Source organism: Dysidea avara, chromosome 2 (assembly GCF_963678975.1).
Source record: "Dysidea avara chromosome 2, odDysAvar1.4, whole genome shotgun sequence".
In the NCBI taxonomy this organism is placed as follows: domain Eukaryota; kingdom Metazoa; phylum Porifera; class Demospongiae; order Dictyoceratida; family Dysideidae; genus Dysidea; species Dysidea avara.
Window position 1 is genome coordinate 7,113,390 of NC_089273.1, and position 59,595 is coordinate 7,172,984.

The following is a 59,595-nucleotide window of genomic DNA, read 5'->3' on the forward strand; positions in this document are numbered from 1 at the left end:
AGTATTTCACTACAAAGTGACTGTTCTATTAGAGAGTATAATATATCGATCTAAGGAGCTATGTACAATGCACTTGAGTGCTCTATTGCAGTTTGCAATTTCCAATGACTTCAAGGAATTAAGCTCCACACAGTTTGAAATATCTGCTAGCATTATGCTGGCATAGTACTCTACCCTTATCTGGCATATTTGACAAAGGCCTAATTTAAAACTGATATTATTATTAAAACTGTGCCCTGCTCTTATCAGCAAATCACAAAGCATGACAAATTCTGCTTATTTCATTCATGCCCATATGGGTGATATTCCAAAAATTAGTCACAGTGAGTGGTTTTATACATATACCTGCATAAATATGCAGTCAGACAGCACAACTACTGTATATAGTATTAACTTTATTCAAAGTGAGATCAAGATTGGTTAATCTTCCTGCAGACACATTTTGACTTGGCTGCCACTACTTCAATCTCTTTTTCAAGAAGAATATTTTTGGCAAGAGATTTCCCAGAATGGTCGGGGGAATCTTGAACACTGACTACTTAAGTTTTTTCCCTTGCCACACCCACTCATGGGGCATTGTATTGCCTTATCTGCGGTCGTGTGTGTCTGAGGACTCACTCACTAGTTAGCTATTTATTTATAATTTTATTTTACTTGTAATGTAACTTTGTTATTCATTAATATTGATGGTTTCTCTCTCTGAGAGGCCGCCCTTTCAGAAAATTTATTATAAATTGCTGAGGCCACAAAATTGTTGCATGCTGTTTTGAGCTGTATCTGTATGTTAAGATGAACACATCAATAGTCATTTGTAGCTCTTATCAAGCTAATGGTTACTTGGTAGGTTTGATTGTGGGATAGTATAACAATAAAGCTATAGACATGGAGAAAACTGCTCAAACACTGGTGATATGTTTGATATTATTATTATTATTAAAGTTTTATCGATATCGCCTTCTTCAAATATAACATGCAACCACTTTTTGATTCTACAGCTTTTCACACAAGCTTTTGAAAGCCACACCCTTTTCCACAGTTTGGCTGCTTTGTGTGGTACTGTATATAAAGCACTCTATGATGCAATTCATTCTGAAATACTGTAAAGAAGTTAGCAAATTGTTATGTTGAACAATTTCTAACACACATTAATAAACTACTACATACAGTATGTTCAAATCCTAAAAGTCTAGTAAATGCAGTAACAAGCCAGCCATCTTGGATTCAAGCAGGTGGAGGTTTAGGTGGAGTCTGGCTGCAGAATGCATCACTAAAGATCAACCACTCACCACCGACTTTGCGCCATATCGTGGCATGACTACAGGACAATATAAATGCATTGTCATTATAGTGTTTAGCATATACCTCACAATAAAAGAATATATTGACCCGGTCAGTTAGTCAGTCATGCATGTGGATATATACACATGCATGTGATGTAAGAATTGTGATAAAACCTGAAGAAACCAGCTTTGAAGACATTCATTGAGACATGATAAACTAGTTTTATACAATGTAGCTCTTGTTTGGTTGTAGTAGCTTGATTGTAGCTCTTGAGTATTTAGTGGTTTTGTTGTTTTGTAATTACTTTGTGGCTTCTCAAAACAAAGTTAATCTAGTCAAGATTGTTAGTCCATAGCGTTTACTTAAAGGTAAGTGGTTTGGTGTAATGTGAGGCTTACACTGCATGATTCAGTGTGCCTTGTAAAGTAGCCAGGAAATCCAGAGTGATAGTCAATAGTTTTCAAGTTACACTTTTAAACGCATTGCTTAAAGTAGTTAGGTGGCATTAGTTAATCAATCAGTAGAAATTCTGTCAAATATGATTCGTAGCATGTCATTAGAGGCATTTTGAATCAGCCTAAATGCACTTCAGGGCTTTATTATACCTAACCAATGCTGTCAAGTCGTAAAAGCTTGGATTATTACTTAGACTCTTTAGTGAGAAAATAGCAACCTTTCTTCATCTCTACTACGTACATGTACCATACTTAGTACCATGCATATGTAAACTTCATTATAGTGCAATCTGGAATTATACATGTATGTCAGGTTATCATTACTACACAGAGAAGGCATTTAATACTGTCTATGGAGTGTTACATCATATTACAGTATGTACATACAGAGTGCTAGTGGATGCTCTTACTTGAGTTTATCAAAAACTTTTTTGCCTTCCAAGTAAGCAATAGAATTCCCATCAGTATAGTAACAGTCTGCTCCCAAGGGAACTATTGTTTCAATTGTCTCATCACCTTCCTTTACTCCTGCCTTAATGAACCCTTGTCCCACTTTCTTTACAGCTATGTCCATGTAAAATTATATTGGTAGACAATAATATTCCTGGAGCTGTGGTGTATAGTAGAGTGTAACATAGGCAATTAGTGACCATGCAACTACTGGTATATAGCATTTTAACTAGGAAAGTTTCTGGATTGAGATGGAAAGCAGGCTAGGTATTTTCAATTAGGGATACGACACAATCACTCAAATAGTTTCATTATTTATTTTAAATCAAGTATTCTAAGCTTTGGGAGCAGATTTGGTACTCTATGGACATGATTAACTTAGATTTTAAATGACAATAGATTTTAAATGTACATGATTGTATGGTCATTTTCTGACAAAATAATTAGGCTTGTAAGAGTTGTACCAGCACTTCAGAACAAATGTTGCAGTTTCTTTCCCTACAGAGTTATTGTATTGTGTCTGTGAATTAAAATTTTGAATATTCATTTTGCTAGCATTCAGAATAATATTACCGTATATGACCGTATTAAAGCCGGGCTCAAATACACGCAGGGGCTCAAATATACGCCGGGTACAGCTAGGGGACTTTCATAATAAACGCCGGGGCTCATTTAAACGCCGGGGTGCTAATGATATGCACTGAAAGGGGTTCTAAACTCGTGTCAGATGCTAACTATACAGTGATGTCTTGTCTTGTTCGACTATGTCTTCTCTTCTGGTGATGGCCATAGCGTATTTATCGTGGTCATTGTCATCTTTCCGCCCGACTTCCAATGTTTCACCCAGCAGAGGAGTCCAAATGGGTTTATGTACGTGATGGGCTATGGATTTCGTATTTCGTAGGTACTTGTACTGGCACCTGTCATTCTCAATGAGTGGCTAGTAAGAAATAAACGCCCGGGTCCAAATTAACGCCGGTCTCATTTAAACACCGGGTCAAAAATGATTTATAGGAAATAAACGCCCGGGCTTCTATACAGTCATATACGGTATCTATTTTAGCACTGTTTTCAATCGTCTGCATTCATATCTTCCACTGTGATAAATGCTTGATTTATAATGTACTAAAAATTTAATGTGAAACGAAATACTTGTACAGGATAACTAATAAATATATGACATTTTAACTATCACACCATACCTTCTCGTCCAATCATTATTGGACCCCCATGTGGCACTATCCTACAATCTTCTGTGTACACTGAGGCAGCTTTATCAAACTCTTGTGCAAGGAATGCTTGTTGCAACTTCTTAGCTTGTGCCTTAATTGCATCTATGTCTGCTACATAATTAGTAAATAGCACATACATGAAATATTAATTTATGACCGTATGTAATCTAACGTGTCACTGTATGTCAATATGTGACTGGGAATCTGAAAACAGAGTGTGTGGGCATGTGATTTTGCCTACTTTTTCAAACTTCCTTGTCTTTTATACCTGTCTGTCTGGTCCAGTATGCTATGGCAATGAAACTTTTAGCAGTTAGTACCCATTTAATTGGCTTTACAATGTAAGTTACAGAATACAAATATTCTGTTCGACTACTGAGATATGACCTGTAGAGTGACGGGGTGTATTTTGTGTCCACATGCTCAGTTTTCACAGGCCCGGTCACATACGTATTATGCTTTGAAAATAGCCCATTACACTTTGAGCAGTAATCAAAAGCAAACTGTGTTATGTATAAATTGTGCTTTCAAAATCACAATTATGCTTGAGTATTGACTTTTTTATTAATGTATCAACATTTCAAACTGACCTTTGTATTACAGTAAGTGCCTGTATGCTTTATTAGAATGTCTCGATCTGACTTCTGTGAATTGTGCATATAACCAGCCAAGAAACAATACGTATATGAAAATGTTGAAAGTGTGTATTTTGCTGCATGCGCATTATACATTAGCATCTTGAAAATTGTCCTTATAGCTACGAATACCCAGAAATTTGTATATTTCACAGTTATACTCTTTGTCAGGATATTTGCATTTGTTGCACGATTTGAAGATTTTTGTTCTTGGCCACCACACAGCTGCAAAGTATCCAGATTGATTTTTACTTCACATGTCATGCCAATTGCTAAAGAGTGTGTGAAGCAAGTTGCACAGTAGTGGTAATCCCTGTGTCAAGCATATATAGTCTAATCTTGCAGTAAGCGGCTTATTTCACGAGCCCATCCAATTTAACATCAGAAATGTGTGTTACTTTTTGCAAGCATACTGTATGTAGAGCCACGCTAATTTATCAGTGAGGTGAATTGAAGTTCATATGTGCACATGCAGACATGCATAAATTTTCATGAGATAAAAATTTTCATGGTAGCTTCCAAATTGTGAAAACCATGAAATTTACGTACCACAAAAATTTATGGGTATACGGTATAATGATGGCATACTGCTTGATGCTTTTGTTGACCTACTATTCCTGAAATCATGCCAGCACAAACTTACATGCTATATATCCTGAACACATGCACATAAATGAATGACCACACCTGTTAACATATATATGTGAACAGCTGAAGCCATATTACGTATTAACTTTTGTTTAAAACAAGTTTGAAACAAACTGGCTAAAAATATGCATACAACACTTGCACTTTGCAATGCAATGAAACAAAGCTCAAATCAATAAAATTTATACACCATCAGAATCACATATTTATGGACCATATGGATGTTCTATGTGCAAACTGTATGTGGGTGAAAAAATTACAATAATTAGAAATAATGTTCATTATTGTCACCAAATTCTTTGTTGAAATGGCATTTGTACACGTGGAGGAATCATACAGTACGATAATACTGTATGGTAGGGACGACGAAGATGTGGGCATGGTTTACAAAAATAAATCAAGCCAAAATCATCTTTGCAAACCCTTCATGGCCACTTGACAGTATTGGTCAGGTATAACCAAGCCCAAACATGCCTTCAGAACGACCAGAAGCATTTTCGATCAGGTGCTACGAAATTAAAAAAAATAAAAATTTTCGCAAATTTTCTCCTGCCTAACTGCCTCAATGCCTGATGCGTTCAGTCAAGCGTAGCAGAAAATTGGCTACAGCTATAGCCTTATTTCTTTGGCGGAAATGCTTTGAATTTCATGGAGATGAAACTTTTAGTATTTTAAATATCCTACAATGTATGCACTATTGCTTACTGATTTTCCTTTGATCCTTCTTTATCGTGGCCATTGCTCAGCAGTAGGGCTTCCATATCAATAGGGCTTCCATAATCATTGTGAATACACATGTTATCGCACCAAACTTTTAGAATACATTTGTAATTTGACGTTTGGCTTATACAGGATCTATCGTACATCGTTGACAAGATACACGCGTAAGACATCTTGTTTAGTATTCGTGTGTTTGTTGTTTAGCAGCTAGGTTTAACTGCTTGTGTTTCTAAACGCATTTCTTTGTGACTAACACATTCTTCGCTATTAGGCCACTCCAAATAAATTCTCTGTTTTCCGTCCACTGCCCGCATCTGGTTACTGTCAGCTTTAAAACTTCCATTATTCCGTATTCTTCCATTATTTTCCGTTATTCTTGCATACTGACAGGCTCAGAAAAAGCCATATCGAAACGGTGTCAGCAGTGCTATCAAGTTGGCCCGCCACACTTCACGCTTGTGTTATTTTTGCAACTTAAAAGGAAGGATCAAGCTTAGCATGCTTTTAATGGTTGTGCCTGGAAAATAACGGCTTGAAAAGCTGCCAATTTGTATAATGAAATAATGGAAATGGACCGCCTGCCTGCATGCAAATATGCTTGAGTCCAGGACGGGAAACAGAGAATTTATTTGGAGTGGCCTTACAGTATTAACACTTCTTTATGTATCCTTGAATGTGTTTACTATTGTCTACACAAGTCAGCAAAACCATATACATACATGATTGGAATAGTCAAATAACTATCTAAAGCTGTTAACACTATTAAGTGTAAAATGCATATACAAAACTTCTAATTCAATGCATGAATAATAATGTATTAAGTACATAATCTCATAGAAACCCTGCATATTATGTTTTGTCACAATTCCTTGTCATTTGTCAGTCGCTCCAGCAACATCGTCTTTATGTGCAACAATTACTTGTTGTGTTCCACCATATTCCCACTACAATGATCAATGTGTACTGTATAGCTAACTTATGACAGGTACAAAGAAAGTATAGCTTATTTGGTAACATCATTGTTAACAAAGTTATAGCTAATGAATATGTAAAAGGTAGAGTAGGGCTTGTCATACAGTACGATAGTAACTGTATAGTAGGAACCACAAAGGAGTAGGCGTGGCCCACAAAATAATATTACCCAAACATCAGCCTCAATTTTCCTTACAACGATGAGGGAGTATTAGTGAGGTAAAACTTAAACCCAAACAAGCTTTCAGATCGACCCGAAATGCTTTCAACAATATCTTGATTAAAATGCTGTGTAACGGGTTGAACATAGCTGACAACGAAGTGTATATAGTAACTTCACTTTTCACATGATAATTGATATAGCTGGGGCATGCAGTGCCTTTTCAGATGTGGTATGCGTGGGGTCACCAGCTATAATACAATTATTTACAAAAAAAGTTAACAAACAAGTACACGAAAAAATTTGGAATTTTCAACTAGAGTAGGGACGACAGTACATTGATAAAAAGTACTGAAACAAGTACATAGGGGTAGTGAACAATACTAAAATACAGTTAAATAATAAGACGTGTTATATCTCTACTGTGCTTAAGATGCCATAATGGAAATGCACAGTAGGGATATAACACGTCTAATTACATGTATTTAACTGTATTTTAGTATTGTTCACTACCCCTATGCACTTGTTTCAGTACTTTTTATCAATGTACTGTCGTCCCTACTCTAGTTGAATATTCCAAATTTTTTCGTATACTTGTACAATTATGAAAAGCACTACACCTTAAAAGGATTTGCCAATTTATACATGGTGAGCAGTCTGACCTAAGCCCTGTCTTCGTAGCTTGCTTCAATCATGAGTTATAATATAAGTGCCTATAATTGTGACCTAATTTTAGAAAACCGTCGATATCCGCACAATTTCAAAATGCATTTTATTTTATTCTATTGTAATTGTAATTGTAATTGTAATTTTTAAGCAGGGAGTCCACTCAGTAAAACTGATTTTCAGTGGAGCCCTGAACAAACATACAATAGACACATACTATAACTAATAATATACAAAAAAACAAACAAACATACATACACAACTAAGGATACATAGACAAAATTACACAGGAATTAAGATAATAATTATGAAATGACGACAATTTGGTTTTCGCCACAAATGCTCTACTGTTTCTTTACTTTTGGAGGCAGTTAATGATTGGGCAACTTCTCTGGAACAGCGTAGTAGTACTCACTGCATTTTCTTAGACCTAGCAAAGGCTTTTGATTCTGTTTCCCATCCTCGTTTACTGTTGAAGTTGGAATCTCTTGGAATCTCTGGTGATATTTTGATTTGGTTAAAGGCATTTTTAACAAGTCGATGCCAGCGTGTTGTAGTTAATGGGAGGTTTTCCTCATGGCTTCCGGTTACCTCAGGGGTGCCCCAGGGTTCAGTCTTAGGCCCTGTTCTTTTTTTACTTTTCATTAATGACATTTCCTCTGTTATATCTCACAGCAAAGTCAAACTATTTGCTGATGATGTCACGATCTACAAGGAAATCTCATCACCTGATGATGTTAAATTGTTGCAGTTTGATCTCTCAAGTATAGCTCAGTGGGCGAAAAAGTGGCTCTTGCGTCTCAATCCAATTAAATGTGATAGCATAGTGATTTCCAACAAGCGTTCCCCAATTTTACCTTCATACCATCTAGATTCTTCTGTTATTCTACACCATCCTGTAATTCGATACCTAGGCATTATAGTTGACACAAAGCTGAACTGGAATGAACACTGTAAATATGTTTCAGCTAAAGCTACTAAAGCACTCAATTTTCTTCGCCACTGCCTGTTCAATGCTCCTTCATCCATTAAATCTACTGCTTACAAATGCATTGTCCGCCCCGTTATGGAATATTCCAGTCCAGTTTGGCATCCTCATACTGCTGAAAACATCAATGCTCTGGAATCTGTTCAGCGTAGAGCTGCCCGTTGGGCTTCCAATAGTAGGTGGATTCCTTCATCTCACTGTTGGAGTAAGTCTTCTGACGAATGCATCCAAGCATTAAAGTGGCCTACCATTCAACAGCGTCACAACTACTTTACTATTTGTTGTATTCATGATAGTCTCTACCACAGGAATTCCTTACCATTTAGTGAACATTTTCAGTTGTCCCAAGCTCCCACAAGGTGTCACCCTCTATCTCTCCAGCCTGTGACATCGTCTATCAATTCGTTTCGTTACTCTTTCTTTGTGAACAGCCCATTTCTGTGGAATACCATACCCCATACCATCCTGCGAATTAAACAGCCACCCTTGTTCCGTTTAGCCCTCCGTCGTTTTCTTTTTTGAATCTTCTGTTGTATACTTAATGTTCTTGTTTTGTTAGTATTTATTTTTGTTCTTGTAGTAGTTTTGTTTTACAGGTGTATTTGCTTATGTCATTGTTTTTGTAATTTCTGGTGTGTATGTGCTTTTTGTGGGAAGTACGCCTACAGGCTTGTCCTTTTGTACAACCCGGTCTTTTGACAAAATTGATAATAACATAACATAACATGACAAAGTGGCAGCCCCAGTAACAGTGGACTTAAGGTTGTTCCATAAAACAGTTTCTTTGTTTTCTACAGGGACAGAGGAATGGACTAGCCAAGTTTCAGCTTCCTAAGTTAAGCAGCGTTGGAAATACAGCACTAGACAGCCAGACGAGCAAATAATTTGATATAATACAGAAGCTATAGAGGAAAGAATCTACAGGCACTTACATAAACCATCATAACTTATCGATATAACAACGTATGGAATTGAATCTTGGCTCATTGTGTTCGCCATGAATTTGTGCATCCATCAAGGTACAGTGGTTTCCCCAGGCATGCTTCTTTGTTCGAGAAGGAAGGCAAATTCACTGAAAAATGATCGTTGGTAAATTCTTTCGTCACCGTAATGTAAACAAACGTCTGTAACTTTGGAATCTTTTCGTGTATGGAGATGAAACAAAGATTTTTGTACCCCCGATGGACAGGCGAACATGATGATGCCCAGGATTTATCCATTGACAGCTTAATTCGCCCACCAGCGAGGCGATAAAAACTTGCATATTTTTTTCTGGAGCTTGCGTTTTTTGCCCATAGTTTTTAAATGCGTTTTATTACAAAAGTACTGTTGTGCGTATATCGACGGTTTTGTTTTGTTATGGTTTTCCAAAATTCGGTCACAATTTATTTACACTATATTGTCGCTGTACAAATTAAAATTGTTATTGTTCCAACTATCTAGTGCTTAGATTATGTATTGTTTATTCACACTTGAAATGGCTTCCATACAGTTGCAATGTCCCTTTAATTAAGGCATTACTCAGGGAAACAAGATTAAACTCATACACCATCTTATTATTATTTTCCTGCTCATGGAGAGTTCAACTAAATTAATTTTGTTTTGTTTTAGTAGCTCCAACGGTGTACATTAATGATGCAGCAGACGTGAACAAACTTATTGTTGTCCAAAAATGCCACATGCATGTATGAGTGACTACAGGTAGGCATTCCAGCCCAATTTTTAAAGTTTAGAAAAATGGACTTATATGCTCAATAGATAGAGTATTGATTGCCGATCTCAGAAATATATAGTTTGTTGGGTTGGAATTAGCTACTTTGGCATGCACAGCGCTTAAAAACTGAAAAAAGGTACATTTTTTTCTCGAGCGCTCCCATACATTTTAAAGGGGAAAATGGCACAATTGAATTAAGAAGCCATCTAGTAACCTGGACTGTCTTGAAACTGCAGTTGCTTCTAGCTGCAAATTTGTACATGTAATGATAGTAACTTGAGGCCTTATCGGATCTCAACAATCTTTGTATGGTTTGTGGTGAGCAAATAAGTTTCACCTATTGCACACTTTTCAATACAATGGTGTATACCCATAGGAAGGGGCTATCTCAAGTTAGTAAAAACATCAAGTTAACAACTTATAAAGGTAAACAACTAAAGTGGAGGTGTCACAGTGATGCAACAATACCTAAGGTGGAATTATAGTTTCAATTAGGGCATTGTTATGCCGACTTTGAAGTGGTTTATACTTTTGAGCTGATGACACAGCCATCAGAAAATTGCTATGGAGCTGAAAATCGCTAACCCGAGCGAAGTTACTATGCCCTTTAAAGTAAGCACTAGTGACTACCTTCCATCCGACAGTACGTTTTTAAAAGTTTTAAAGTATTCTACATACATTACAAGGCTTGGAAACATTACAAAACAACACAAAACATACTTATATGTAATGCAAATGATAAAACTAAGATTTTCATGATGATCAGCGTGTGGACAAACCCCACAGCGATTTTCATCCTCATTGGAGCTTGGATGACGGAGCAATCCTAAGCTAAACGTGAGTTGTTATTTTGTGCCTGGGTTCTATTGGGGAATATACGGAGGTTATTTTTATTAAAAATCTTGGATACTGGATTGCCTACTACAGGGATAAAAGTATAATAATTATCTTGATTTTCCAATATATGGCAAATATTTTAATTCAAATTTCAACTCTGTAGACCAATGGACATTAGCTGCAATTTTAAGTGCCTATATGTAGTTTGTATTCAGCATAGTCACTGTACAGTAGACCCTCTCTTATCCGACCCCCTGTGTATATTTCCATTTGATAAAGTGTTTGGATAATTGAAATCGTTCGGATAACTGAAGAGACATTAGGATGACATATTTACATGCACATGTACACTTTATTTGAATTACAGTACTTGTATTGAAATAAAATGTTACGTTGTACATGTACACTGTTACTTCGCATGGAAAAAATTAGATAGTGTACATTGTTTCATTGAAGCAAACCGTTTTTTAATAGCAAGGGATCTTAGCTCACGTATTGTCGTCAAATTATACATGTTTGCCTCTGGTTGAAATTCCAGCTATTTTAAACACTTTTCAAACATATCTGCAGCAGCTCCATGAGAAATAGTGCACCCTTCACTGCTATCGACATCATCATCACTTTGGTCAACATCATCTTCACCAGTTTCTGAATTTTCTAGCTGAACGACTTCACAGGTTTCATCATCAGTGTAGACCCTGTAACCCTGATCATTTCTATCTTGCTCTAACCAGTCAAGCACATCCTCTTCTTCAAGTCGGTTTTCTTCATTCTGGACTTCATTTAACATTCTCACCATCATCAATACATCAGCAGCAGGTTCATCAAATTCTATCATTTGGATGACTTCATCTTCGTTGTCTATTGGTATGATTTTCTCCCATGATTTCCTCAGTGTTTCAGCCTTAACCTCATCCCATGCTCCTTAATGAGATCTACCACCACCTTCATGTTGACAGACTTTAAAAAGTCTATGATAGACCTACCATCTTCATCTGCTAATAGCACTCTACTCAGCAGCTTCTTCTTGTAAATACGTTACAAACCAATCAAAACACCCTAATCCATATGTTGAATAAGTGACGTAACATTGGGTGGCAGAAATTTAGCCATGATTTTTCCATTTTCACTAACCAACTCATCTGCATCAGGATGGGCAGAACAATTATCTAGAAGCAGCACAGCTTCACAGTCTTTGCCTAGTTTCTCTTGGACGTACGGAATGAAATTATTATGAAACCATTCGTGGAACAAACTAGACTCCATCCATGCGTTCTTTTGTGCTGAGTAGACAACAGGCAAAAGATCCATGTTAATGCCTATAAAGCACCTGGGCTTTTTAGCTTTTCCAATAAAATGAATGGGCAGTTTGACAGTGCCTGAAGCATTAGAGCAAACATTCAGGGTTATTCGATCTTTGGCCTTCTTCTGCCCATCAACTGACTTTTCAAACGAAGCAGCAAGTGTTTTCTTAGGCAACAAACGAAAATAAAGTCCTGTTTAATCACAGTTAAAGATGTTATCTAAAGGAAAGTTCCTCGCTCTGACAAATTCACGAAACGACGGCACAAAGTCCACAGCTGCATCATAATTAGCAGACAACTTTTCACCTTGGCTTGATATATTTCGTATTCCATGTCTATTACAAAATCTCCATTTCCACCCTTCACTAGCAACGAATTTGTAGTTGTCTCCAAACAGCTTCTTACTTAATTGAACGGCTTTCTCACAAAATATGGGCCCCGTCACTGGTATCCCATCCATCCGCTTTTGTTTAAACCACAAATACACAGCCTTGTCCAGTATCGCACTAGTTCCTAGTTTCAGCATCTTGGGTTGGTGATGCATTCCCATATCTAGCGTTTCCTTCTTGAAGTCTAGAAGTTTCTGGCGATCCCTTTTAATATCGCTCACGGTACTCTTACTGATGTCATATTTTGTTGCAATTGCTGCTAAGGAATAATTATTGTCGAGCAACTCTAAAATCTTCAGTTTTTCATCAACAGTTAGCACCTTCCGTTTGCGTTTTACCGTCGCCATGTTTTGAAAACAAGCGCACGTGATTTTTTGTTTTTTTGCAAAACCGATTTCGGATAATCGAGGTTACGGATAATCGAGGGCCGGATAAGAGAGGGTCTACTGTACTGATTTATTTATATCTCTGTCTACTGCTAGTTACAATCAAAACTGATACTTTGGTTATCCATTCTCTGCACCTCGTTTTGTACATTGTGATAATGCTGAGTACATAAGGCCACTATTTCGTGATTTTCTGTTTTTCATCACAAAATTCTAAATGGATTGCAGGCAGGCAGGTATTATCCATAGAACTTGCCACAATATAACTAGCTAGACTTATAATTATTTTCACCCTCCAGTGCCTGATACTCTCTGCATAACAGGCAATTTGCTAACTTAGCTAACTTAACATAGCTACTGTGACACTGTAGCTAGTTTGTGGCAACTATTCTCTTTAGATGTACAATAGCTACATTACATTGGAACCTGTTTTAGCGGCCACCTATATAGAAAGGCCACCTCTTTAAAAAGACTACCTTTAAAATTCCCCTAGTGAGAAATGTATACTGTATATAATCCACCTATCTAAAGCAGCCACTTGCCTACTCTCCAAGAAATCTTGTCCCGGAGGTGACCGGCTTAGACAAGTTCCACTCTATAGTCATAGTTTGTTACATGATCTGTTCCACTTGAGGATCAACTTCTTAGTTGTAAACTTCATTGCACCAACCTTCACATTCTCTTAATTGTGTACAATGCATGAGGTAGCTACTGTATGAGTGCAACTTTCTTGAAAACTGAACTGCACATCCTCGATATTTGGTTAATCAGATGAAATAGTGGTCAAATCTAACAATGGGGAAATACGTACTGCAGCAAAATACAGTGGAACCTCTCTATTATGGACATTTTGAGACCCAGAATTTTTGGCCATTTTCTTGCTGTAATGTAAAGAGGTTTTCCTCTTTGTACAGGTAATCACACACATTTGAGTGCAATTATGGTATAATTGTACCCGTAACAGCCAAAATTGCACTCAGATTCGCCTCGTGCAATTTTGACTGTTATTCATACAATTATTCCTTAATTGCACTCTAATGTGTGTGATTCCCTACTAATCACATAGTGACCACCCTTCATAGTTTGTAGTACAGTTCTATCTGGCCATTAACTTCTACCAGGTGATTGCATCATCCTTGTTTGTATGACACCATTAATTTTGTTGTTGCACTTAAAAGGCTTCATAAGTCAGCAATTCTGATTGGCTACTCAAAATGTCTACATATGTTACACTTAAAAGGCTTCTATTGTCAGCTCATTTGATTGGCTATAGATCATATCATTTTCTTGTTGCGCTTAAAAGGCTTCTGTTATTCTGCAATTTTATTGGCTACTTTACAGTTCAATTACAGAAACAAGGCCATGTGGTTTGGGATTAATTGCACTCCTACTATTGAGACTAATGTATGGAAACTAAATCAGTATGTGATTACAGAGATAAAAAATGTATTAACCAAACCTGTTGGGACCAAATTCTTTGCCGGAGGTTTGTTCTATTGTGTCCTTAATTCAGTGTTTTTATTTGTTAAGAGAGGTTCCACTGTGCATGCAGGCACTGATGAAAAATAGAAAAATTTTAACAACTTTTTGTTCAGAAAATTGGAGGTTGTGTGAACTAGTTGTGTTGTTGCCGAGACAGTCACATATAAAAGTGATTTAACAAAGCATATGGTATAGCTAGCTGCTAGGCTATGCCAGTGAATCTTGGACATGCAGTTATGTGTGTTAGACAATGGTATATCAGGGCCATAGCCAGACTTTTGTCTGGGTAGGTTCTTTTAGAAGAAAAGTGGACCTTTTATACGGTACAGCTCAACTATAACTTCACTATTCCACGCGTGATCACGCATGTTTCCACATCAGTGTATGCATGGTTCCATTGTCATGGCCATCGTGGTCCACGCTTACTAACTCGCCTTACTTCCTAGTGAAACCATGCAGTCTCGTGGTGAACCACGCAATGATTCCATGCATGATCGTGGAGCCCTCACGAAATCCGTGAAACACGCATGGAAACCGTGGAACCCACGCAGTAAAAAAGCAAGATATGTCGCATTCAGGGGATCTGAGCAAGACCTTTACAGTGATTTCAAAGAACTTTACAGTGATCTCAGCACAGGAGCTCGGGAGCTAAAGCATCACACTCCTGCCCTGCACAGCGAATATATTAGAATTTAATTGCACGTGATCTTCTAACCACAATCACCACGTGCCTTGAACTGAACGGTTCGAAAGAACACTCTAGCACTTAGAATGGTCAGGATCTCTGAAAGACGTGTATCTGAAGGTAAGTTTAGGGCTTATAGTTTTCGTTGAGTACTTGGAAGTCGATGTTAAGATTGTACCTGTCATTCTAATTCTTTTTCTAGGATCTGCCAAGCCAAATGCTTTGGTGGACTTCGGCGATGAGGGAACTAGCATTATCCGGAGCGATAAAATTATTGAAGGAAGCATCAACGATGGGAAATGCCGAGTTATTTGGTCGGACAAGGAGTATGAAGCTGATTTATTGTTTACAGGTGATGTATAATTCATGTTTGCATAGCACAAGCAATCCTTCGAGGGAGGCTATAAAACACGGAATAGCGGAACAGCGACTTTGCGGAAATTTTATTTAGCGATTTTTGCCACTATATGTAGGGAGTTCAAGGGATAATTATATATTCTACTTCGGTGACCTGAAGTCTGTGAACAAGCGGCCATAACTTTGCAGGAGGTAGTGCGCCCTTCATTAAAAAATAGCCACCATCTTGCTGAGAAGGATGAGGCAAGTCCATTGAACCAAAATTTGAGGCCGTAGACTATGTTTCAAGGAAGAAAGCCTCCAGGTGTTAATGGCCTTTGCTGTATTCTGCATTATTCCAATTGCTAAACCTTGTGGTCTTAAAGTACTTTTTGAGTAGACCAGAGAGAAGGTACTTTGATAATTAATTTAAAAAATATAAAAAGTAGTGGGACAGAGGAAATTGTACAAGTGGTATCATATATACTGTGCTGTGATCTGTGACCATGGTCTAAATGATTGAAATAAAAAAATTGATTTTAGATGATCTCAAATCAAACTTGAAATTGTATATATGTGCATAGGTAACTACTTAGAGTGTGTTAGAGAGCAAGCAGACACCGAGAAGAAGGAGAAGAAACAACCAAAGAGAAAAAAAAAAACGTTTAAAGGTAATTGAATTGTAAATTGGATATCTCATGTACTGTTACACTCTTGTACTGTAGCATGATGATGGTGGTGAAAAGAACAAGAAACCAGCAGTAAGTTACAGTGTATTATGTTTTGCTGGTAACCATTATGATCTGTGCGTCATCAAATTTATCAAAATTATGCGTTTTCTATTACATAATTATGCATTCTTTTGTCTATAAAGGAAGCTGCTGGCTTTAGTGCCGGTACTATTGTGCATCAAAATATTTGTCTTTCTATATTACACAACACTATGCAACTTGTAATAGTGAAGGGCTAACTGGTTTGCAGAAATAGGGCTGTTTGCTTTCCACCTTGAGCTTAAACGGAACGCCAATTGAACAAAAACTTTATTTTGTCCGCTACTGTACAGGGATATAGCAAAATTTGGCTTTATTGTTTTATTTAGAGTATACTGTGTAATTGAAACTCCAACTGAAAGGCTTGTTGATTGGTGTCAATGGCACTAGTAGAATAAACTTGCTGACCTATGGCATTTGCATGGTATCATGCTTCTTCAGCAATCAGGTGCATTGGCCAGGATCAAATCATTTACACATTATGTGATTACAGCCTATTGCATCATCACTTTAAGCAGTGTGCTTGGCGAGTGTATTCCAGTAGGACACTCTCTTTCTCTATATTATACACTCTTGCCATTATGTATTGGTGGGTTTGAGAGATATTTCCACTTATTTGACTGACAAGATGACAGTAGATGAAGCAAAGAGAGGGAGTGACAAGGGAGATGAAACAAAGAGAGGGGGTGACAAGGTATGCCATGTTGTCATGCAAATACACTATACTCTTATCTTTATGTGACGTAAAACAATTTTTCAAATACCTTACAGGATCCTTTTATAATTGATGTCAGTGAATTTCCTCCCTGCTCACCTAGATCAAAAGTAAGGATTAGCATTTAGTAGTAAAACCTATTTTGTATGTGGTTGCTGTATATCAAGGTTTGTATGCTCGTTGTACGTTGATTTGCAAAGTGGATAAATTTGTGTGCATTCTTTTCTTGAGCTATTCTTCGTTTGACCATTGTTTTTAGCAGTTGGCTTTTAGTAATTTAATAAAAGTACTATCAACTCGCGTGATTGTGCTGTCTCTATAACTAAGCAGATTTAAAAGTTCATTGTAGAGTGGATTCTTTATGAGCATTCAACATAAAAATCAGACTGATGATTTTGCCTTCCCCATTGAATATTCTGCAGATGTGTGGAGTGTATATGCTTAATATTTATGAATTGTTTTCAACATAAATTTTGGTGATTCAGTTATTCTGTTTCTGTTATTCCATGTTTTCTCGAGTCACTAATGCGATTTTGGTGTTTTATTTTCTAATATTCATATATGTACTTGTAGCATCAAGAACCTGAATGTTCACTTGAAGAAGATGACAAAAACTCGGTAAGCACAATTCATACTTTCACTGTGTGCATGCTTGCATTTGAATTTCTTATGTGCATGGTGTATGATCACTGATTGGCTTTACAGACTCTTAGCTGTTCAGTAAGGGTATTCGGTGAAATAGGATGTTTAGTATAATCCAAGGATGACGGCTATTAAAATTTAAGGGCAGCTTTAGTGCACATTTTATTTTGTGGCACTGCTGTTTACATTAACAACTCAAAAGGCAGGCGACTTGTTCGTAGTAAAGTGTTCAAAGTCTAATGCATTGAACTATAGTCCATTTGTGTTCCACTGGGCTCTTTTGCTGGTGATTCCAACTCCACTCTTTCAGCCGCCGTCATTACAAAAATGTCAAGTGCAAGCGGAATGGAAATTCCGTTGCATAAAACAGAAATGGGTAATTCATTTTTGTCCACTACTGTACTTTATGACTGTGCTACAAATTATATTCATCAAACAACAAATATTTCTACCCACATGGGGAGTAATGCAGCTTTTAATCTTGCTCCTTAGGCCTATCTTATTCATTGTTATACAATATCATTTACATATGTTATATGTTGCAATGCTTTTGTTTGTACTATAGGCTGTTGACATTACAAAGAAAATGATAATTTACGATTTTGATGGCAAACAGGTTCATGTGTGTATAGGATATTTGCTATAGGACAGTTGCTTTGGGCTAGTTTGAAATTTTGGTGTAGTAGCATCTTGAAAATGCTTTAAAAGGTTTTGCTTCGAGCTCTATGACCATTTAACAGCACTGTTTTGCTTCGAGCTCTATGACCATTTAACAGCACTGTTTTGCTTCGAGCTCTATGACCATTTAACAGCCCTGTAATATACACTGCTGGCCTCTCAGGCTACTAGGAATAGCATAGTGCTTTGTGTTTACAATGGGCGTGTCCCCTTAGTACGATAGTAAAAACAAAGACTACAAGAGCAACTTACGTGCTTCAGACAATGAATTTTGATTTAAAAATAGACTATAAATTACCCAAGAAGATAGTACTCATCAATTTTGTGTATAAAACTTGTTTTGAAATGAGCATTGCTTAGCACAAAGCGGAAGCATTAAGGACACACGTGATTAACCTGTAACACAGATTAATGCTACCATAGATTGTGTGGAGCATTTTGTCTAAGACTTTTTCACTATTCACGGCATTGGTATGGACTGGGATCACAGCTCTCCGCATAAAGAATGCTAATCAAAAAGCCCTGCCTCCTCTGGAGGAATAATCTCGTCTCAGAAGGATTTTCTGCATTGACATGTGTCCCAGTGCTGTATGATCACATGATCATTCTAACCTGGTAGCCAAAGGCTTTGCTTTTTGTGTAAACTTTTAAGAGTAGATAGTGTATTACTGTGCTTTTGTTATCTCATGTTGCTAATTATGCCTACATTTCATATTTTTAGATTGATATAAATGACATTGCTGAATTGATGGAAAATTTGAAGGCAGAAATCGGAAGATACAATGATGAACAGGTGAATTGATTTTAAATGTGTACTGTTGCGGACTGGCACTGTAGTATTGGGAAGATAAACAATCCTGATGTGTTTTGCAGCAATTTTAACTCTACATGTGCCATCTTTTAAAATTTTATGTATCGAAATTTTAACATTGTAATGAACTACTGTACGTACCGTGGCGAAATGTAAAAATTGGCGATTTGATGACAATTTGCCAATTCCACCAAATTTAGTTCTCCGCCAAAATTTGTTGCTATAATGTCCCAAATACTTATGTTGCAGCACCGATTTACTTATAGCCAGTGTACATTTCAGCAAAATAAATTCAGCTCCTGCAAATGACATTCTTGCCAATGTTTGTTGTTACACGGTACATCTTATAGCTGGATTATATTAACATGTACTGTAAAAAGTATTTAGCACAGTCGAACATGTTACCATACCGTCTTAAAGATATTGACATTGTACATAAGTGTCTATTGGTGATAGCATATATAAGGTTTCTTTCAGTGTGCTCACTTACCAGGTGGTTAGGGCATGAGGTCATAACACATAAGAATTCGAAGATAATTAAAATTCTAACAATAATTATGCTACACACCACTACCAAAGTCTCTCCCTGATTTTGGGCGTTGCAAATCCAGTAGTCTGTCCAGTGAATGGATACACCCTCCCTCATATATATAGTATGTGTAACAGTCATAGTGAGTCGAGTTAATATTTTGTAAAACATTTGTATACATACGTATGTATGAATACATTGGACTAATTTGTTATCTTGCTAGGAATTTCGATTTGAGAAAATCCTTCTTCAACTAGAGAGTGTTTGTAAGAGTGTTAGCACACTTACCAGCTCAGGTATGATTAAAGTCCTAGAAATTTAGCCTGTTATGAAACACCTAGGCAATGGATCCGACACAACCCCCCAATCATACCGCCAGGATGACCAACTACCATCGGCTCAATCAGGCTACCAATCTTTAAACAAGATTACCAGCCCTATGGACAAGAGGAACAAGGGGACTACCAGTCCTATGGACAAGAGGAACAAGGGGACTACCAGTCCTATGGACAAGAGGAACAAGAGGACTACCAGTCCTATGGACAAGAGGAACAATGGGACTACCAGTCCTATGGACAAGAGGAACAAGGGGACTACCAGCCCTACGGACAAAGGGAACAAAGGAACTACCAGTCCTATGGACAAGAGAAACAATGGGACTACCAGCCCTACGGACAAAGGGAACAAGGGAACTAACAACCCAATGTACAAGGGGAACAAGGAGCCTATCAGTCCTGTCAACAAGGAGCCTATCAGCCCCATCAACAAAGGACCTGCCAGCCCTATCAACCAGGGACCTGCCAGCTCTATAAAGGAGGGAGGAAGCCAGTCAACAGCAGGCAGGAACAGGCAGTCAACAACCTCCAGCAATTAACCAGTCACCCGGTACATATTTGTATCTCAATCTGTTTATTCAACTAGGAGTAAACCATAGAATGGCCTGGAAGACTTATTTAACTGCACATGTTTGACAGAACTAGCCGTGCTAAAATGTAGCGATACCGGTAGAGATTTAATCTGTTATGGGTATACAACTGAGTCAGGAATTATACACTATTTTATGCGTAGGTGTAGATGACCTCCCTTCACTTTTTATCTCCATTATCCCTAATCGAATGTAGAAGTCCCGATGCTTATAACCTTAGGCTTATTACACAAACAGTTACAATAACTTGTACAGAAATACAAGTATGTGCAAATACATGTAGTACAGCTTTATACTTGATATATATTTATTTAGTAAGTTATCATTTGTGTAAAATGTTAATTGTAATATGTATTTATTGTAGGAAGATGAGCCGATCCCCCCCAGCAAGCTCGTCCCCATGATCATGAGGCATAAAACCAGAAGATCTCTAGCCGCAGCAATGGTGGACGAGCTTGTGGATGCTGCCACCAGAATTAACAGTAACGTTAATGGGAGGGGAAAGATAAGGTGACTGGGAAAGAGAAGCAAAAACTAGACCCCAAGATCATATCTTATGTAAAGAAGAAAGTTTTTGAAGTTCACCCCTCAGAAAAACTAGCTGATGAAGAAAGTGACTGGCACGACTGTATAGTTAAAATTGATGACCAGGGGAGGGAGCTTAAAAGAAAATTGAAAAAGCAGTCAGAAGTTTAGAACAACCCAATGTAGTGATTTAGGCATAATTTTTGACATGATGTGGAACAGTATGTATTGTATTGTATTGTATATAAATTATAGTTAATATCCACTTGGATCACCTTCCACCTGAATTATCTTCGGAATCACCTTTTTCAAATGGCTGATATATTTCCGGCACACTTCAGGCGTTAGAGTCCGCCAAAACTGTTTAATCCCTTGTTTCAGTTCAGCTAGATTCTTTGGTTTAGCGGAGTTTCTTAGGTATTGCTTTAGGGATCCCCATACCAGTTCGACTGGGTTTAAATCAGGCAGTTCAGGTGGCGTGTACCACCAATTTACTCCTTTATTTTTCAAAAAACATTCAATGTATTTTGAGGAGTGCTTGGGATCATTATCTTGGTACAATCTATGGTGGTCTGGGAAATGTTCCTCTATAAATGGCAACAATCCTACATTGTACACTGCTCCAAGGCGCTCGGTATTCATAATGCCAAAGAAAATGACCAGTTGGGTTGCTCCTCGGGCAGAGATTCCACCCCAAATATGCACTTTAATGGGGTGTTCTTGCCCTCTGCTTCAATACTCTTGGCTGCATCCTTTTACGAAAGCAAATTCTGCTGTGTTGCTCAAGCTGCACAGTTGACTCATCGCAGAAAATGACATCCTGAAATGTTTCAGTAGTTCTTTGTTGCTCTTTGCACCAAATCTTGAAAGCGTTTTCTTTTATTAAGCTAAAGTTTAAAAACACATCATTTTAAAAGAGTGAATAATGGCTTGGGAGCTCTAGCTACATACGTATTTGTGTGCTTTAGGTCAACTGTAGGTATCACCTAGAGCTGTACATACAAGTACAATAATATGTGTCAGATTCCCACTAATAGTTTTGAGATGCTAGTCCAAACTTGTATGGTATGTTAAAACATTGTGGATATATTGACATGATGTGATATAGTCACAAATATAATGCATGATGTCAAGCAGTCATAAGAACGATGAGATAGTGAAGTGCTGATACAATATGCAGGCCATAAATTTATGCAACACATGCATTTAACTTTTTGAAATATAATAATAACAGCACACACCTCACATATCAACTGGCAGTAATGAGGCCTTGTACACACCCAGCCTAGATTTCTTCGCACACGCTTGATGGTGGGAATGTAAACTTCAAGATCCGGCCACTTTTCCAGAAGCAAATTCTTCATCGCTCTAGCTGTAACCTCATCATTCGCGCGCAGCCTTTCCTCCATAAATCTTTTCATCTCTTCTGTTAAAATTTGAGGCATCTTGCGGCGTGGCAGGTCCCTAATAGTTCCTTTCAGGCGGTACTTCTGCACTAAATTGTAAAGCGCTCTAGGGCTTACATCTACTTTTTCGGCGTCCAGTCTCTTACTGATCTCCAACACCGAATAATCAGAATTATGCAACGATATCACCCTGCGTCTGGCCTCATACGACAAACGAGGCATGGCAAATCCCTGACTCCAAATAATGCCTTATTTCCGGCTTTCTTCGTAGGGCAAGCACCAGTAATTTGCACCAACTCTTCTCAGCGATTAGTAAGTACGTACGTATGTAGTATATACGTAGTATGCCTATTCTAGTGAATTGACAAATTAAATAACTAGCTGAGCTGTGAGCTACCTACGTAGCTATGTACTAGTCTTGGCAAGAACGAGTCCGTGATCACGCCACGCAAATCACGTGAAAATCCTCGCAAAACTCGGAGGTCTCACGAGTTGACAGTGCTTGTTTGTGTGGGTTATTTTACCGTGGAATTTGTGTTTTCCATGGATCGTAAAGCATGCTTCCATGCGAAATCACGCGTGGTTCCATGCGTGGAGCTCCATGCGTGTGTGAAGTTGTAGTTGAGCTGTACCGTATGACATGTTTCAGATTATATTATGGTGTGTGAAACTAGGGGGGTATGGGGGCATGCCTTCCCAGGAAAGTTCTTTGAAAATAGATATTAAAAGGTTGAATTTAGTGGCATTTCAGTCAATAAAAATGACAATTATTTAGTTAAGCTGAAGATCAGCTGTATGGATGATATCTGGAAAAGCTATATCTCTACTGCTACTGTAATTATACTGTCTGCACATGCATGTATCTAAATATAATATATTGGAATGTCACAGTGAATAAGAATGGGAAAGATTGAGCACTCTGCCATGATCAACAGGGGCAGTGGAGCAGAACAAAGTGTGTCTTAAACAATGAAATTTTATTTACACATTGCATGGAGTTGAAGCATGGATGCTATTTATGGGCTCTGCATGGAGGTGCTTGTCTACCAAAACCTTATGTTTTAATGAAATCTTGGTTTAGACAATCTATATATAGCTTTTAAAAGAAAATGTAATTGTGACTATTCCATTAGAGGGATTGTTCTATTAGAGTGGTTGACTGCTCTATTAGAGTATCTCGATCTTGAATTATTTTAATACAAGCACTGAATGAGTTACTCGGAGCGCTTAATTCAGCTTCTTATTAGTGGTACCATAGATATGGTGGTACTAACTGTAGCTAATGGACTTTTGCTCCTGAAAATTTGGACTTATATACTAAAATTGTGTACCTTTTTGGTTGACATTTTGCTAAAATTGCAGACCTTTTTACTGAAATTGTGGACCTTTTTTCCAAGAGGGCAGTTCTTCATAACCTCCCGAACCTCCCCTGGCTATGGGCCTGTATATACACAGTTAAAATTTTGGTGTATAGTCATAACACCTTTAAGGGTGTCCACTTACATGTTTAAAATATAAATCCTTCAGTAAAAACGTGCTGAAATGGTGCTGTGATAACACTCACAGGGTGTTACAAAGGAGTGCTAAAGGTGTCATAATAAGTGTAACACCAGTGTTTGAAGAGGTGTAAATCCAGAGTGTTAGGGCCAGCATTGAAACCGGGTCACTACTGCTGACCCGGATGACCCACTGACCCAGATTTGACCCGGATGTGACCCGGATTAATTAAAGCCGAGGCGTGCGATAAGAGCTATGTTTCGGCTAGTCTCGAGCGAGCGAACGAGACTACGTTTTGAGCGTTCGATTCGTATTGAGTCAATATTGCAACTTCAGCCTAGCTGTAGGTTGAAGACCAAAAAAAAAAAAAGGTCATCACCTACTGACAATAGCTACCCCTCACCATAGATACCCTCAGTTTCGTACTACATACTGCACTTACTAATAAATGGGCGTGGCTGAGCGTATGTTTGTAACGCACAAAATTGTTCATCAGCTTACTCCTTCCATACAGCTACCATCTTATTTCTTACTAGGGGTGAAACGAATATTAAATTTTAGGTATTCGAATATTCTTCAAATTAACGAACGAATTAACAAATTATTCTTTAAGAATTTTCTGTATAATTAGGTGCTTGAAAGGGACAAAATCACTTTGATTACTACTAAAACTTTAAATGTTAAAAAAGAAAAGTCCTTTTAAATGTATTAAGATGAAAAATTATATTTTAAAATGACAGTTTTCAGTTGTCAAAATGTTTTCAAGGTTAAATGTATACATTATTCGATTAACGAATATTTAATGAATAACGAATATTTCTTAACGAATATGAATATTTCTTAACGAACGAATAACGAATATTCGTACTATTCGTTTCATCCTTATTTCTTACCAACTCAGTATCCAACTAGACAGCTTCATTAACATCGATTTGTCATCCTAGTCAGTTCTACTGTATCGTATCAGAAAAGTTTCTTTCCGAATACTTTAAGAGAATGGAACACTTTACTTAACAACTTTATTGAAGAGCAATCCACAGAAACTTTTACCAACCACCATGTCATCACACAATAAATAATTTTATGTATGCATGTATGCATGTATGTGTTAAATGTTGGTTTTTTTTTTGTTTGTAATTACCTGGGTCAATTATCAGCTATGCTGTCTCGACCCAGTATATACTCATAATCATAAATGCAATAAGTGGGCGTGGCTCACGAAAGAGCTATGAGATAGCATTTATAATTTTCCACGTCGTCAAACGGAACAAGTTTGTTTCTCACGTGATCCAATCCGGCCCCGATAATTTGTAAACCGAGATGACCCAGAGAAAATGTGACCCGGTTGACCCGACCCGATTTCAACGCTGGTTAGGTGCTATAAGATGTAGGGTGTTATAGTAACATACTAGGCATTCACTTCAATTTTCTGAAGGGGGTGGAGCTGCTTTCATCCCTTCATTTACATTAATGTTTATTCAGGAAACACATGTGACCTGTGACATATAGTAATTCAACTGGATCAGAAATACACTTAGCTATACTTAGGGACCCGCCGATTATGCTGGCTTAATAATGAGCATAATAGGTGCCTGAAAGCATTGAGCATAATGCTAGCATAATAGGCAGAACACTTGTGCATTACCATAAGGCCCCTATTTGGTGATTATTAGTTTCTCATCCACCGCCCGCATCCTTCTTAAGCTACCGCATGTTAAGCCATTATTTACTCTGTGCATGCTCAGAAGAACACGTGATACCAAACTGTTATAATTTTTTGTTGATGAACGCTACAATGCGCTATATATCGCCAGGAGAACTATTGTTTTCCTTAGCAAATTGCCGCAGTGCCAGTTGCAATCGTGTTCTATCGATTTCATCATAACAGACTTTCAGTTGACTGTCGAAAAACAGTTGGCGATCATGAAAAGTAGCTAGAATCAGCTGGTGAAGGAAATGTTTATAGAAAGAAAGACAATTTGGACAAGGTCTGTATATCAGTGTGTTAATATTATAAAACAATGGCATAATGGTAATACCCTCCCGCCCGCATAATAATAATTAGAAAGGCTGGATGAGAAACTAATAATCACCAAATACGGGCCTAAATTCTTGTTTATCAAAATACATACCACAGAAAAAGATTGATATACTCTAATAGAACAGTCAGAAAATAATAGACAGGTGTAGTCGTAGCGTAGCAGTTGCACTGAAGCTACGTGATTGTGAACTCTATTGCAAAAACAAGTGACTTTATCACGCACACTCACTTTTTATTATTATGTATCTATTTATAGTAGTTAACCTTTCCGTTTTGTAATTCATTAAACTTATTGTAGCTATTCATGTACTTGTTATTGTCTTGTAACCATATTCTTTTACTGGTCTTTTATCCTTTTGTATTTCCTTGTGTATATGCAGTATTGTACTTCTTTTATTATGATTAGTGCTGTAACTGTTGTTATCAATCTACTTGCGAGTTGGAGCAAAATTATCTTAGCTTAGTTTGGTGACCTTTAATTGTTGATCCCGACAAAACACTGCTGTAGCTATTTCCTGCTATCATGATGTCTCAACCAGCTGATTCCACCAATGTTGATGCCCACTTCAAGATCGAGTCTAACATCCACCGGTTCAAGTCCTACCTCAACCAACCGCACAAGTAGCAGCAATCCAAATCCGGTTACCTCCGTTTTGGCCAAAGGATCCGCAGTTCTGGTTTGCCTAGATTGAAGCCCAGTATATGGCATGACATTTCACTGTCTCCATATAGAACCAAGTTTGATTATGTAATTGCTTTGCTAGCTCCAGAATTTGCAGTAGAAGTCCAGGATCTGCTACTTAACCCTTCTGAAAAGACACCGTATGAGGTACTGAAGCATGAACTGACCAAGAGAACTTCAGTCTCTGAGCATAGACATCTGCAACAATTTTTGATGACAGAGGAGCTGGGTGACCACAAGCCTTCACAAGTACTTTGACAGATTCAACAACTCCTTGGTGACAAAGCCAATTCTATGGACACTAAAATTATGTGAGAGTTGTTCCTTCAACGTTTCACAGCCAACGTCAATATGGTACTCACACCATCTGCTGGCAAACTCAATCTAAATCAGCTGGACATTTGTGATCACAGACATCCACACTCCAATAATATTATTGGAGTGTGGATGTCTGTGATCACAAATATCCAGCTGATTTAGATATGGTACCTTGTGTTAGAAGGTTTGTCATCATGTCGATGAGTCATCCTTGTTTCATGTTGACTAGTAACCCATGTTCTCTGAGGAAGTCAGCTCCAATAATAGCTGACTTCCTCAGAGAACATGGGTTACTAGTCAACATGAAACAAGGACGACTCATCGACATGATGACAAACCTTCTAACACAAGGTACCATATGTCATGTTGAATCTTTATGCCCCTCTTTCACCTGCAGTAGGACAGTTCAGAATATGACGCCTTACTGGCCAACTTTCCTTCTGTCACAAGGCCCTGACTACCTCCCCTACTAGTGAAACACAATTTTACTCACCATATCAACACAACTGATCCTCCAGTACATGTAAGAGCCAGACGTCTTCCACCTGACCGTCTATGTATCACCCGTCAAGAGTTTGAACATAATATGCTGGGTCAAGAAATCATCGAACCTTCTAAGGATCAATGGTTCTCTCCTCTCCATCTGGTTCCTAAGAAAACTCCTGGTGACCCTGTGGAGACTATAGAACTCTCAACCGTGTGACTGTGCCAGACCGATACCCTGTTCTTCATATCCAGGACTTTACAGCAACCCTTTATGGTAGCACCATATTCTCCAAACATGCTTACCACCAGATTCCAGTGGAGCCAACAAACATACCAAAGAGAGCTATAATAACACCATTTGGACTTTTTGAATTTACACGAATGCTTTTTGGTCCGTTTTGGACTGAGGAATGCTGCACAGACATTTGGACCAAGTACTACGTGGACTTGACTTTTGCTACTTAATAATCATTGATCAACCCTAGGCCTGCTAAGGTGTGAATCAATTACACTTCCTGGGCCACCACATTAATAACAAGGGTGTAACCCCACTCCCTGAACAAGTGCAAGTCATCAGAGATTTTCCTCAACCTAATTCTCTGAAACAGCTGAGGGAGTTCCTAGGACTTGTCAATTTCTATAATAAATTCATACCTTGAAAAGTTGATATCCTGACTCCACTCAATACTCTGTTGAAAGCTACACCTAGCAACAGTCAAACTTTCAATGGACTACCCAAACCACCACGGAATTTGAGGACATTAAGAAGGCACTAGTTAATGCCACACTTCTTGTGCACCCTAAGCTTGATGCCCCTATCAACATCATGACTGATGCATCTGACATTGCCATTGGGGCAGTCCTTAAACAACATCTTGAGGGCAAGTGGTGCCCTCTCTTACTTCTCTAGAAAACTATCACCAGCAGAACAATGGTAACAGTACTTTTGACAGAGAACTCCTAGCAGTCTACTGTTCCATCCGCCATTTCAGATACTTATTATATAGAATGCTGTGAGTTTTATGTGTTAACAGATTAACCCATAGTCTTAACACAGTAGTAGTAGTCATAGTCTTACACTCTTATGTTACACCATCACTCACCACACCAAGTATGGCAATTGGATTTTATTTCCCAATTTACCAGTGACATTTGTCACATTGCAGGAAAAGGGAACCCAGTTGCTGATGCTCTATCAAGTCTTGGAGAAGATTCAGCTCAGATGAATGCTATCACACCCACTATAGTCTTTACTGTGATGGCTAAGGCTCAACCCAGTGAAACTGACCTGCAAGACTCACACTTACTAGACACTACTATCAAGTTTGCAAGAGTTGCTTTGCCTGTGTGTAGTGACACCCTGTTATGTGATATTTCTACAGGAACACTAAGACCATTATGTCACTGAGCAATTCAAACATACAATGTTTGATGCACTACACAACTTGTCCCATCCATGTATCAGAGTCACACAACACCTGATAACAAGTCATTTCTTTTGGCCCAGAATGAATTCAGACATACGACATTGGGCCTGTTCCTATATCCAGTGCCAAAAAGCCAAGATTCATTGCCACACTGTCACACCATTTGCTACCTTTAACACTCCAGATGTCCAGTTTGACCAAGTGCATATTGAAACTAGTAGGACCACTACCAATATCGCAGGGATTCACTTATTTACTTACTTGTGTAGACCGATTTACCAGATGGCCAGAAGCATTACCAATAACAGATATCTCAGCTTAAACAGTAGCACAAGCTTTGTTCGTAGCTGCATTGCTCGATTTGGTGTACCGTCCACTATTACTACTGACAGAGGATCTCAATTTGAATCATCCTATGGACGCAGTTGATGACACCCCTTAGTGCACAAAGAATACGGACTACATCATACCACGCAAATGCCAATGGTTTAGTAGAACAATTCCATTGCCAGTTGAAGAGTGCACTGAAGTGTTTAATATAACTGACACCACTCATTGGACTAAAGTACTACCACTTGTGATTTTGGGCATTCGTACCACCCTAAGGAAGACTTGAAGTGCACCCCTGCTGAATTAGTTTATGGAACTACCTTACATCTTCTAGGTGAATTCTTCACAAGTGATAATTCCAATGACATTTTAGATCTTACATCTTATGCCACACACCTCAAAACTTTCATGCAACAGATCCAACCAAGTCCCGTGCGATGACAACAAAGAAAGTCATATTTAAGTATAGATTTATCTACATGTCCATATGTTTTGTGAGATATGATGGAGTAAAAGGTCACTACAAGCTCCTTATGATTGACCATTCCAGGTTTTGAAGAGACATCACAAACACTGCACCTTGGATCACAAACACTGCACCTTGGATCACAAACACTACACCTTGGACATTTCTTGACAGTCTACATTTGTTTCACTTGATAGACTTAAATCAGCCTATATCGATGACAACAGTTCTTCTGATACAGCTATTGACTCTAATATGTCATCTTCACCAATCATTCTTACCACCCCACAGTCATCAAAGTCTGCTACTCCCCTATCATCCCAGTCAACATCACAACAACCACTCAGAACTCACTCTGGTTGCTATGTACATTGGCCTAAATGGCTGGCAGACTATAGAATGCTCACATAGCAGTCACTGGTTTGAGGGGGGGTATTGTAGCAGTTGTACTGAAGCCATCTGACTGTGAACTCTGTTGTACAAACAAGTGACTTCATCACATACTCACTTTAATTATCATGTAACCTTTACATTCTGTAATTCATTTAGCTTATTGTATTCATGTACTTGTAATTTCCTTGTAACCATATTCTTTTTACTGGTCTTTTGTCCTTTTGTATTTTCTTGTGTATTATGTGTATAGACCACTTTACCAGAAGCCATGGAATGTTAATATGATTAGCGTTATTATCAATCTACTTGTGAGTTGGAGCTAATTGTCTTAGCTTTAGTTTAGTGACCTTACAGTAGCACCAAGAGTAAATAATGGAAGAGAGAGTATCCAACAGCCATATACTGCATCAAAAATGAGCACGTCAAGTAGAGAAGCCATCCCGTAGTGCTATCAAAGTAAGTGTTGAATGAAGTAATAAACACCTTCTAGCTCAGACTGTTTGACTTCAAATCATGCCTGGGCACTACAAACAGACTGACATAGCAGGTGTTTATTACTTCATTCAACACTGTCTTTGAAAGCACTAAAGGATGGCTTCTCTACTTGACGTGCCCATTTTTGATGCAGTATATGGCAGTTGGATACTCTCTCTTCCATTATTTACTCTTGGTAGCACCTAAAACAATTTTAACAGCGTGGAGAGTTTATTTTGATTTGTCAAGGCCTCATATTTACGAAGAAACCTGATAGCAGGTGTCTTATTGGTAAAACACCTTGTCTGGCTCCATGATTGACTAATATAAAATACTTTATCTTTGTGTACAACCGCAATGAGATCCACAATAATTCCATGTGGATAATTAGTGTTTAGCTAATACAATAATAAAACCAATGGAAGTAATGTGATCGAGAAGCTGATAATAGGTAGCTACGGTATGCAGTTTCTGTATAGCTAGCTATAGTACAATGGTGGATTGAACCATCGTGGTAGTTGGTAATAGCTACAAATCATTAATTCAATTTGTGGTCTTCGACATAGTATAGTCGGTAGCTAGCTAACTAGTAACGATCTAGCATCGATGACGCATACATGACTGAAATTAGGCAGGTTATATTTACAGAATTGTTGTAAATTACAGCATGCACTAACAGTATAATTAGAAAATGTTCTAAATAGCTAACCTCTAGGTACTCAATTACTAATCGTGAGGAGTAGGTTACAAGTTACTACTAGTAGGCATTCCAGACTGATCTTAAAATTTTGGAAAAACGGGCTTTTTATATGCTCAATAGATAGAGTATTGATTGCTGATCTCAGAAATATATAGTTTGTAGGGTTGGAATTAGCTACTTTGGCATGCACAGTGCTTAAAAACTGAAAAAAAGGTACATTTTTTCTCCAGGGCTCCCCATACATTTTACAGGGGAAAATGGCACAATTGAATCAGGAAGCCATCTAGCAATCTGGACTATCTTGAAAACTGCAGTTGCTTCTAGCTACAAGTTTGTACATGTAATGAGAGTAACTTCAGGTCTTATTGGATCTCAGCGATCTTTGTATGCTTTGTGGTGAGCAAATATGTTTCACCTACTGCACACTTCTCAATACAATGGTGTATGCCCATAGGCAAGTGGCTATCTCAAGTTGGTAAAAACATCAAGTTAACAACTTATAAAGGTAAACAACTAAAGTGGTGCCACAATGATGCAACAATACCTAAGGTGGAGTTGTGGTTTCAATTATGGCATTGTTATGCCGACTTTGAAGTGGTTTATACTTTTGAGCTGATGACACAACCATCAGAAAATTGCTCTGGAGCTGAAAATCGCTAACCCGAGCGAAGTAACTACGCACTTTAAAGTAAGCACCAGTGACTACCTTCCACCCGACCGTACGTTTTTTTTAAGTTTTAAAGTATTCTACATACATTACAAGGCTTGAAAAGATTACAAAACAACACAAAACTTACTTATATGTAACGCGCACGATAAAACTAAGATTTTCATGATGATCAGCATGTGAACAAACCCCACAGCGATTTTCACCCTCATTGGAGCTCGGACGACGGAACAATCCCAAGTTGAACACGAGTTGTCATTTTGTGCCAGGGTTCTATTGGGGAATATACGGAGAATTTTTTTATTAAAAAATCTCGGATACTGGAATGCCTACTACTAGACTTGAAATATCTAATGCAGCTAGCTATAGCCACATGTCACAAGATGTTTACCTTGATTTCCTGCCATTGTGAATGACGCTGTCTCCTCTTGGAAGTTATCTGCTGACCTAACTTGAATGACACGACTCCGATGATTAACAGACTATTCCTAGCGCGCACGATTTTTATATGGATTTGCACAAGGCCGCATGCAACGTAACACCAACTTCCGGTTGTATGAAGTTGTTTTCGCGACGTGTTGATTAGCTTATTTATTTATTTATTAAGGCTTTACAGCACAAGTGCTGAAGGTCTGTAGGACACTTGGTCCTACAGCCTATCCAGAGTTGTTACATAAATTGTGTTTGAAAAGGTGGAGAAAGGAGAAAAAAACCCATGACTGGACCTGGGCAGCCTCGAACCTGCAGCCATCCGATTAAAGCTCGAACGCTTATAGGAGTCTGCCAGGCGGTCAGGGTGATTAACTATGATTGTAGTAACTATAGCTGGCCATATTTCTCTTTTAATCATTATTTCTACTGTACCCGGCGTGATCGTACATTTGTTAGTGTGATTTAAATACTACTTCGCTATGATACTAGCTATCAACTATTATTTATAGCTATTAAATAACTAAGAGTAGTTAGCTAGAGCCAGTAGAGTAAAGTATCAATTATCGGACAATATGATGTTCGGACAGCTGCCACCCACTTCCTGGAAATCCTGCAGCTTAGGTTATTGTACCAAAAGGTAGGCTACAATAAGCAATAATTATCCTCCAACAATCAGCTTTGTGTGATTAAAAAGTATAAGTATTACAGCTAATAGTATGCTTAGTCCGATAAAATCTATGCTCGGATAAAACTATCAGTTGTCGGACTTTGATTTTTACTACCAGTAAACAATGTCCAATTTATTTCAAATTTGTATGCAATATACCTGTACTTATTAGCTATTAATGGCCAAAAAATGGTTTCGTTATCTTTAGCATAGATGGAGTACGAGCCCCCCAATTTTTAGCAGTATTGTCGGACGCCCTCCGCTTTAATTTAGCCATGCCCACCAACAGAGTTTGTATGCTTTTGCAACAAATGCACCAGTGCTAAACCACAGAAGAACGTAAATAAACATCTCTCAAGAGTAGAGGTGTGTTTTAAAGTTAATGTTCAGGATATTTCCATTGGAACGCAGTATTTTTGACTCCTAAATGAAGGAGATGCGCGCGGGGTGGAAAAATGAAGTTATGCAAAACCACCTTCTGACCACCTACATATGCTAGTCTTGGTGTCCTATCACAAATACTGTCACGAAAATTGAAAGGCTTTTCTTTCTCTACCTTATATGGGTGAAACAAAAAGGACGAAAATGTTGCTTTGTGCATCCATAGAAGGTATAAAATGGAATATCTTTTCATTTCTAGGTGGTATTCGCGATTGAGGCACCAAGACTAACAAATGTGGTTGGTCAGAAAGTTGTGCCTCGTAATTTCATTTTTCCACCTAGCGTGCATCTCCTTAATTTAGGAGCCAAAAATACTGCGTTCCAATACAAATATCCTGAATATCAACTTTAAAACACACCTCTACTCTTGAAAGATATTTATTTACCTTTTTCTGTGGTTTAGCACTGGTGCATTTGTTGCAAAAAGCATGAACTCTGTTGGTGGGCATGGCTAAATTAAAGCGGAGGGCGTCCGACAATACCACTAAAACTTGGGGGGCTCGTACTCCATCTATGCTAAAGATAACGAAACCATTTTTTGGCCATTAATAGCTAATGAGTACAGGTATATTGCATACAAATTTGAAATAAATTGGACATTGTTTACTGGTAGTAAAAATCAAAGTCCGACAACTGATAGTTTTATCCGAACATAGATTTTATCGGACTAAGCATACTATTGGCTGTAACTCTTAAACTTTTAATCATGCAAAGCTGATTATTGGAGGATAATTATTGCTTATTGTAGCCTACCTTTTGGTACAATAACCAAAGCTGCAGGATTCCCAGGAAAAGAATGGCAGCTGTCCGAACATCATATTGTCCGATAATTGATACTTTACTCTATGTAGCTATATTATTATAATTATTTTATCACAGCAAAATATAGGTACAAATACAATGGCGGATCTAGGATGGGGCATTTGGGGCAAATCCCCCCCTTTGGAAGAGGCATAGTTTCTTCTTTGATAGAAATTCTATATACCTTATCGGACCAAAATCGATTTATATATATAGCTCATGAAAACTGCATTTTACCACCATTTATTGCAAACTCACCTGAATCCAAAATTAAAAAGCAGTCAAACTGTCACCCGGCACCATAGATAATATGCGCGATGCCGGCACCTTCGTACGTACTACGCGCCTCTAAAAATAATTATTGTATTGCTATTGTTTAACTTTTTAAACAGTTTTAAAGACTTCTGGACCGTCTGCAAAGACCATAATGACAAAAATCAAGCTACTAAGGAGTGATCATTGCTGCTTAGTGCAACTAACAAGAGAATCCGCTCTCCCCAATGGTACCTACAACGACTCAGCCTGTTTGTGCCCCTCTCATTGACAGCTCCTGGATCCGCCCCTGAAATACATTGCTAGTATATAAAAGAACCTGACTCTAACCAAGAGTGTAGGTTAATATAAAAAGTTGCCAGCTAGCTATAAGACACACAAAGTACAATAAACAAAACATCAGTCAAATTGTCAAATAATGCCGTAACAGTGATGTGGTAGAATATAACGAAGTCTTTTGAAATGTCTGAATTAAAGATGTTGGCAAGTTGACCTTCTCTAAATAAAATGATAAATCCTTTGGGATGGATCCTAATGCCCCAACAATTATAGGAATGATAAATACTTTTCTACATTTCCACACTCTAACAACTTCAATTTTTAAATCCACATAATTTTGTTATTATTATTGTTAATTAGCAAAATCCACTAGGGACAATACGCTGATGAGCATTGCAATACAATCACATATTATATTACTTACAGCGTTCTTAAATGTTTCGAGATCTATTGTGTCAATGTCAGGAATTTGAAGGGAGTTCTATTGAATAATTGTTTGAGGAAGGAAAGAGTATTTATACATATTGACTCTTGTTTGCAATTGAGTTAGCTCGAGAGGATGTTGAGCATAGATGTAGGACATTGGAGTTGGTGATGGTAAGCAATGATCGGGTATTGCAAGTAAGTTCCTGACAATCTTGAATAGGAGGGTGAGTCATCTAGCAATTGTTCTTCTGTTTTGAAGTGTAGGCCATTCAAGGCTGGTTAACATGTCTGTGATGCTATCATGGTTTTGGTTAGATCTGTGCCAGGGTTTGTTTGTTCAAAACAAAATGAGCAGTGCAGTGTTGAATCATTTCTAGTTTACTAATCAGTACTAGTGATGATAGGAGTCCCAGATGGCTGAGCAGTATTCTAATGATGGTAAGAGCAATTGCTTGTAGATGTGTTCTTTAATTTCTGATGGTGCATTCTGGAGATTTCTTTTTAAGAACCCAAGGAGGCGATTTGCCTTGTTACAGATGTAATTGATGTGAGGATCCAATGATAGTTTGTGGTGGAGAAGGATTCCAAGATAATTATGTTCTAATACTGTAGCCAGTGGAACGACGAACATTTAGTATGTGAAGTACTCTTGTTATGGTGTGTTGTTATCTATTATTTTAATTTTTTTACATGTACACACTCCTTGCTGTGCCCACAAGATCTCATTTTGCTTGATCTGACTGTGGTCGCACAAGACCGAGGACTAACACTGGAAAAAATTATGTATTTGTCTATATGCGTAACAGAGTGCATATGAAGTAAACATAGTTAACTATATGTGCATTGTAATGTGAGACAACTCGAATATGATTTGAATATTACAAAGATCACATGTGATATTTGCAACATGTGTATGCTAGTGGTTTTATACAGCACATAATTATAGTAACACATTTACTTCATCTGTAATCCCATGGCACATACATATGTACCTTATATTTGCTAGTGTGGCCTATATATGATACACATGATATGAATATGATGTAAATATGAAGTGAATAATTACATAGGCTTAAGTCTATTATGCTCCAAAATCTTCCTATTATTCTTTCTGGCACCTCTTTTTTTATTCACCTATTATGCTCAAATTTATTCCTGAGTCTACCTATTATACTCAAATTATTCCCAAATATGTGTGCCAAATTAGTATTTTTGTTAGGGTTTTTAAACAAGTGACTGCTCTATTAGAATTATAGACTCTAAGTTGACTGCTCTATTAGAGTAAGTGACTGCTCTATTAGAGTATCTCGATCGTTTTCACCGTTTTTATGCTTGCACTATTTTGGTAGTAAATCTAAAAGATTTTTACACTGCACCACAACAAAAACTTATAATTTTATACCAATTATTCTTAGAATTCATCCGATTATTGCAGAATATTCCCCAATGCTTTTCAGTACCTATTATTAGCGATTCCGGGAGGATTTTAAAATTAATGGAAATAATTTTTATTTAGTATAGCCTTATGTAGTACTCCCTGAGGAACTCATAAACACTTAGTTTTTAGAAATCCGTCATAGGATGGTGGAGTTGTAACAATTTTGTCCTTTAAAATAGGCAAAATTTCTCCGTATCTTTCCATTGAAAAAAGTCCCAAAAATGGCACAATTGAACAAATGCTTATAACTGAGCTTTGCAAATAACATTTTGAACTTCTGTTTTCTGTTTTAAATACCTTAATTCATGGCCCACAGTGTAACCTTACTTGTAAGACCCTAGGTCACCTCCATAGAAAGCCACTAAATAGTTGCATTCATTTAGCATCTTGCAGATGGCAAAACAACATACACATGGTGAAGTGCAACCACTCTGTTCCAGTCATCTCCACTCAAAAATACAATGTGCATGCAAAGCAAGGAGTTGTACTGTTGTTTTATAGCTGCTTATATGATTATTTTGTCTCTTAATGTATAGCTCCTTGAGAGCTACCAAAATGGTGCATCAAAGAGATGTGCCATTTGTGGTGCAAATTATAGCTCAGTGAACAATTGTTTACAAAATTCACTATATTAAGAGTATAAATCAACTATACCAAACACATGTTCAGTTGTCAAGCATAAAATTACAGTTTAACTGACAGATACACAGCAAGAACAGCCTCTGTTCCAGTGTTCAGTAGCCGGAAATGCACTTGATTAATGGCTTTTTCAGTGTAGCATACCAAAATAAGTTGGCCTGAGCTGAAAGCTGTTAGTAAAGCTGTAGACATAACTGTTCAAAGGAGAAAACTGCTCACAGCAAAACTCATGTATTGATACTAAAAATACTGACTGATACTAACTCTTATTGAATTGTACTCAGTATCACTCTGTCTTGGAACAATTTTTTCAAGTAAAGCTTAGAAAGAGGCAAAAGTAGATTACTAGTCATAGTAGTAGACTATTAGTGTACAAATTTTGACAGAATTTGAATAATTGTCCCAAGATGGTCCCAAGACAGAGCAATACTGAATAAAATACAGATCTAGAGTTAGTATCAGTCAGTATTATTTAGTATCCATACATGAGTTTTGCTGTGCAAACACTGGTGATATGTTTGATATTATTATTAAAGCTTTATTACATTACCAACTATTTAATACTTAAAAAACGAAAGACTGCTCCATTAGAGAGTTTTAAAATTGTTTTGTCATAAATCATAAATAGTTGTACTGAGAGCTAATTGATGTGTGCAGACAGCTTTATTGATCAACCAGTAGCTTATCTAACTAATGAAATCCATACAAGTGCAAATTATATTCATATGGTTATAGGTGTCATTTAGTCTTGACTATGTCGCCACTATTATCTTAAACAAGATTCATAGTTGCAATGAATTCATTAGCCCATATGGTACTGCTAATAATACTCTAAGCTTCAAAGCCTACAATTATTCTTTGAAGGATTGCTGTGCGCTGTAACAAAAAAATAAATCTAAAAATGAGTGACTGCTTTATTAGAGTAACTCAAAATAATTGTGCTCAAAGCAGTAGCAGTTATACACTTACAATAACTTTATTTTGCTTTGACGTATTGAGTGGTTAGATGGCTGTTTATCTAGCTAATGAAATCCCTACAATTGTAAACTATATTCACACCGCTACTGGCGACACGTCTGACACGTTTGACTTCTATAATGTGATTCATTATTAAGGGAAGTTTATTAGTCCCTATGATGTATGTAGCACTGTACTAAGTGTTTCTGCTTAAAAGTAGTCTTGAAATACTCTGTATAGTACCAAAATCCATAATGACTGTATTCACTGACTCTAATAGAGCATTCACCAAATTTGCAAAATTGTTATGTTATGAATATCTCCTTCTTCAAATATAGCATGCAACCACTTTTTCATTCCACAACTTTTCACACAAATTTTGAAAGCCATACAGCCACACCCTTTTCCACAGCTTGGCTGCTTTGTGTGGTACTGTTGATGAACTATAATTATGTAATTCAACCTGAAATACTGTAAATAAGTTAGCAAATTGTTATGTTGAACAATACACTAATAAACTTCTACATACAGTATGTTCAAATCCTAAAAGTCTAAATGCAGTAACAAGTCATCCATCTTGAATTCAAGCAGGTGGAGGTTTAGGTAGAGTTTGGCTGCAGAATGTATCACTAAAGACCATCCACTCACCACCGACTTTGCGCCATATCGTGGAAAAACTACAGGACAATATGAGTGTATTGTCATTATCAGTGTTGGGAAAGTTACCTTTTACAGGTAACTAGTTACATATTACTTATTACTTGCAACTGAACTATTTAGTTACAGTTACATATTACCTATAAAATAAAGTAACTATAATAATATTACATATTATATTACTTTGTGTCCACAGCCTTAAGCTATCACGTGTGAAACTACAACCTTATCACGTGACATGATTTCATTGTTGGACAATGGGCAAATCTTGGTTATATGTAAAAAGCTTGTGAATAAGCTTCATTCAGTAGGATTCATTACTTCATTGTGGCTAGGCGTTACTCAGTGGATTTCTAACAAGATTAGAACTTTGTTACTTGTAGTAATAATATTATGTAATATTTGATTTGTTACAGTAACTATATTACTTAGGTAACATGTTACATTTATAAGTAAAGTAACTTGAGTTATATTACCTGTTTTTATAGTGTATTTCGTTATATTACTTAGTTACCACAAAAGTAATAACATTACGTGATGCGTTACATATTAAGTAACATGTTACTCCCAACACTGGTCATTATAGTGCATAGAATATACTTCACAATAAAAGAATATAGCTAATGACCCAGTCAGTTAGTCATGCATGTGTATAATACACATGCGTGTGATGTAAGAATTGTGATAGATTCTGCTTTGAAAACATTCATTGAGACATGATAAACTAGTTTTATACAATGTAGCTCTTGTTTTGTTGTAGTAGCTTGATTGCAACTCTTGAGTATTTAGTGGTTTTGTTGTTATATAATTACTTTGTGGCTTCACAAAACGAAGTTGACCTTTTAAAGATTGTTAGTCCATTGCATTAAAGAAAAATAAGGCAAGTGGTTTGGTGTAATGTGAGGCTTACACTGCATGATTCAGTGTGCCTTGTAAAGTAGCCAGCAAATCCAGAGTGATAGTCAATAGTTTTTGTGTTACACTTTAAAGGCATTGCTTACAGTAGCTAGGTGGAATTAGTTAATCAATCAATAGCAATTCTTTCGAACATGAATTGTAGCATGTCATTAGAGGCATTTTGGATCAACCTAAATGCACTTTATGGCTTTATTATACCTAACTAATGCTGCCAAGTTGTATAAGCTTGGATTTTTACTTAGACTCTTTAGTGAGAAAATAGTAACGTTTCGTCATCTCTATAGCTACTACATACTGAGAGCCATGCGTATGTAGACTGTATTATAGTGCAAGCTGGAAGTACATAATTACATGACTGGATTTGTGTAAAGGTACCCTTTCCACACATTTTACATACCAGTAAACAAATGAAGTAACACTTGACTATTTATACTGGTCAGCTTGCTCTTAGTCTCAAAATGCAGCTAGATACTGTAGCGACGCTCATGATAAATTTGGGAATTATATGCCATATAAGTTATGAAGCTTCAAAGTTTAAACGATAGGTCAAAATTTGTGTTCGAAAAATATACCTTTTTGCAAATCCAGTCACATATCGAGGTTATCATAAAGAGAGAGACATTTAATGCTGTCTACCTTGTGTGATTGGAGTGTTACATCATATTACACAGTATGTATGTACAGAGTGCTAGTGGATGCTCTTACTTGAATTTACCAAACTCCTTTTTTCCTTCCAAGTAAGCAACAGAACTCCCATCAACATAGTAATAGTCTGCTCCCAAGGTAACCATTTTATCAATTGTCTCCTCAGCTTCCTTTACTCCTGCCTTATTGAACCCTTCTCCCATTTTCTTTGCAGCTACGTCCATGTAAATTATATGAGTAGACAATAATACAGATATTTCTGGAGAGCTGTGGTGTATAGTAGAGTGTAACATACTGTGTGTAGGTAATTTATGACCTACAACTGATATATAGTGTTTTAACTAGGAAAATTCCTTGATTAAGATGGTTAGGTATTTTCAATTAGGGATACAACAAAATCACTCAAATAGTTTCATGCTTCCTTTAAATCATGTATTCTAAGCTATGGAAGCAGATTTGATACTCTGTGGACATAATTATACTTTACAATTTACCTATATAGATTTTGATTGTACATGATTGCATGGTCATTTTCTGACAAAATAAGGGGGCTTGTAAGAGTTGTACCAGCACATCAGAACAAATGTTGTAGTTTCTTTCCCTATAGAGATATTGTGTCTGTGAATCAAAATTTTGAATATTCATTTTGCTAGCATTCAGAATAATATTATCGATTTTGCTCTGTTTTCAATCGTCTGCATTCATATCTTCCCATGTGATAAATGTTTGATTTATAATGTACTAAAAAATTAATGTGAAATGAAATACTTGTACAGGATAACTTTAGTGTTACTTAAGGTTACGGGAAACTCAGTGACTGTCAAACAAAAAATTTATTACGTAATTAAGGCGGGCTTGGTTTTGTTGTGTTGTGTATCAGCTGGTAACTGGCTTAAATTGTTGGGAGAATCATAGCGTGCTGACTGGACAGTTACAAGGCACAAGAAAACGCACGTAACAGTACAAGATAACATAGAAACAACACACTTAGCAACTGGCGCACCTGTAAGCACATGCATAGTTTTGCTGACTAATGGCAAAATTTTCCTGAACCAAAAATCAGGACTGTCAAACTAGTTGTTAACATTTTGTATAAACAGACTACTAGTTTGGCTTATTGTCTAGGGCTTGATGAAGCCATTTGTTAGAAATAATGTTTCTAGTGCTTGTGATATCAATTTGAAAATTAATTTTGTGACCACAGTGTCTTGCTTTAGGCCATATTGTAGTCATATTTCAGCAACCATACACATTGTTCAAAAATCCTCTTATACAAGTGATGTTCTTCAAACATTAGAATTGTTCATAAGTTCTCATGGTTCTTCATTGGTCTGATTTTTGGTTCATAGTTTTCACTAATTGGCATGGGTACAACTCATGTTTCCATAAGAACATTTGAATTCCATGTCAATTAATGAGAAGTTAAGAATGCATAAGCATTTGATAACAATGCATTAAGAAAAATCAAATCCCTAATCATGAGAAATGATTGATAGTGTACATGTGGGGTTTACAGTATCCCGTAACCTTAAAATCTTGTAATAAATATATCACATATTAACTATCACACCGTACCTTCTCTTCCAGTCATTATTGGACCCCCATGTGGCACTATCCTACAATCTTCTGTGTACAATAAGGCAGCTTTATCATAGTCTTGTGCAAGCATTGTTTGTTGCATCTTCTTAGATTGAGCCTTAATTGCATCTATGTCTGCTACATAATTAGTATAAACAGCACATACATAACATATTAATTGATGACCGTATGTAATCTAACGTGTCACTGTATGTCAATATGTGACTGGGCATGTAAAAACAGAGTGTGTGGGCACATGGTTTTTGGCTTTTTGCCTACTTTTTCAAACTTTCTTGTCTTTTAATATGCAATGACAATGAAACTTTTAGCAGTTAGTACTCATTTAATTGGCTTTACGATACAAGTTACAGAATGTAAGTATTCTATTGCAGTACTGAGATATTACCTGTAGAGTGATGGGATGTATTTTGTGCCCACATGCTCAGTTTTCACAGGCCCGGTCACATATTATGCTTTGAAAATAGCCCATTACACTTTGAGCAGTGCTCAAAAGCAAACTGTGTTATGTCAAAATTGTGCTTTCAAAATCACAATTATGCTTGAGTATAAAAAAGTACAATACAATTATGCTACAATTAATAGTACAATTATGCTTTATTAGAATATCTTGATCTGACTTCTATGAATTCTGCATATAGCCAGCCAAGAAACAATACGTATATGAAAATGTTGAAAGTGTGTATTTTGCTGCATGCGATTTATTCATTAGCATCTTGAAAATTGTCCTTATAGCTACGTATACCCAGAAATTTGTATATTTCACCGTTATACTCCTTGTCAAGATATTTGCATTTGTTGCACGATTTGAAGACTTTTGTTCTTGGCCACCAGATGAGTGCAATGCATCCAGATTAATCTTTGCTTCAAGTGTCATGCTAATTGCTAAAGAGTGTGTGAAGCAAGTTGCACAGTAGCAGTAATCCCTGTGTCAAGCATAGTCTAGTCTTGCAGTAAGCCAGCTTATTTCTTGAGCCCATCCAGTTTAACATCAGGAATGTGTGTTACTTTAATTTTATAAGCATACTATGTATATGTGGAGCCACGCTGATTTATTTATTTATTTATTTATTTATTTATTTATTACTGTGTAGGACTCCATCAAGGAGTATAACACACAGATACAAAAACAAAATCAAAGTAAATTCAGATGATTTATCAGTAAGGTGAATTGAAGTTTGTAGGTGCACATGCAGACATGCATAAGTTTTCACGAGATTAAAAATTTCATGGTATGTAGCTTCAGAAAGCCATGAAAATTATGTACCGCAAACATTTATGGGTATTTGGTATAATGTTGGGTGCTTTTGTTGGCCTTCTATTCCTGAAATCATGCCTGCACAAACTTCCATGCTATTATATCCTGAGCACATGCACATACATCAGTGACCACACCTGTTAACATATATATGTGAACTGCTGAAGTCATATCACATATTAACTTTTGTTTAAAAATAAACTGGGTAAAAATATACAGTCATGCCACACTTGCACCTTGCACTTTGCAATGCAATGAAACAAAACTCAATCGATAAAATCTATACATCATCAGAATTACCTATTTATGGACCATAAGAATTTTTCTTTGTGCAAATTGTATGTGGGTGAAAAAGTTGTAAATGTACAGTATGACGTGGTAGAAATAAAGTTCATCATCGTCACTAAAATTCTTTGTTGAAAAGGCATTTGTACACGTTGAGAAATATAATTATGAAAAGCACTGCACCTCAACAGATTTGCCAATTCATGCATGGTGAGTAGTTTGAGCTAAGCCCTGTCTTTGTAGCTTGTTTCCGTCATGAGTGATGAATTAATAGTAGTGTCTATTCTTTATTTACACTGCTGTTTCTGTACAGATCAAATTTATTATTGTTCCAACTATCTAGCGCTTAGATGATGTATTGTTTATTCACACTTCAAATGGCTTCCATGTAGTTGCATTGTCCCTTTAGTAAAGCCATTACTCAGGGAAACAATATTAAACTTATACACCATACTATTTTCCTGTTCATGGACAGTTCAGCTATATTTGTTTTGTTTTAGTAGCTCCAACTGTATACAGGTGTATGTTTTAATGATGCAGCTGACGTAAACAAAATTATTGTTGTCCAAAAATACTATCATACATGTATGCATAAGTGACTACAGTGATAAAAGTATAATTATCTTGATTTTCCAATTGATGGTGAATATTTTAATCCAAATTCCAACTCTGTTGATCAATGGAAATTGGCTGCAATTTTAAGTGCCTGTATGTAGTTTGTATTCAGCATAGTCACTGTATTTCTTTCTCTGTCTACTGCTAGCTACAATCAAAACTGAAACTTTGGTTATGATGATCCATTCTCTGCACCTCGTTTTGTACATTATGATTATGCTGAGAACATAAGGCCACTATTAATTTTTGCGATTTTCTGTTTTTCATCACAAAATTCCAAATGGATTGCAGCCATTATCCCCACAATATAACTAGCTAGACTTTATATTTTCATACCTCTATACTCTCCAGGGCCTGATACTCTCTGCATAACAGGCAATTTGCTAACTTAGCTAACTCAACATAGCAACTGTGACACTGCAGCTAGTTTTGCAACTATTTTCTTTAGATGTACAACAGCTACATTATAGACATACTTTATCATGTGATCAGTTTGGACTCGACTAGACAAAGCAGTTGAACAATTGGGCAATTTTTGTCAATCTTGCCAAGGTATAGTACCTGTTACCAAGCCAATCCGGCTGCAGCACCTCTACAACCTTGGATATGGCCAGACACCCATGGAAACATATTCATGGTGACTTTGCAGGGCCATACTTGAGTCACATGTTTTTCATTGTTGTAGATGTGCACTCAAAGTGGCTAGAAGTACAGTAGTCAACTACTACCTCTGAGAAGACAATTGAAGTCCTAAAGTCACTGTTTGTTCGTCATGAATTGCCAGAACAATTAGTATCGGACATTGGTTGTCAATTTGTCTCTGCAGAATTCACACAATTTCTAGAAGGCAATTATATTAAACACATCCTCAGAGCTCCTTACCATCCAGCCTCAAATAGTCTTGCCAAATGCTTTGTGCAAACTCTGAAACAAACTCTGAAGGCTAGTTCCCATGATGGTAAATCAATTCACCACGTACAGTTTAGCAGAATTCTTGTTTGAGTATAGTGCTACTCCTCTTCCAACACTAATGTTGCTCCTTGTGAACTGCTCCTTGTGAACTGTTTCTGAAATGACTTAATGATGCCCAACACTAATGCAAGGATCAACTTCTTGGTTTTAAACTTCATTGCACCAACCTTCACATTCTCTTAATTGTACGAGGTAGCTACTGTATGAGTGTAGCTATCATGAAAAATAAACTGCAATTCCTCGATATTTGGTTAATCAGATGAAATAGCAAATCTTTCAGCAGCAAAATACAGTGGAACCTCTCTATTACGAACATTTTGGCACCCAGAATTTTTTTGGCCATTTTTTGCTGTAGTACAGAAGTTTTCCTCTTTCAGAGGTAAACAATGTATTAACCAGACCTGTTGGGACCAAAATTTTTGTCCTTATTATGGAGGTTTCTTCTGTTATGTCCTTAATTCAGGGAGTTTGTTAAGAGAGGTTCCACTGTACACGTAGGCACTAATGAAAAATAGAAAATCATTAAAAGAAAGTCACTTTTTGTTCAGAAAATTGGAAGTTGTGTGAACTATATAGTTGCGTTGTTGCTGAAACAGTCATTATAAAAGTGATTTAACAATGCACATGACATAGCTAGCTGCTGGGCTATGTCAATGAAGCTCAGAAATGCAGTTACATGTGTTAGACAATGGTATATGCACACTTAAAATTTTGGTGTATAGTCATAACAGCTGTAAGGGTGTCCACTTGCATGTTTAAATATAACTCCCTTCAGTTAAAGGTGCTGAGATGGTGCCGTGATGACACTCACAGAGTGTTACAGAGGAATGCTAAGGTGTCATTATAAGTGTAACACCAGGGTGTGAAGAGCTGTAAATCCAGTGTGTTAGGGTGCTATAAGCAGTGTTACTTTGTAAAAGTAACTAGTTACATATTACATATTACTTGCAACTGAACTATTTAGTTACAGTTACATATTACTCATAAAATAAAGTAACTATAATAATATTACGTATTATATTACTTTGTGTCCACAGCCTTAAGCTGTCACGTGTGAAACTACCACTTTATCATGTGACATGATTGCATTGTTGGACAATGTGCAAATCTTGGTTACAAGTAAGAAGCTGGTGAATAAGCTTCATTTAGTAGGCTTCGTTACTTCGTTGTAGCTAGGCGTTACTCAGAGGATAACTAACAAGATTAGTAACTTCGTTACTTGTAGTAATAATATTACATAACTTTAGACTCGTTGCAGTAACTATATTACTTAGGTAACGCGTTACATTTGTAAGTAAAGTAACTTGAGTTATATTACCCGTTTTTATAGCGTATTTCGTTATATTACTTAGTTACCACAAAAGTAATAATATTACGTAACGCGTTACTTATGTAATGCGTTACTCCCATCACTGGCTATAAGATGTAAGGTGCTATAGTAGGTGTTATAGTAACAGACTATTTTATTAATTTATTAAGGCTTTACAGCACAAGTGCTGAAGGTCTGTAGGACACCTGGTCCTACAGCCTGTTTAAAATTGTTACAGAAAGTGTATTTGAAAAGGTGAGTAGTGCTAAAAGCCGGAACGGAACGGAACGGAACCAATTGGGACGCGCGCCAAGTAGAAAAATCGTTTGAGACGGACTTTGCATCGTTTCCAACTGCCACACAGTGACTAGAATTGTGCTAGAGTTCATTTCCTTCTACTTATATGCATGCTATAAATCGCGCTCTCGGAGTTTCTATTTAATGCCTGCCACATGGCATGTTGTGCTCTTACCAATCCATCGAATTCTGTTTAATCCTGATGTAGAATTGCTTCCTTATCATTCTAAAAGGTAAACTACTGTACTGTAGTATTTTCATGTTATAGTCGTGTCCAAGTCTTTAGCGACAGCGAGGATGGTACTCATATAGGCATATTTGCCTTTTGTATTCACCTTACCTTTTGGTTAAACTAATAAAAATAAAAATAAATAAATTTTCTGAAGTCTGCCAGCATGGGCAATAATTTACGAGAGTTAACCACAGTGTATGTTAGCGGCTGTGAATCATATGCTTACAGTGCTTACAAAATAATAGTTTAGCAGGTTAAAAAAACGCATTCGTGCAGTGGGTATTAAATAGAAACTTCAAGCGAGCGATTTCTAGCATGCCTACAAGTAGAAGAAAACTAACTTCAGCACAATTCTAGTCATTATGTAATGGTAAGAAACAGTGTACAATCTGCAAAAACGATTTATTAACTTGACGCACCCTGTTCCGTTCCATTCCGTTCCGGCTTTTAGCACTACCCTGAAAAGGTGGAGAAAGGAGAAAAATTCCATGACTGGACCAAGGCAGCCTCAAACCTGCAGCCATCCGATTAACGCTCGAACACTTACAGTAGTCTACCAGGTGGTCAAGATGTTTTCTCCTTATCAATTTCATGTATATGTATCCAAGGAGCTCTAGAGAGTGACTTATTATCTCAAAGTACCCCATGTGGAACTAAATGGATATTAGTTTATTTATTAAGGCTTTACAGCACAAGTGCTGAAGGTCTAACTAGGCATCTACTTCAATTTTTTGAAGGGGATGGAGCTGCTTTCATCCCTTCATTTACACTAATGTTTTTTCAGGAAACACATGTAACCTGTGAAATATAGTAATTCAACTGGAATAGAAATACACTTAGCTACCTGTTGTTTTCTATACTTTATGTGAGTGCAATATTTCTGAATCAATGATGTAACTACCAACATTAAATGTGGGATTTCATTCTAAGAAACTCCCCTTTGACATTCAGAAAATCAACTATAAACCTCTTTGGTGTTTATTATTTTCAGGAGTGTCACAACAACACCCACTTGACTTTTAGAAAAATATAGGTGTTGTGGTAGTGTAGCAGTTGCACTGAAGCAGTTGCACTGAAGCCATCTGACTGTAAACTCTATTGCACAAACAAGTGAATTCATCATGCACATACACTTTATTTATCTTGTATCTATTTTTAGCAGTTAACCTTTGTGTTTGTAATTCATTTAGCTTATTGTATTAATGTACTTGTAATAACCTTGTAACCATATTCTTTTTACTGGTCTTTTGTCCTTTTGTATTTTCTTGTGTACAGGGCGTATATGCATATTGTAGCTAATTCCTTATTATGATCATTGTAAGTTGTTGTCAATCTACTAGTGAGTTGGAGCAAATTATCTTAGCTTTAGTTTGGTGAACTTGTACAGTAGCACCTAAAATAATTTTAACAGTGTGGAGAGTTTATTTTGATCTGTCGAGGTCTCATATTTACAAAGAAACCTGATAGCAGGTGCCTTATTGGTAAAACACCTTGTCTCCATGATTGACTATTATAAAATACTTTATCTTTGTTTACAACCACAATGAGACTCACAATAATCTCATGTGGATAATTAGTATTTAGCTATATAACACACCAATTGAAAAGCTGGTTTAAATACATGATGACTGCCTTTACTGGGCAGAAGCTTTAGTCATTTCAAGGCCTTTACCTACCAGTCTGCTAACCCACAAGATGACACCCCCCTCACCATCTGACAGTATAATGGGTAGCTACGGTATGCAGTTTCTGTATAGCTAGCTATAGAACGATGGTGGATTGAACCATCGTGGTAGCTGGTAATACCAATCATTAATTCAATTTGTGGTCTTCGACATAGTATAGTTGGTAGCTAGCTATAAACCAGTAATGGTCGAGCGGCGCCGGATGACGCATACATGACTGAAATTAAGCAGGTTGTATTTACAGAGTTGTTGTAAATTACAGCATGCACTAACAGTAATATAGATAATTAGAAAATGTACTAAATAGCTAACCTCTAGTTACTCAATTACTAATCATGGTAAGTAGGTTACGTGTTACTCCTAGACCTAAAATATCTAATGCAGCTAGCTACAAGATGTTCACCTTGATTTCCTGCCATTGTGAAAGACGCTGCCTCCTACTGGAATGAAAGCTATCTGCTGACCCAACTTGAATGACACGATTAACAGACTATTCCTAGTGCGCACGATTTTTATATGGATTTGCACAAGGCCGCATGCAACGTAACACCGTAATGCTAACTTCCGGTAGTACAAAGTTGTTTTCGCTACGTGTTCATTTATAGTAGAGATTTCCAACTAAATTAAATAATTAACATTCCATGCATTCATTGGTATGACAAATATTGTGCTATTTTTCAGGGTCATTTTAGTACAAACCTCACCTCAATTGGTGGTTCCTATCAAAAGATATGAGCAAAAGAAGTTGACAGTGTGATGATTTTTGTGTACAGAATTTTCAATGCTTTTTATGTATATTGCATGGCACCAAACACAATATTCAAAGTGTCATAAATCTAGATAGGAAACTAATTACGACATGAAATTTTCACCACATATCTATTTTATGAAAAACAGCATATGAACTAGGTAAAACCTCTCAAAAGTGACCACTTCTTTGTAGACTGACCACTCAGAATATTACATGAATAAAGCAAGTGATTCACAAATAAAACTGTGTGTAATGTGTAACACTAAGTATACCCAGGTACCTAATGCATTTTCAGGGATAACTAACTAGAAAAGTCAGTATTATTATATAACATGATAAGTAATGGCATCACAAGTCACAATTAACAAATACTTCGGTAACATGACAATCAGTTAACAAAATATTAGACCAATATTATTATTAAAATAGATTTGTTTAGACACTGTTCGACTTTATTTGTCACACTGTAAGCACTAAGGATAATAATTATTATATAACACAATGACATTGCTATACAACAAAGAGAAATTATAAATAGTTTCTGACCAAAATTACAATCACTGAAGCTGCTATAAAATGGATCAAAATAGCAGTAAATACACCAGAATATAACATCAGGTAAGTGTGAAACCATGTAAGGTTGGTATCACATGCCAGTCTCCACTTTTGAAAAGATGATGCTCAACTTTGAACCTTATATTGCAATTCCGCGCAAGACAACAAACTGCTCACCTTCAAACTATACTTGCATCGATGCAGAGGGATGCCTTGAAGTCCAGGGTGATTGTAATGCTGAATTCTGAGCAGTGTTAGATGGCGATTTACCTTTAAAAGGGCCATATTTTCGTCGTAATCCAACATCAATCGTCCTCCAATCAAAAAACACACGGAAAAATCGAAATCAGCATATACAGTTTGCCCAGGAACACTTTCTTCGTCCTCATCTGCCACAGATTCACGCGGAAACACTCGGAAACTTTCTCTATCACCGGTGCCGTATTCCTCCAATTAGAATTACGTACGCAATTATTTGTATGGGATTCCTATGGGGATTTTTATTTCTCAAACTTTGATTTGACATATTTCAATAAATACCGCATGGATTTTAATCCAGTAAGGTGCATTACGAAGTACGAAGCACTGACTACCATTAACTGGAACGGCAGCTTGTGAAACATTTATTGAAGGTGTGTAATTTAAGTAGCAACAATATGTGTGAAAAATTGGTTGGTTGGAAATCGCTATTTATAGCTATGATTGTAGTAGCTATAGCTGGCCATATTTTTCTTTTATTTCATTATTTCTGTTGTACGTGATCGAACATTTGTTAGTGTGATTTAAATACTACTTTGCTATGATACTATAACTATCAGCTATTATTAGCTGGATTTCACCCTGGGCAACCTTTTTTCTTGTTGAGAGCATCCTCGGACACTCTGCCTACTGCTGTTAACCTGCGTCGCTGGCACATACAGTGTGGTGCCAAGTTAGGGTCCGCAACGTGAAAAATGAAGTTGCAAGAAACAAATCCCCGACTATCATAGTATGTTGCCCTTAGTGCCCCATCACTAATAGCACCCTTGATTTGGAACTGTGTTCCCTTGTTGGATAGACACGCTGATTTTAATATTTCGTGTGATTGATCTTAGTTTCGCGCGCTCCAAAGAAGACGTCTAGAGCTCCCAAATTCTGAGTGTGATTTCAAGTGTTGCTGGTCTACCAAACCATGCATAGAAGTGAGTAAAACTTTGCCTGTGTTTTCCACAAAGGCTGATTTTCTGCTGATGGGTAGAGAAAAAATTTCGTTCGAGGCGCTCTACTAGCCAAGAGAAGAGAAGCCAATCCTATCACATAAGATGGTAATGAAGTTGAATATATAAGTATTCTACGCACCAAGTTTGAAAGAGCTGTGACCTTTCTAACCATCTGGCTGGCAGAGATGAAATTTTCAGTGTAATGATCTTTAACGATTTCGGTGGGTTGCCTCCTTCCTACTGATACAAACTGTTTTCCTAGGAGCTTTAAATCAGGAGAAGATCCAAAAGAACACCTGAAGTTTCTAAGAAGTGGTGAAATCCTTGACTTTTAAAGTTAAAAGGCCATTGCAAGCTACTACTCTAATAGAACATTCAGTATTCTATTAGAACAACCATGTATAGTCACTATACATTAGCCATCTACTATTGGTTGTGTCAATTGAACAGCTGTAGACTATATGCTAGTTGCTTAGTTAATAAAAGTTGCACAGTCATTATGTCAATAATCATAACCTATAGCTACCTAACAACTTCTTCAATGTTTGCATGGGGCAAAGGATATAGCTTTAAATCACACTGAAGAACACAACTATGTATAATCTGCAATGTTTGAGGTACATATTGAGCACTTTGGCATCCTCATGCAGTGTGGTTGGGTGATTTATGTACAAGTAAAGTAGTCTTCCATGCATCCTGCAATGTACATGATGATAGAATTGCTGCTAATTTTCACTAATTGTTGACATAAAATAATGTAGTTACATTTTTATCCAAACACACTTATAGTTATAATTGTAGGTGTGCATCTAGCTATAGTTTCATTTGAAACAATGTGGTATATACTTTAAAAGTTGCACAGTGTTAATTTATGTCATTAGTACTCTCAATCAAGGTGTTAAAACACAAAAGTCTTCTAGGATGGAACCCCAGACCCCTGCCATGTAGTTGATCTCATGCTAGGACCAGCACACTCTAAGTGTTACACTTCCCTGTGTTCTATGTTGCACACTCATCATCTCCGATCACTCACATTACTTTGGAAAGCAGTCACCAAAACTGAATTGTCCATAATAACTGTCAATCTAATGATAGCTCATGAAATGATTGGCAGTATGATTTTAATGCAGGAATAGCAAGGGCAGACGAGACACCTTTATTAAGGGGGAGGGGGGGGGGGGGTTCTAGATTGATGATGCCATGGTCTAGCTGTAAGTTGAAGAGCAAAAAATCCTTATTTATAACTACATACGTAGCTTGCTACGCTGCTCATCTAAGAATACTTTGACTGCTCTATTAGAGTATTTCAATTATTATAGTATCTCAAATTATTATTGATGCTATTATTCCATCACAGCTACAGATAATTTTAGGGGAGCTAAGCCCCCATAATTTTTTTCACAGGGGCTACAGCCCCCTCCCCCCAACCTTCTCCGCTGAATAGACTGTTTTACCATAAAGTTGTGTTAACAAGTTTCAAGTGTAGCACAATAAGCACATACTAATTTTATAATCATGAGCATAAGTAAGCATGTTTAACTCTATCTATATTCATTAGTTGCATTGTGCTCAGGAAGTAGACAAACTGCCAGGTCTTTCCTTTCTGATTCCAGCTCCTGCATCCATTTTACACATCCTATTAAGCTATGTAGTGAGGTCTACCATATATACAACCTACCATAAACTACATGTGCGTAATGTAATAGACTAATCACACAATTTGTTCTTGAAGTGACCTAGGTGCAATATCCATGGCAGACAGTAAACAAATCATACATGTGCATGACCACACGTTTAAATAAAATAGGTCACATAATCTCAATCATCAGTTTCTCATCCATCAATACTATATTGCACAAGTTTATAGCAAATTATTTCTTTACAAACTAGTTAGCTGAATTGATACCCCAATGATTTTTAATGCTTTTTAGTCTGCTCTAGCCATGCATTTATTAACTTCGATGACAGCTTCTTACAGCTGCACTAAACAATCAATGGAACAAACAGTCATTGATATGGTTAAGGAAACAACGACATAGGTAGGGATGCAAATTAATAGATCTACACTGTTAAAAATAAAGAGTAACCACCACTCTGAAGAGTTCCCGGTGTAGGGAAGATTTAACACCCCGTGGAGAGTAACCAACACTCTGAAGAGAATAACCATTACTCTGAAGAGTAAGTGACACCACCTTCAGAGCATGTGTTACTCCCCAGTTACTCCTTTAGAGCAATGGTTACTCGATCTCCAGGGGTGTTAAATCCTCCCTACACTGGGAACTCCTTGAGAGTTATGGTTACTCTTCATTTTAACAGTGTAGATGAACAGAAATTTGGCTTTATTACATTGCAGATTGATGAGCATTTTCAAGATAGGTTTGTTGTTTTGAACGGGTATTGTTATAGAGCAGTTCAATGCATATCGACCTGTGACAAGCAGAAATCAATATAACAGGTTAAATGTATTCTTTGGACAATAAAATGCACTAATGTGTTCAAGGAATTATTCAACCACACAAATCTCCTTACATTCAATTATCAAGTACTTGCAATTGAATGTTAAAAAGTTCTGCTTTGATTAGCCTATACAAACACAGATTCCATCTAGATGCATGTCTTAGGGCTCTGAGACAGTACTTTAGGTGGCCATTTTCACTTTAATAATTAAGCAGCTACTAACAGTTGTGATTGCTCTATTAGAATGATTAAGAGCACTTTGATCTTTTGCTTCAAGAATTGACCACCAAAACTGGGGGACCATGGCCTTGTGGTTCCCTGCCCTATTTTCACTGCCTGTACAAAACATAATAAAAAGGAAAAACGTGTGTAATCTATTGGTCTACTATACACCTATAAAGTAATAAACTACTCTAAGAGAATGATCACATTGACAGATAAAACTGTGAAGCGTTACTTCTACCTTAGTCATGAATCAGTAATTTCACAGGCTCATAGGCCATATACACAACAACATTAGGGTATTATGGCTATACCTACATTACTGAGTTGTTATTTGTTTAGGCAGTGGCACAAGATACATAATTATTATTGTTAATTTTGTATAGAAAACCAGGTATGTAAAATGTGATATTACCTGAGCTAGTCCTGCAATAGAGTGCTCTAGGTGATACAAAATGATTAGCTACTTTATAGCAATGAATGGATTTCAAATACTATTAGACTCTCCAGCATCTGCATTGCTTGCATCTTAAAACAATTATCAAGATTTAAATGTCCATTAAATCTACACTTTCCGAGCAATCTGTTCAATTGACACAACCAATAGTAGATGGCTAATGTATAGTGACTATACATGGTTGTTCTAATAGAATACTGAATGTTCTATTAAAGTGGTAGCTTCCAATGACCTTTAAACTTTAAAAGTCAAGGATTTCACCACTTCTTAGAAACCTCAGATGTTCTTCTGGATCTTCCCCTGATTTAAAGCTCCTAGGAAGACAGTTTGTAAAAGTAGGAAGCCTAAGGAAGGAGGCAACCCACCAGATCATTGCACTGAAAATTTCATCTCTTCCAGCCAGATGGTTAGAAAGATCGTAGCTCTTTCAAACTTGGTGCGTAGAATACTTATACATCCAACTTTATTACCAACTTATGTGATAGGATTGGCTTCTCTTCTCTTGGCTGGTAGAGCACCTCGAACGAAAAAATTTCTCGACCCATCAGCAGAAAATCAGCCTTTGTGGAAAACACAGGCAAAGTTTTACTCACTTCTATGCATGGTTTAGTAGACCAACAACACTTGATATCACACTCAGAATCTGGGAGCTATGGACGTCTTCTTTGGAGCGCACGGAATAAAGATCTATCACGTGAGATATTAAAATCCGCGTGTTGCTCCAACAAGGGAACTCAATTCCAAACCAAGGGTGGTATTAGTGATAGGGCACTAAGGGTAACATACTATGATAGTCGGGGATTTGTTTCTTACAACTTCATTTTTCACGTTGCGGACCCTAGCCAAGTGTACCCTTTGTGACTCTAACCGGCCAACTACTGCTCATATTTTAGGTGGTTGCCCAGTAGCACTATCCCAACAAAGGTACACCTATAGACATAATCAAGTACTGTTCACTTTAATTTCTCAGTTAATTACTCTCTTTTCTGATTGCCAGATGGTCAGTGTCTATACGGACCTGCAGGGACATCGTTTTAATGACTCTCCTCCTGAAACCATCCCCTCTAATGTCTTAGTCACTCCTTACAGACCCGATGTTGTCATCTATAACAGACACTCTGCATCGATGGGCATTATAGAGCTTACATGTCCATTGGACTCAATACATCATTTGGAGTCTGCACACAACCGCAAACTTTATAAACCTGAGTATATACAGCTTTTGGCTGAATTGGATCGTTTGAAGATTCCTCACTGCTACAGAACTGTGGAAGTCAGTGTTTTGGGCCATTTTCAACCTAGTTCTATTGCTGCAATTAAGGATGTGATAAATTTTACCCGGAAAGTATCCCTATTTTCCAAAGGAAGTGCTAGAAATCTTTTGTTCAAGATGGCCAGTGCCTCAATTTCTGCTTCACAGAGAATATTTTATGGTAGGAACTCTAAAGAATGGACAATCAACCCGGACTGTTTTTAATCTGTATATAATTTAAGCTGTAACTTTAGTTTTGTACCTAAATTTATTTTTTTTTTTCCTTGCCATGCCCACTGCTGTCCACTGTTGGTCAGACATGTGGTCGCATGTTGTCCGAGGACACATAATATATAATTTATTTGTAATCATGCATGTTTTCTCATCAATTATTAATGATGGTTCTCTCTCTATAGGAGTAGTTAGCTAGAGCCTATAAGCTTTTGGGTGTTTTTCAGTTTCGAAAATATGTAACTATGTAGTCTAGCTACGTAGGAATCAAAGTTGAGCAGATATGCGACTTATAGAACCCATTGATTTGGCATAGAATAAAATATCAAAGTTATAGCTACTAAGTAGCGCATAGGCGGTGGAGACGGGGGGGCAGGGGGGCCATGGTCCCCCCACTTTTTTGGGACACTGTTTGCAAGAAAAGATCGAGATACTCTAATAGAACAGTCAGGATCTGGATACTCTAATAGAGCAGTCACATTATTCAGAGAAGCAGTGTAGCAAATTACTTAGCTACGTATGTGTAGTTATAATATAATTGGTGGAGAGCAGCTATTGTCAGCAGGATGTGACCTTTTTTTTTTTTGGTCTTCAACTTACAGCTGGCCTGGCCCCCTCACTCTTTGGCCTGCTCCACCGCCCCTGAAGTAGCTGGCGAGGTAGCTGGTAAATTAAGGCTGCTTGTTACATCAAACATATAGCTATGCCTGTGTAATAATGGCAGCAAAGCTACGCACACACACACACACACACACACACACACACACACACACACACACACACACACACACACACACACACACACACACACACACACACACACACACACACACACACACACACACGCACACACACACACACACGCAAACAAACAAATGTAAAATCACGTAAAGCAGCAATGCGGTCTACTATAGCCAACTTACAGTAGTCTATCTACAGCATTGAACGTTGTACACCGGAAGTTAATTACAACATACGCTATTTAACATGCATGCAAACACAGGAAGTTAATAATGTAATCTCCTCCCCTGTAAGTCACGAGTGCGTTTGTCGATACCACGCCCTAATATCATAGATTATCTACCCATCAATCAAGAAGATTATCTTGACCTGGAACCACACCTGGAGCACCATACTCTGTGGCGGTGAGAAAGCATCTACTAGTGACTCGAAATTAGCAGATTGATTTGTAGCGATCCCTAGCTATATCCTCTATAGTAACTAGTGGACAGGAGAAACGAGGTGAACGAGTGAGGAAGGTTTATAGCTACGCTGCATTTGCGTAGTTGGCACGGTTTGTGTTCAGACTGAGCATTGAATATAGCTAACAGTGGGATTACCAACATTAATGTGTTTGTTTTGACAGATTTGTTAGTGGGGGTAGTGTTGTCTTCGTGGGTTGTGACTATGGTTTCTCACCTTCGCCGAAATTACGCTAACTATGCTTTATGTTTTTTTCCAAATAAGGGAAAATGCTGGTAAAGCACACTTTAGCATTCTTCCCCTAGCTATACCGAAGTGATTGCATAGCTACCAGTATTTGGTACAGTAGCTATGTCGCAACATGTACAGATTCCAAAAACTATCTATAGAATAATTTGTTGCCGTCTCTAGAAAATCCTGCATGCCTCGTTCACACAATTAATTTTTCTCATAGCTAATTATCTACCATGTCCAAGGAATGGACCACCGATCTTTCAGCTTATTGTGGTGAGTAACTAGCTAGTTTGGAATTATAGTGTTAAACAGTTGGAAGAGCAAAGAAATCAATTTGTACAGCAAATATGTGATCAGGTCTGCAAAAATGGAGCATGTGGGCACATAATAATTGCCTACTTTTTCACACTTTGATTCATCATAACGTTTGATTCCAAAATTGCTCGGCCACGAAATTTCCAGCATGTATTAAAAATATATTTGGCTTTAACGTACAAGTTACAGAGTAAAAATATTCCATTCCAGTACTGAGATATGAGATGCTATGTGTCAGGGTGTAGTTTGTGCCCACATGCCCTATTTTTGCAGGCCTGGTCACATATACTGAAATAGCTACTAGACACCATCACCCATTCTTATATGACAAGTTTATCCCAGAAGACAGCAGGAAATGAAATGCACTGCCAACACCAAAGATTGAAGTTTTCAGAAGCCTTAATCGAATGTTTATAATGTACAAGCATGTGTATTTGTACCTTCTAGGGTCTGATCAGCCTCTGCTATCTGAATCAAATTTAATAGGTGCTTACATTTACAACCATAACTTCCATTTGCTTGCTGCAGCATAGGAATCTGGCTTACAATGTTTACCATGAATTGGCAAATCAAAGTAGTCACTTGCACATACAAGAATGAAGGTGATTTTATAAAAGAAACACCGGCGATCTTATTTTAATCTGCAGCATCATAAACAAATGCACATGCATGACACACACACAATTGGACTAAAAAATGAATTTTCAATGAGCAGGCAAATAAGGTGGTGTGTAGGTTTAATGAAATCGAGACTGGCTCCACTGAGTAATAGCTTGATTAAAATTTGCATATATTATTTTCATTGCAGCATGTGTCATGTTCACCAATAATTTTAAATTTGGTCTTTCTCAAAACGCATATCATACTAGTGCAAACTAGGTGGGACATCACTTTTCTTATTATGTAGGCTTTTTAACCTTTGATAATATTATTATGACCTTTATACATATGGTTAGCACTTGGGTGGCTTATTGGCTATAATGTTGGTTCACAGTTGAATGGCTTCCATAAGTACCCAGTAAAGTGATACAAAAGCCAAAAAAACATTTAGCCTTGCTGAAAGTATAAGAATTAGTCTGATTCAGTGGCGATTCTAAGGGGGCCCCATCCACCTCCCCCTCCCCGCCCATGCTGAAAAATAACTTTGAAAATTTTTGGGGAAAAGTTGCAGTATAGATTGATATTGTTATTTTTTTAAATATTTTTCATGTTTTTGTCATAAATTTTAGGCTATTTTCAAGCCTTTAAATTGCAAAAATCCTGAAGCTTCTAGGGGTTGCACCCATAGACCCTCCTGAAATTCTACTTTATACTACAGCTAAACAACAATAGTTATGCTGTTCCCTACTTTCCCCCCGTAGGTCAGGCCTAGAATCATTACTGGTCTGATCAAGAGCTCATAATATATACTAAGGTCTCTCTATAACCTTTTAGAAGGGAGTATTGTGAAGTTATGATGTAGCAACATGGTGCTGACACATGTGAAGCCATAAAACACACTAGTGTATAGTGTTCATAGTGCACCAAAAACATCATGCGAGCTGTTTCTTATCCAAGTATCAAAAGTATTTGGGGATGCATCCATATTTGAAGTAGTTAACTTCAGCCATGAAACAGATAATCCTCGCAATGACAGTACTGCAAGTGTGGTGCATAGAAGTGTAATTGTTGACCATGTTGAAGTTTCACTGTCTCATGACTGCTACAGCAGTAGCTATCAATCAGAAGATATTCAAGGGACCTTCCATGAGGGTTGGTAATCCCATGTTGATATGTACTTGCTGCAAGGACCTATTGAAGAAACCAAGAACATAAGATATTCTACATCCACTTGTGAAAATAATTACGAAATGAGCAAGCTGGCTGTTTCTAATCATGCATTAGAAGTTTCGAGATAAACAGTTTTGAAAGAATTCAAATCAGCATAACTTGCCAAGAATAGGAAGCACATGTATGAAATTTGCATAAAAGATGTGTCAATCTATTACCATTCGGACCACTTCCAGTACTTGTAGCTGTTGAGTTTCCTGCTAAATATGATAGAAAATCTGAGCAGTTGTAATTGTACAAGCAAA

General features: G+C 37.2%; 3 protein-coding genes and 1 long non-coding RNA gene across 6 annotated transcripts; 2 read left to right on the plus strand and 2 right to left on the minus strand.

The window, feature by feature from the left end:
* Positions 1-1,095: 1,095 nt before the first annotated feature.
* On the minus strand, positions 1,096-32,341 carry LOC136246519 (uncharacterized). The gene is made up of 4 exons (XM_066037996.1): positions 32,214-32,341; positions 3,389-3,529; positions 2,147-2,300; positions 1,096-1,315 (listed from the first exon to the last, which is right to left on the minus strand). The coding sequence occupies exons 1-4, from the start codon at positions 32,227-32,229 to the stop codon at positions 1,222-1,224; spliced, it is 405 nt and encodes a 134-aa protein (XP_065894068.1). The 5' UTR covers positions 32,230-32,341; the 3' UTR covers positions 1,096-1,221.
* LOC136246515 (myb-like protein V) lies at positions 16,511-21,206 on the plus strand. 3 transcript variants are annotated; one of them, XM_066037990.1, is made up of 8 exons: positions 16,511-16,804; positions 16,882-16,935; positions 17,399-17,443; positions 18,033-18,083; positions 18,867-18,938; positions 19,709-19,781; positions 19,827-20,370; positions 20,775-21,206. In XM_066037990.1, the coding sequence occupies exons 1-7, from the start codon at positions 16,739-16,741 to the stop codon at positions 20,357-20,359; spliced, it is 894 nt and encodes a 297-aa protein (XP_065894062.1). In that variant the 5' UTR covers positions 16,511-16,738; the 3' UTR covers positions 20,360-20,370; positions 20,775-21,206. The 3 variants fall into 3 exon arrangements, with proteins under 3 accessions (XP_065894062.1, XP_065894063.1, XP_065894065.1); XM_066037991.1 differs by having other exon boundaries at positions 16,511-16,772; positions 16,880-16,935; XM_066037993.1 differs by lacking the exon at positions 18,033-18,083 and having other exon boundaries at positions 16,513-16,804.
* A 2,785-nt stretch (positions 32,342-35,126) lies between the features above and the next one.
* LOC136242827 (uncharacterized) lies at positions 35,127-36,031 on the plus strand. The gene is made up of 3 exons (XR_010694655.1): positions 35,127-35,579; positions 35,648-35,775; positions 35,861-36,031. It is a non-coding gene; the product is annotated as an uncharacterized lncRNA (long non-coding RNA).
* A 2,613-nt stretch (positions 36,032-38,644) lies between these two features.
* LOC136246521 (uncharacterized) lies at positions 38,645-49,127 on the minus strand. Its single transcript, XM_066037997.1, has 4 exons — positions 49,048-49,127; positions 41,971-42,111; positions 40,456-40,609; positions 38,645-38,852 (listed from the first exon to the last, which is right to left on the minus strand). The coding sequence occupies exons 1-4, from the start codon at positions 49,061-49,063 to the stop codon at positions 38,759-38,761; spliced, it is 405 nt and encodes a 134-aa protein (XP_065894069.1). The 5' UTR covers positions 49,064-49,127; the 3' UTR covers positions 38,645-38,758.
* Between the last annotated feature and the right edge of the window lie 10,468 nt (positions 49,128-59,595).

What these genes read in the sequence shown, in the direction of transcription:
- LOC136246515 (XM_066037990.1), top strand. Translation starts at nt 16,739, where the DNA reads ATGACAGTAGATGAAGCAAAGAGAGGGAGTGACAAGGGAGATGAAACA. An exon ending in CAAAGAGAGGGGGTGACAAG is followed by an intron (nt 16,805 to 16,881) that starts GTATGCCATGTT and finishes AATACCTTACAG; the next exon opens with GATCCTTTTATAATTGATGT. An exon ending in TAGCACACTTACCAGCTCAG is followed by an intron (nt 19,782 to 19,826) that starts GTATGATTAAAG and finishes TGAAACACCTAG; the next exon opens with GCAATGGATCCGACACAACC.
- LOC136246519 (XM_066037996.1), bottom strand. An exon ending in AATAATGATTGGACGAGAAG is followed by an intron (nt 2,301 to 3,388) that starts GTATGGTGTGAT and finishes ACATGGACATAG; the next exon opens with CTGTAAAGAAAGTGGGACAA. An exon ending in AAAGTTTTTGATAAACTCAA is followed by an intron (nt 1,316 to 2,146) that starts GTAAGAGCATCC and finishes ATTGTCCTGTAG; the next exon opens with TCATGCCACGATATGGCGCA.
- LOC136246521 (XM_066037997.1), bottom strand. An exon ending in AATAATGACTGGAAGAGAAG is followed by an intron (nt 40,610 to 41,970) that starts GTACGGTGTGAT and finishes ACATGGACGTAG; the next exon opens with CTGCAAAGAAAATGGGAGAA. An exon ending in AAGGAGTTTGGTAAATTCAA is followed by an intron (nt 38,853 to 40,455) that starts GTAAGAGCATCC and finishes ATTGTCCTGTAG; the next exon opens with TTTTTCCACGATATGGCGCA.